We start from the raw sequence: 63,637 nt of genomic DNA, 5'->3' as shown, positions 1-63,637 counted from the left end.
TTATTTTAGTGTTTTCTTATTTCCATAGGAAGATGGGGTTCTTGGCCCTAGGCTATGAGACTTTCTAGTGTGTAGCACAGAGGACCAAATGAATTGGGTCATTGCATCATGCATGGACAACTTGTTTTCGGCATGGATTATACCCATATCTGTTAATATATAACACACCATACCACCATGCTATGCTTCTTTATTTTAGTGTTTTCTTATTTCCTTCTAGTTTGACTACATCATTATCTCTTTCAAATATCCTAGCTAGTTGAAATGGTTTGGGGTAGATATTTAGGATAAGATAAGGACCTTAACATTTGGTATTAGAGCATTGGTAGCATTAATAGTAATGGATGTGGTCCATTAGTTTGAAGGAGTTCTGCTAGCTTAAATAGTCCTTTTTCAATGAGGGCAAGAGATCTTTGTAACCTCCTAGCTATAAAGGCCTCTACCAAATACTTTGACAATACTAGGATTTAATATAATTCAAGCTTCTTTTTCAAGGTTAGGAAAGAGAAGAGAGGGGGGTAGGTGTGTGTGTGTGTATTGACGTTCACAATATGAATACCTTGTGTATCATGTGCATTCAAGATGTCTTTCAAGAATCCCTTATCTGTGATATTTAATATTTTAGATACACCTCTTCTGTAAATTTAGGGGTGATAAAATAATCTATTTTTGTGGAAAACTTATGAATGTTACTAAAATCCTCAATTGCAAGTTATTTGTTCCAAGCGCATGTTTTTTTAATAATTTTAATCAATTAAAAATCTCAGTATGTATGTTAATTTGTTTATAAGTTCATGAAAATCAAGAAGCCTTTTGCTTAACTCACATGATATCTCATAAATTCCCAAGTGCCTAAGGCTTCTGATATGATTTTGCTAGTGATCTTCATTCACTCTCTAAAGTGTCTTCATGAGAGAAGGATGCCTAGTATTATCACCTTGCTTTTGTTGAGGGAACATTCAATGCATGTGGTTGGTTAGCTAGGCTATCTAGGGTTGATGAGGATGAGATTGCAGATTGAGAAACAAATTCCATGTGTAGTGTTCAGTGATGCTTCTCAAAGCAGAGATCTATCTGCACACAAAGCACTCTCTAACTACTAAAGTGGCAAGATAGACAGTTTTGTGTATGCATGGTGAGATTTTCTCCATGACTGACTGTTAGCCGGATATTTGCCGTTACTAAGGTTATGGTGGAGTTTGCTAAGAACTACACATTCACAAACCTAGCTTGAGATTCAATCAAAGAACTACTTTTCTAAGCAGGTAACATTCTCCCCTTTCAATGTACTTTGTTACGTGTATTTTCTTTAACATGCATATTCATTGGCATTTCTTTTTTATTTAGGTTGCTAATTTTTTGTATATATCTATCTTCACATGGAGTTTAAGGTTTAAGCTTTAGGGTTTAGACTTTAAGATTTAGAGCTTTGGTTTCAAGGTTTAGGGTTTAGGGTTTAGGATTTAGAGTTTGGGCTTGAATGTCTTGGGTTTTGGTTTCAAGGTATAGGGTTTAAAATTTAGAGTTTGATAGATCATATTTAAGAGCAGAATGCCGCAATATATTAATAACTTGTCAATGATGGTCTTGGATACCAACTCAAAATTGTGTGTGTAGCTATAAACACGTGGGGGAGTGCATATACATCCCAACCCACACATGCACATGCATGTGTTAAATGAAGAAACTAGAATAAGAACATGATGTAACCCAACGAGTAACCCAATTTAGTGAAACACTAGCCAATGTTCAAAAGAAAATTCAAAATGATAAGGAAATGTAAATGTCACAACCACAAAGAGCCATGCAACGTTGGAAGCTATGTAGACACACATGTGTTGCACATTAAATAAGAGAACATTTTTATCTAGCCCTATGTAGAAACTCTAAAGTAACCACCCCACTATAAACCTCTTGGTTGCATGGCAATTCTATTTTGACAAGAGAAAACCCTCTCATATATACCTTAAGAAGAAACCCTAATGAATCCATCCCACATGGTTGCATGGCTCTTAAATACTTCCCAATGTTGTATGAACCAATCTTACAACTAGTTTCCCACTATACTTATTTTACTTCTGCACCAATCTTACAACTAGTTTCCCACTACAAACCTCTTGGTTGCATGGCAATTCAATACTTGCAAGACAAAACCCTTTCATAAATCTCTAGTCGAAACTAATGAAGCCATCCCACATGGCATGGCTCTATACTTTCCCAATGTTGTATGATGCAAGAGTCATCAACAAACTTATTTTGCTCCTACAACAATCTTACAAGTAATTTCCTTTGTCATTATTATGTCTTGCAAGCATCCATGTGAAATTTCTCAACGATCACATGAACATGTATTTCATTGGTTCTCAACATATAACTCCTAAAGTTCACTAGTAAATACCTCAATTCTTAAGGCATGCATGTGTAGGTTCCTTGATTGGCTTGATGCTATGACTTAGTTAATGCTCACAGCAAATTTTCAAAATGAATTAGTGATGATGGGAAACGTTTTCTAGCCATTACTTTACAGGAGGGAACTCCATCATCAACGCCTAGATTGGGGAGGTTTGTCTACTTCTGGCTTAACTTACCACTCCTGTTCTTGGGCCCAGAGCTAACTTAAAGATGTAAAAGGTGGCAAAAATCAAGAGAATCCAATGTGATTTGAGTTACTGATGCACAATATCCTGTTGCAAAGCTCTGAAAGTGTATTATACCTTAGCTTGGTAATCATACATGAAACTCTCCGTCCTTGTTTGTACCACATGAGAAGCCAGCATGAGACATGAAGCTTTCTTTCACAGTTTGTTTCACAAACACAATATCACCAAAGGACCAACTGTTTATTGCACTGCAGGGAATGCTTTCCAGGGCTCATATTGAATGTTCTGACCATCCTTTAATGCAAGCTAGGAAATTCGTTTACTGACCAAATGTTTCCTTACAAGACAACCTTAAAAATAATATTTATGCTTACAAGGTTCCTTCCACTTTGAGAGTTGCAATCTACAAAACGTGTAGCAATGGCTACCACTAGGTTGGACATATTAAAAGCATACACTGAATTTAGTCCTTTGGCTGACACTAATTTTTTACTCTAGAAATTTTCCATCTACCATAAGCAAAACTCTCCTCACACTTCAGTGTTTAATAGTTCTTTTACACATGAACATCTAAAAAAGAACTGCTCTAGACTCCAGCAAACTTGATTACATGTACAGAAATGATGTCAGAAATCATGCAGTTGTTGATGGAAAAGATGCCATATATATAGCCTACACCTTAAAAAAACAGACAAAGCGAGGCCCATCAAAGAGCCTGCATTGCTCATCTTTGTTATTCACCTGAACTAAAACTAAGCACCTGCTTATGCAGCAGGTGGCCTCAATGTTGGATCATGTATGTTTTCCAACTGACCCTGTGAGCAATGTCTGATCTCTACAGAGTCTTTACCATGCTCTTCAGTTACCAAGGGTAACCCACTTCTATCTAATGAAAAACCTGGCTTTTCCTGGACAGAGAATGTGGAAGAAACAATTGAAGAGGGACTGGGAGTGCTCCCTTCATGCAACTCCAAGTCCGCATCCTTCACTTTGGGATCTTGTGCTGCTGCTTCAGTCGTGTCCTGTGCCGACAAGAAAAGAGTATTTTAGCCACTCACTTTCCGTGTTTAGTCTTGTAAATGAATAGAAAAGCATTGCTCTAAGAAGAAGTGCTGTGCCTGATGAAAGGAAATGGTAATAAAGATATAACCTCACCTGTATAACTGGAGATTGTGAAACTTGTGCTGCCATGACCCTTGCATTTTCTTGCTCTGATTCCACCGGCGGATGTGGAGAGCTGCTCTGGGAGGTAGGAGAATGATCACTGCTGTCTTTTGATATTTGACTCGACGAATGATTTTGAGCAGGTATAACAGGAATACCAGGTACACAAGGTCTATACACAGGCGAACCCGATGTCGGGGGTGTTTGGGAACCCTGACTGGGTGAGATTTGGACAACATAGCCTGGAACAGGCTGTTGGACAGAAGATGGGTATTGGGCATACGGTCTTTCTATATGGGAATGAGGGGTTACAGGAGGTGGAAACGTTGGAAAAGGCATATATGGATTACCCCCATCCCCGGCCCTATTTCCAAACATGGCAAGCGGTTGGAGGGTATGATGCATATGAAACATGCCTAGAGGGGGTGCAATTGGCATGTATGATGTGGGGCTAACAAGGGGGGCACGAGGTCCGCCTAACTGATGTGAATCGGACTGGACAAGAGAGACCGGCTGCGGAACAGGTATTGGATAGGGGTATGCCGCTGCAGCACCCATCACCAATGATGGGTCCAAAGCCATCCATGGGGATGATGAGCGTAAGCGTTGTTGGAGCTGGCTTTGAAGCTGCTCTGTCTCACTCTTCAAAGTCACTTTCTCCTCTCGCAGTTCATTTTTCTCTTGTGTAAGCTACACAATACACAAGACATACTTGAGCATCCATGGTGTTAGAGCATCCAAGTAAGTATGTATCTAAAAAGAAAGTTGCTGAAGGGGAATGCATGCCAAACCAGCATGTTAGCATACATCAGCAGACTCGTCTAGAAGAGAAGCATGCTCCATCTTTAACCTTTTCACTTCCTCACGGAGGTCTTTGACAACTTGTATACTTTCCCCCAAGACTGTAGCCTTGTCATTCTTCGGTCTATCTGAATCTGGCACGGAAAAACAGCACAAAATTGAAGAATGTAAAGCTCTTAAAGCCTTAAAGGACAAGGAAATACAAAAACATAGCAGCTCCAAATGCACATATCCTTACCTAGTGCATTTGCAAGCTCTGAGAATTGTTCATTTAACTTGTCTCTTCTCAGCTTTTCCCGGTCAGCTTTATGCATCCGTCTCACAGATAAACGATCTTCAGCACCTTGACCTCCAGCACTCGGCCTGTCCATGCACAGCACATTTTACACTTTTATACAAGACACTGAAGCTTGCTACATGAAGTTCCATCTTTTATGGCTGGCCTAAGCATTGAGATATACATCTTTGGAAATAATCAATTGCTCAAAAAGTTTTGTATTTTTTGCTTGCTTAACATCAGCTCAATTATGATAATTTGGCCCTGGAGCCGCATAGTCATAGGGGACGGAAGGGACGAGGGCTTGGAACGGAGGGACGCTGAAACGGGATGGACCGGCAACGGGGACGGACGGACGGACGGACGTCCCCTAGAAATCGTCACTCACAAGGGACGGGGACGCCGGTGGGGGACGGCTCTGTGGGGGGACGGCAGGGAGCCATTGTGCGTTTTTCTGCCCGTTTCTAGCCGTTTCGTTCGCCGTTTCTAGCCGTTTATGGCTGTTGGCTTGGCCGTTTGGGGATGGCTTGGCCCTCTCTCTCTCTCTTGCCCTTGAGGCTTGCCTCTCTCTCTTGCCTATCTATATAAGAACAAGCCTCTACAAGGCTACAAGCACGCACAACTTTCAAGCTTTCAAGCTTCTTCTAGCTTCCAACTTCCAAGTTCCAAGCCTCTCACACAAGGCCCGCTGCCCTACTCTCTACTATCTAGACTCTCTCTCTCTCTCTCTCTCACCTCTCCCTCAAGCCTCGAGTCATCCAACTTCCAAGCCTCTAGGCTCTGGGCCTCTCTCTCTCTCTCTCTCTCTCTCTCTCTCTCTCTCATTCCTCAAGGCTCAAGAGTCAAGCCATCTTCAACCATGGCATCCTCCTCACATGCCGGGGCTTCCCATAGAAGGACAACGGGATGGACATGGTGGGAGGAGGTTAACTACACCCCATCCGCTCATGGAGGCGGTTGTCGGCCATGGGCATGCAAGCTTTGCCCGTACCGGCGAACGGGTGGCGCCAACAAAGTGCGAGCGCACCTCTTGCATGAGAGTAGGCATGAGGTGAAGTTTTGCACGAATGTCACGCCCGAGAAGAGACGGGAACTTCTTGACAAGCTTAGCGTCTACGAGGCTGTCGAAGCGGCAAGAAGGACACCACGAGTGGCCGTGGATACCGCGACGATGAGGAAAGGAACTCAAGATTCTACAATGGAGTCATGTGGTGGATCGGGATCATGCACACCATCACCTTCACCATCAAGTCGGAATGTTACTCCATCCACGACGCCGGCACCCTCCATCTCCACGGCCTCTCAACCATTACGTGGCCCACGACGACAATCTACACTTGGGGAGAATTGGAACCCCAAGTTGAAGGAGGAGGTGGATATGGCGGTGGTCCGCTTCTTCTTCCACGACCACATTGCCTTTCAAGCGGCTAGGTAAGTGCAATCGATCATTGCCAATTCATCATTCATGTTTTCATCATCCTAGTCCCCTTCTCATTAGTAAATTACTTTCTTGAATAGGTTGGAATACTTCAAGGTCATGGTTAAGAAGATTGGGGAGTATGGCTCAACCTATACGTCCCCCTCATCCGAGAGCTTGCGCACTATATTGCTCGAGAAGGAGAAGCGCATTGTAGAGCAAGCGGCCGACAACACAAAGCAGCAATGGGAGAGGAACGGAGTATCCCTCATTGTGGATGGATGGAGTGACACCCGCAAGAGGAGTATTCACGGCGTGGTTGAGACTTTAGCACTTTTTTGTCATTGACTCATTTGAGTCCGTCCATGTATTCTGCCTCCTTAAGGCTTAGTCCTGACTCGAGTCAAGACTCATTTTGTATCTACTTAATTATTAATACAATCAACCGTGAACGCCTTCACTCTTTGATTGACATATTTTGTTAATATGACTCAAAAACTTTTAAAAAAAGTATTTTTTGAGTGTCGTTCCCTCCCCCGTCCCCGTTCCCTACTTATGGCCGTCCCCCGTCCCCGTCCCCCGTGCTGGAGAACTCTTACATCTTGTAGGCTCTGCCATCTTTCATGGAAGAAAAAGCAATACTTGTCAATCACTTTCGGAGGTTGGTATGTGATATCAGAGCATATGACAAACCTTGCCCAAGCAATGTTCAGACTCTGCGGATATGGCTGGTTTCTGATCATAAGAAGGGAGCACTTAGCCTGTGTCAGGGATGGGCTGCCCAAGGACAAATGTGCAGGCTGGACTAGGTCCAGGCATTGTTCACAGTAGCGTGGGCATGCTGGATATGCACAGGCAGGCCAGACAGGTTGCACACGTTGAGCAGGCAGATCGGGCAGTGTCCAGGAAGAGCGCCCAAGTGTGGACATACTGGGTGTGAATAAGGGCTGGCCGCTGGTTGAAGCACTCAATGGTTAACAATGCCTATCTGATGGCTGTCAGTCTCATTCATTCATCAGCCAAGCATCATTGAGTCATAGAGAGCTCAAGAGCTGTGCTACCATTAAGTATCTCTAGTTCATCATTGTACATATTTTATGATAAGTAATACAAGGTAGATTAGGTCACCTTCTCTACTGTGTTGCGCATGAAGAAGCAGCAGTTTGTTGCATGGGTTCACGTCTCTAAAAAGGTGCTAGCTGCAATCAATCAATCAATCATAAACATGCTTCCGCAACCAACCATGTTACATTGGTATCAAAGCGTCAAGCTTTGAGAGAAGAATATTAAGGTGTGGAGCATCATTAGCCAGTTCACCTAGGTTTCACAGGAAGCATGTGGGACTATTAATGCACTCTTCTAGGTGGGACACATACTCGACCTCTGAGCTGGCCAATGGTTAGAAGCATGTACACATCACACCCGAGAAAGTGTGCACGTGACATTCCTTCCCGCTTAACCGGAAGCACGGGTTCAAATGATGCTCTACCTCCACTTGTCTCACTTTGATCCTCTATCTTGCTTTAGAATTTGTGCATCTCTTTGTGTGGGAACTGGCCTTTTATTGGTGCTTTTATGTTTTTCCCAACTCATTTACAGTCGTGGGTATTTTGTCACGTGAGTAGGCAATCCTGCCCATTGCCTATATAAAGTTCCCTTTCGCTCACTTGTAATCATCCATTCACAGGCGCATTGCTTAACACCTATCTGCTGGCTGGTATTGCCATTGTAAAGCCTCATGCTACATAATCTATGATGTTCATTGTCTGATATCTCTCTCTCTCTACCTCTCTCCCTTTCGCTCACTTGTAATCATCCATTCACAGGCGCATTGCTTAACACCTATCTGCTGGCTGGTATTGCCATTGTAAAGCCTCATGCTACATAATCTATGATGTTCATTGTCTGCTATCTCTCTCTCTCTACCTCTCTCCCTCTCTCCTATGTATCTGCTAGTGCTATTCTATCATGGTATCAGTCGCCTAGGTACCTGGTATCTGATATCATGTTCATTGTCTGATATCTCTTTTTTTTTTTTTTCTCGTGAAATGGTGTTTTATATTATATGTAAAATGTACATCAGCCACATGGCTCACACAGAACCTATGGCCCCAAACAAAACCCCCACAAAAGATCCTCTAAAGGATCATGACAATGCAAACCTGTACACTAATAAGAAAGCCTCCTAACCAAATAAGCATCCCAGATAAAAGGATCAAAGATGAGCCAACCGAGCTGCCGTAGACCATAACGAAATAACATCTGCATCCAGTAGCTGAGCTGAGAGAAGAGAAGAAAACTGCCAAAGCAGCAAACCGCGGATACGTAGAATGTGCCCATGTATTCCAGACAAGGAATCAAAAATGAACCCATTCCGTGTAGTCCAAATATGCCAAAGTCCTGTCCATCTAAGGAAATGGAATATCACAAGGTGGCTATCTGAAGTAATGACTTGAGGACAAATCCCAAATATCCACTGATGAGCCGAAACAGTAGACCTCTCTACTGCCTCCCAAACGCGAGAGACAAAAGACCAAATCTGACGGGCCACTGGACAACTCATGAACAGATGCATAACTGTTTCAATGCATGTTGTGCAGAAGAAGCAAGAGGCCAGTGTAATTTTACGACGGCTCAGCTGATCCCGTGTAGGTAACCCTCCCACCAACATCCTCCAAATGAAAACCTTACCTTGGTAAGGGAGCTTAGACTGCCAACCACGCATAAGAGTTTTCTGCCACCATGATTTAGACTTGTGCAATCCCCACACCTTATTGGCCTTGGCTGAAACCCAATCTTTCTCTGATACAAGCTTATGATAGACCTGGTTAGCTGAGAGTGATATCAAGTCACCAGATTTACATAGTGCCCAATCAAGCCAAGGCTGATCTGCAGATGGCCGAGGCAATGGAGTAAAAGGCTCAACTGCATGCATGATGTCAACCCATAGTGGCTGAAATGTCCGAGGAACCCTAAAGTGCTGCCGAATACGACGAAATGAATATGGCCTGTCACGACCAGGTATCACAGCATCTCGGATTCTAACCAAGCCTAGCCTGACCATGCGGTTGAGTCGTATGCGTGAAGCATCTCTGTCCGGCCAAACAATGACACGCGACTCCACAAATGTTTCGAACTGCAAAGAGTTCAAAAGTAGTCTTTCATGACCAGGATCCCACCGAGCCAGCAGTAGAACTTCATGCCAAGAAAGGAGAATATGTGATAAAATGTGTGATGAGCGAATACGGACAGGATGAGCCGCATTCACAATGTCCCACCATGAAGCCTGCACACGTGTCCGCCCATGTGACAATCCCTCCAACTCAATCAAGTCACGAGCCATGAATACCCAAGGCTGCTCTTGCAAACACATATCCTGAAAAAGCGCCCACCTACGTGCCACCATATGCAAGCGGACATCCAGTAAAGCAGCCCCACCCATTCTTTTGGGCGTCGTAATGTGATTCCAAGCTATCCATGTTTGACCCATAATATTTCCTTGCCTCTTCCACAGGATAAACCGAATGGGAGCAACCAAACGGATGAGAGATTTGTGCGTCCAAGGTAGCAAAGGCAAAAAATAGGAAATCATGCTAAGCATAATAACCTGAGCTACCTTAACACTCACATGCATAGGCCACCCTTGAGCTTTCCAATACACAAATTTATCTGAGATCCGAGCAGAAATCCAAGCAAGAAGCGCTTGGGGGTCCACATCCACACCCACCGGATATCCAAGATGACGAACAATGTCTCCTGTATGCACCACACGGCCTTGCCACCCTAATGCCTCAAGATCAAATTCCGTGCATACAATGAGGGCTGATTTTGATGAATTTATTTTCAGCCCAGAAGCCAATGCAAAATTATTCCAAGCTTCCATTGCTCGATCTATATTGCCTTTTTCGGCCCTGAGAAACATAAAAGTGTCATCCGCAAGGGCTTGAGCAACCAATTGCTTGCCATGAGGGAGATGCAAACCAACCACTTCACCATGCGATGCCATAGCATCTAGGCGAGATAACATAGGATGAGTGGCAATGGCAAAGAAAAGAGGGCTAAGAGGACAGCCCTGCCGGAGAGAACGGGTGAGAGAAATACCATCCGAAAGTCCTCCATTGAGCATAATCCGCGTGATAGAGCCAGAGCCAAGTAAATGCACCAAATTAGCCATTTTGGGACCAAAGCCCATGGCTGTCATTAACTGAGAAAGGCAAGACCAGCTGACATGATCAAAAGCTTTTTCAAGATCCAGCTGCACCATCACAATCTCTTGCTTCTTTGCCTTGGCATAATCCACTCCAATTTGAACATTAAGAATATTATGCAAAATATTCCTGCCATGCACAAATCCATATTGATATGGATGAACAAGAGTAGGAAGCACCTTCTGCAACAAGCGATTGGCAAAAATCTTTGTAAAGATTTTATACATAATACCCATAAGTGAGATCGGGCGCCATTGAGCCAAAGAAGTAGGCGAAGGGACTTTGGGCAACAAACGAAGTATGCCCAACTTCCAATCGGCAGGCATATATCCCTCATCCCAAACCCTTTGACAAATAAGCGTCAAAGGCTCTGCAAGCTGATCAGCACATTTTCGGAAAAACTCATTTGTCAAACCATCCCAACCAGGGCTCTTTCCCATGGGAAGTTTGGAGAGAACAGCTTCCACTTCCCCTTGAGAAACAGGAGCATCAAGCTGAACCGCCACATCAGGGTCAACTTGATATCGTACTTCAGCAAACAATGACTCCCTTGCAGCCAGGACAGCCGGTGAGACATCCTCTCGAGGGGCAAGCAAATCTTCATAAAACCTGATGCAATGCTGAATAACCTCAGAAGGTTGAGTAACAAGGTTGCCTTTGGCATCCATCAGCCTAACAATATTCTCACGCATATGTTTTTGATGCAACTTATCATAGAAGCGATGAGATTGACAGTTAGCATCCCGCAAAGCATCAAGACGTGCAAGTAGTTTAAAGCGAACATATTGTGCTTCCTGCACCCTAGACAGCTCCTTTTTCAGCCATTCTATGGCATCCACAACTTCTGCATCCATAGAGTCAGTAAACATGAACGCCTGCAAGCCCTTTAAAAGCGACTCAAGGAGGGCCACATGCTGTTTTTGAATAGAGGCATTAGCAAGACCATAATGCCGTGCTAATTTCCGAGTGTTGGTAAGGAACACTGGCCAAGCATGATAATCAGCCATGGACACTCTTGTGGAGAAATGTCGTATCAACTGACGCATATAAACATCAAAAACTTCATGCTCCAAAAAAGTGTGATTTAAGCGCAAAGGCAAGCGTCCCAACAAGCCTTTATATGCATCCACAGGATGATAGACCATTTCAAACACAAGCGGCCAATGATCTGACAAAACCTGTTGCTGATCAACCATCATAGTAAGAACCTCTGGCAAAAAGAGATCTTGATGTAAAATATACATCCTATCCAGTCTAGCATAAGTGCCCCGAAACTGTTGTGAGGCATAAGTGTAACCCCTTTCATCTGAATGCAACCAAGACCACATGTCTTGTTTTAGCGACCTTGCTGCAAAAGCTTCCCACGCCTTTCTCTCCGGGCCATCCATTACAGAATGAGGCGACGTGGCTTGCTCCCTGGAGACACACATATTAAAGTCCCCCATCACAAAGCCAGGATGAGAGATTGAAAGGGCACACAAGTCATTCCATAGCAAACGGCGTGCACGAGCATTATTTGGAGCATACACCCCTAACAACCATAAAGGCGTATCATCCCAAACAATCTGTATCACTAGAAATCTTCCATGAACATCTTGAATCACAAGAGAAGGCTGAAACTGCGAACGAACAGCAAACATAACACCTGACTGCGAAGCAGGATGTCCGCTGTAGAAAACATGAAACCCCTTATATACATAGGCTTTGCCAGCCAACTTATGCTGCTTATGTTCAACTGCACACAAAACATCCCAACCATGACAAAAAGTTGTACGCCAAAGCCTGAACTGCTTTTGGCGCGAAGAAATACCCTTTACATTCCATTGTACAATTTTCATAAGCCTTCCCAGAAAAGGAATCAACAAGGCCGTGTACTAGGCCCAGGACAATCTGCCAAATCACGAACCTTTTGAAGCATTGCATTTTTAGATATGGTATTTGTGATCTCAAACTGCCCTTCGAGTTCCCGAGCACGTGTCAAAGGGTAATGACCATCCCATGGCGAGATGACCTCACCCTTCGAACCAAACACAAGAGGCAATTGTTGTTGTGCTTCTTTTGTTAGGCGACTTTTAATAGGATAGCGTTCTACTCTATCCACCCCAAGAGGCCCTGTACCCTGAGAAAGTTGGCCTCCCGGCCTCTCAATCCTGGTCTGTTGCTGGGCACCTGAACCCAAAGGGCGACGAGCATATGTATGTAAGGGCCCCTGATGAGTACGCAAAGGCCCCCGCCAAACAGCATCTGAGAAATCCCCCCGCGGGGCAACAAATCGTGTCTTTTTACCACGTACTTCCACCCATGGCTGCTCAACCTCATTCTGAACATCCACATGTACATCCATGTGTTGGGCATCATGTGAAGGAGCATCATGCTCATCTTCCACGGGCAACTGCCCATCAAGGATATCCTTTGTAGCAGCAACTTGTTCTTTCTTAGGACATTCGGAGACAAAGTGGCCCATCTCACCACATTTGAAACAGTGGCCAGCAAATGTATCCCACCTCAATTCATACATTAAAGGTTGCAGCCCAGCCATATTGACACGCAAATGTGTCGGCCTAGGTCTCCCAGTATTCCACAACATGCATAGACGATTTCGGTTTCTAGATGTCATTCGAGGCACCACCAAGACATCACCGATACCTCGCAAGAGACTTGGTAAAACACGCCAAAACATTGGTGGGAATTGTTTCACTTCAACCCAAACTGGGCAAGCCTGGCGCAACATATCTTGGTACTCTGCCATAGGCTTCCACGGAACCACATGAACCAACTGCCCATCCAAAAAAAGTGGCACCTGCTCCAAGACTGCCCTACGGGCTTCCGAAGTGCGAAAAAGTATTTCATAAAAGCCTCTCGGACCATCGTAAATCTCCTCAAGTGCCTCAGGCGACACCAAGCGTCCCAGCCATGCTCTAAGACGAGGCAACAATGGAATACGCCCAGTAAAGAAAAAGATAGCAGCACGATCATGAAAATCTGCTAGCTGTTGTAGCAACAAAGGAGTCTCCATGCATACATCAGCCACACCACTATTATCTACTGCAGCCATTTGCACGCTATTTGCCTTCACATATTCTTGCAGAAGCTCACCAGTGATCTGCAGCAAACGTGCAAACTCCGGAGAAGGTGCCTGAGAACTTTCCTTTGCATTCTCTCCAACATTCACCGGAGTATAGCTTGCATCAACATCAACCCTTTGACGTTTTTGTTGCTCTGAGGCATCTGAAGCATAACCCACATCCTTCTCGATCATCTCCTCAATAAGATCCATGTTAAGGCTATTGGCAGCCATGTCGCCAACAGCAACAGCCGGGTCATCCAAATCCATGTACAAAAGCAAAGAAAACTCGTTCTCTCAAACCCAAATTCAGCACCTGCTGCAGTGCTGGCTGGAAACTCTTCTGTACCTGCAGTACCTGCTGAAACCCTACTGTACCTGCAGTACTGGCTGGAAACTCTTCTGTACCACCTGCTGAAACCCTACTGTACGTGCAAGTCACCTGCTAGAAACCCTACTGTACCTACAGTACCGGCAGCTGGAAACTGTTCTGTACCTGCAGTACTTGCGGAAACTATTGTACCTGGAACAACCCCTACTGTACTGCAGCACCTGCTGCAAACCCTACTGAACCTGCAGTACTTGCTAGAAACCCTAGTGTACCTGCTGTATTTACAGTAATACCTCTTGTTGCAAGCAGCTTCACTGATAACGAAAGGCGGTGTGTTGTCTTTCCAGTTTGTCTGATATCTCTCTTTCTCTCTACCTCTCCCTCTCCTATGTATTGCTTCCGCTAGTGCTATTCTATCATGGTATCAGTCCCCTAGGTACCTGGCTGCCCACATCTGCGTTTTTCTACCTCGAGGAGTTGCATTTCCTGAGCTTGAAGGTGGCTGCGTTTTTTTCTCTACAGGATCAGTGTTTTCTGCACTGGCGCCCCTCCTTCATCAGCGTTTTCATCTTTTGGTGCTCCTACCCTGCGGTATCTGTCAAAGGGCAATGGAAAGATGTAGATGAATGACACAAACGCTGAAGCTCCAAGAGAGATGAGAGACAACAGCAAAACGCTGATGTACTAATCCTCAAGAAAAGAGTGGATATAACCAGCCCGTATGCAAGGAGTGGACTCCGTGAACCATACCCAACTTTACCATCTCATGTGACTAGTACACAATACCATAGAAGTCCCATAAGCAAATGTACTGTCAGCCTCAGTACCTTGGGTGAATACAAAGATGTCACCAAGCGACTTCTAGATAAAAAACTGAGCCTGTCTGTAACAAGGGAGCAGAGGTGCTACCCCCTCTCTTGAGCATTAGGCAATGCTCCAGACCCATGCTCTGCTGAACCTGAATGAGCCATAACAAGAGTCGGCTCCAACTCAAAAGCATCAAGATAAAGCTGCAATACCTAAGGTGAATCTGCTAAGTCACCCTCCTCCATCCACTTCGCATCCATCAGTGAATAGTTCTTTAAACTTCACAAGAAAGCGACGGGAAACTTTACCTTGTACCTTTCCTTTCTTGTGTGCCAGAATCTGCTCAAGAATAAGAACTTCATCAAGTGCCTCTGCTTCCAACTGAGCCTCATTTGATACATCCACAGGCACCCAAAACTTGCTTGCACTCCACCCAAGTGGTAAGCACAAAATCCCGATGAAGCATAGTAGATCACCACTGCTAAACATAGAAAGAAGCTGCCTTCCGAACCCCATGAAGCCTCCGTGAAGATACCACTGGTGACAAAATGTCAAAAGTCATAGCCTTCAACCCATCTCTTGCACCATAACTCTTCAACTTTTTTGTTCTTGGCTGACTACTTCCTGTCCTTGGTGTCTTTTCTCCTAAGCTTCATCTTTAGTTTTTTTCATCACCTAATATAGGCAAAGACTCATAATCCTGCACTCTCCTGTACTTCCTTTTCACCTTCCACATGTTGAAGCTTTTGATGTGACAACCACGGGCTCGCCTCCTTGAGAAAGTCGACGATATCCCGGCGATGGAACCTTGAAACCGGCCTTCAGAAATCTGACGGGCGGTGGAACAAACACTCGCACACAAAACACTTCATCACCCATGGGAACCTGGAAAAGAAAAACAAACAGGTGGAGCTAGAATGCTCCTGCAAATAGTACAAGGACACCGATTGGCCCCAAAACGCAGTGGCGCCCCTTGCGGTATTTCTTTACTTGATCAAATATGAGTACAAAGTACAACTCGTCGAATCCTTTACCAATAGGATCCCTTTTAGCTTTTCACCCAGGACTTTCCAAATAAGAACTCTCGTTATCAGCAAAGCATTCCATAAAGAAGGCACACCTGTACGACACCTCCCTGCTTGAAAAGGTCTTCTCCATCTCAACCATGGATCTCACGAACCCTTTTCCAGACAACAGGTTGGCTGTACCAAACCATATGTCCTTCCCTATAGTCATAGCTTGCATGTAACCTCGAGAAAACTAGAACCTGTTCACATGAATCCAGAGACATGCTTTCCACACGAAACCAGAGACCTGTATCTGATAAACCATAGACCTGTATCCATAAACCATAGACCTGTATCCTCGATACCAAAGTCCTGTTTCTTCACGAAAGACCAATGTCATGTTTCTATGACAGATAAATCCTCATATGCACCATCCAATCACTATGCCAAAAATCCAGAGAGAGAAAGATAGAGGATGTGTCAAGCCATCCCTGAATACACATAGGACCAAGACGAAGAGCAACACATCTCTTCCAAGAACATCTTCCTGTGCATATATAGCCTGATCCTTTGCATCCTAATCTCGTAAATAAAAGCCTGCTTGCGGAGAGAGAGAGAGAGAGAGAGAGAGAGAGAGAGAGAGAGAGAGAGATCCCTTGGCTGTTAGCCCCTCGGTGCCTCCTTCAGCTCGCCTTCTTCCAGGAGAAAGATAGATAGAGACCCACGCTAACTGCTTCCACACATGCAGCCACCTAGCATAGAGAGTCTCCCATTTGACCCTCGTCTGGCTACCATATTGTCAGCAGAGAAACTCTTGCCTGACGCCGCCTGCCTAGCTGTAGCCCATAGATGTAGTCCCCTGGTCGCTCTTTACTTGGTAGAAGCCCATACTCAACCACCCAATCACTTGCCTGGCTGCTCATGTGCAGCAGCACCTTGTTGTAGGCCATGTACATCAACACCTTGTCAGCGCCCAACAACAGCAACTCATGCATGCAAGTGTAGCAACACCCATCAGTAGCATCTGATGGCGGTGGCAACAGCAGTAGCAGCATCAGCATGTCAGCAGCAGCAGCAATAGCAACAGCAACAACAGTATCAACCAACAGCGGCGGCAGCGGTACCCGGCGGCGGCGGCGCTGTACCCGGTGGCGGTACTCGACAGCAGCGGCGGTACCTGGTGGCGCGGCACTGTACCCGACGGCGAGGCTGTACCCGACGGCCGTACTCAACTTTGTACCTGGCGGCGGCACAACGGCTCTGGCGACAGCGGCGACTCTGTCAGTGGCGGCGGTGGCGGCGACGGCTGTACCCTGTGGCGACGCGGCGGCAGTGGCTAGCGCCAATACCCGTGTGCCACACCATGGCCACCTTCCACATGGCAATCACACTCCCCTACTCGCCACCCTTTGCCCTCTTTAAAGAAAGAATGCGCTTTTCATAAAAACGCCAAAAGCAACTTATCAAAAACGCATGCCTTCAAAAATTAAGCCTTTAAGTCATCAAAGGTTTAAAAACCATAGAACTTTTTTTTAAAAAAATCTCTTTTGTTCCCTTTCACACTTGGGCTGGCCACACACTTATGGGTTTCCTTTTCACATTCAGCTGATGCTTGTCCACACTGTGCGTCCCGTGCCTGTGCCTGTGCCCACCTACTTGTTGTCTAGAGGGAAAAACACAGGGTCGTAACATTGGTACGACAAGTACTAAGATGAATACAATTATAGAGATTGGTACATCAAGTATAAAGGCTAGTACAACAAGTACAATGATAGTTAAATAGGTACCATGGTAAGAGTACAAGTACAATGGCAAGTATACCTAAAATATTAAGGATACCGCCATAGCAAAGCTAGAGAGAGAGAGAGAGTATCCTTTTGTAGAGAAAAGGGAAGTAGTATAGAGACTCTACCTACAGTGTTGTAGACACGAATTCGAGCAACCAACATGGTAGATGCTAATTTGCAACAATAGAGTCTGCTCAAATGAAGAGAGGGGGCTCCTCAAAGATTTGGTGCTCTCATGAGCTAGAATGACAAGTAAAAGCTATAATGACAAATGGAGAGCTAAGGTGACAAGTGTGGAGACGCTTGTCTCACTTTGATCCACTGCCTTGCCACATGTCCCAATTTAAGAGATGGTCACCCTCCCATAAACTTCATCTCTAAAAATATCTCAACTCGTAAACATTCTGTCAAAGGTGCTTCAACAAGTCCCCCCGTTTTGCTTAGGTAACGGACATAATGATGCAAACTGAATTTGTATTGGGCTTGTCCAAAAATAGTAACCCTCCTAGCTTTTAAAGTCTGTACCTTTGTATCCCACCTTATTAGAAATGTATGTGAACACCATGTAGAAATATGTTTCAATGCTAGATCTCTCCCAAATACTCGAGAGCTTGCCATATATGTGTTGCACTTGACACTTGAGTTTCAATGCCCATTTCAATACCCAAGAAACCATCTTTCCCAAAGCTTATACATTAATGCATATTTGGGCGTCCCGAAATCCACCAGACCTCTTTTCACACTGGACATGCCAAGTTGAGGAGCAAGCGGAAGAAATCAAACCAGTTTTAGGTTTTGAAGACCTTGGAGGATGCCCTTTGTATATATTCACATTTTGGCAATATACAATAGATTGGGTCTCTCTCACCTCGTATTTAAGTGTAGATCTGTAAACATCTCTGTATATGTTCACATTCTGGCAATTTACAATAGATTAGGCCTCTCTCTCCTCTATTGCGTCTTTTTTTTCTTTTCCAAGTGGTAGATCCGTCTAGTAGTTAATGTTTTCCTCCGTAGAAGACGCATCATGTGTACCCACCAGAAGGCGAGTCCCACCCGAAGGCAACTTTTATGTGGGATGTGGTCAAGCCATGTAGGGCACCATTGGGAGGAGCACCAGCACCCCACTTGGTATTGAGTAATTGCACTTAACGCTGGGCTGCAACTCCCTTGGCTCCTCTATTGCATCTTGCAAGGTAGATTAGTGTTAATCTCTCATGTGCTTGGCATTAATCCACAGTAGCTTTTGCATGAAAGAAAACAGTGGGGTTATCTTGAGAGAGAGAGAGAGAGAGAGAGAGAGAGAGAGAGAGGGGGGGGGGGGGGGAGGGTACACTGTACACTAGATGATGTCCCAAATACCTAACTGGAGGGCCCCCTCCCAAAGGGGTATTTGCTTCTATTTCTGCAATGAAGAATGAGTTTTAAAAAGGGGCTGAATCTGTCTTAAAACTGAACTGAACTGTGTTACCTCAAAGGGAGCTGCATTTATCTCCTTACAGGCTGCAGAACAGCTGCCAGAGATCTCACACCTGAGGGCTGCAGTTTGACGACCTTCTACTTGTGGTTGTCTCCTTGTGGGCAGGCTGCCAGAGATGAAGCAAATAAAGGGGACTTGAAGAATAGGGAATAAGGGATTTTATCACCCTATATATAGGGGCTGGACTGTAGGCGTGCTGGCCGACCTAGTTGGCACTGCACACAGACCAATTAAGTGCCTCCTACTTCCTACCACTCTGTCCATGCCCTGCTTGTTGGTGATGCTTCCTATGAGTAGAATGGCTAGTGAATCCAATTCTATTCCTTGGCGTACCCACCCTCCTAGTGCACTCCCAAGCTTAATGTTATCTCATGGCATCAGGGCTTAAATTATGGTCTGTTAACCTTTCCCTGATCAAGGGGGTTTCACTAATCACTCAATGTATGATATGCCTGTCCAGCACTTTCTCGACCACAAAGGCTCCCATTTACATGCATGGAATAAGTAAACAAAGCAAAAATCCATGCCTGTCTTTACTCGGAATAAAGAGAAGGGCACAGACATTCTTCAATGTTCAAGCATATGATTAACTGAAAGGGGAAAAACAGATCAAAAGAAAACATCTGCATATGTTTGACTCCCCTCCACCCTCATCTTTTTTCTGAGACAAAATTTCCAATAGGAAAAACTTACCCATGCCCGCCCAGATCCTGAACTCGTTGTTGGGCATCCCCGCATTCATTCAATGCCTGGACATCCGCAAAGTCTGTCAAGAAAGAATGGTGCCATGGACCAGCCATCATGACCATGAGCTTCCCCAAATCGTAAGGTCGAGCTTAAGCTTAAGCAAACTTAATCAATCGGTGCAGCGCCGTCTGCTGCATTGGTTTCTTCTCGGCAGTAAGAAATTCTGCATTTCCGGGCTGCCCCTGTGCCCTGGCCAAACTCTGACCTGCAAGCTTGCTAAGCAGAAGGCTAGCAACCTGCTTTTTTTTAGCTTTCTCTCATTGGCTATACTGGTGTGTGGTAAGATGAGATGTGTGTTCCCTCATATTTAGCTACCATGGTCTCTATAATAGAATAATGGATTCCTCCACAGGAATCTATACATGGTTTTTCACATGGCCTGTCAGAATTTTAAGGGCTCCCGCACATAGCTTTTTGTTAGCAACAAGGGGGGCCCTTTGAGTCATGTGTTTCATGCCAAGAAATAAGGGTTTCTTTACATAAGGTGTTCCCTCTTAAGACTCTACTTCAAGGCAGACCCTTGAAGCATGTGCATGTGTTTCATGTCAAGCAATAAGGGTTACCTTACATAGGGTGTTCCGAATGCCGTGAGAGAGAGGTAATGTCATTCAACATTTTTACACACTCGCATTGGCACAATTGTTTTCTCTCTTTTTTTGCAAAGCAGGAACACGCACACTCTTTCCCCCCCCCCCACCTTTGCATTGGCAATTGTTAATTTGGGTGTCGTTTACTTGAGTATTGTCCTTCAAACATGCAATATTGAAGGTCACTAATCTTTCTAAGCCTTAAAAATTCAAGCCTCCTCATTGAAGTGTTTATGTGAGTTCAATAACCACTTCTTTTATAATGCCCAAAGTGTAAGAACCTTTATTTCAACTTTCCTAGAGGCATTACATCTCTCTCTCTCTCTCTCTCTCTCTCTCTCTCTCTCCCCCCCCCCACCAAGAGCAACCCTACACATTTACAAAAATAACTTGCCTTCTTCTAAATCTATTCCCTTCTTCCTTAAGGGTGTGCACAAAGCTTTTTGTCGAAAAAAGAAAAGTGCATGCCTCCTCCCTCCATGCTGTACATCCCTGCTAAATCAAGATGTTATCATTTTTCAACTTTCTAAGAGAGAGAGAGAGAGAGAGAGAGAGAGAGAGAGATTAGATTAACATCCACAAAGGCTAACTATGACATGTGGGTCCAATTACAAAAAGTGAGACCACAAAAAGTCTTAGTATATACATCAACAATAAATTTGATAATAAAAACAAAGTTATATAGTCTACACGCTCATGGAAGTCAAGTACACATAGGAATTGACATTGGGTTAGGTATTCACTCATAAAGACATCAAAAATAAAATTCATGATAAAAACAAAGTTATATGAGTCAAGTACACATACATTGGCATTGGGTTAGGTATTCACTTGTTTAAACATCAACAATAAAATTGATAATACAAAAACAAAGTTCTATGAGTCTACATGCTCATGAAGTACACATGCATTGGCATTGGGCTAGGTATTCACTTGTATAGACATCAACAATACAATTGATAACAAAACCAAAGTTCTATGAGTCTACATGCTCATGGGATTCAAGTACATAGACATTGACATTGGATTAGGTATTCACTAGATTTGAAGACCTTGCCTTGGGGCTTGTACTACTTCTCCTTGTCTTTCATGCTAGTTCAACTTTGTACTCCTCTATGTTTTAGGTGTGTTCATGTGAGCTCTATAATATCTCCCTAGTAACCAATGCATAGTATCCTCCATATATTTTGATTGAAGCTTGCCTTTTTTCCTCCTTTATTGAAAGTGATTTTTGCATTTCCTTTGCTAAATAATGACTATGATCGTGGACCTATGCGGTCATGTCATGGCCACCCCACGTAGACAAGCCTATAATAATACTCCATAGCCAACCCCTTTTCTACATAGTTCATTAATCACATGACTATGAGTTTACTCCCTAGCTTTTACTAGCATACAGCCTCCATCTTAGCAATTCTAGATTAGCCATTGAAGCTCCCTTCCTAGAAGCACACGGGTGTGGGGCTTTGCCATCTTTGTATCATTTCAGTATTACAATATGCTTCTATGTATATTATTGTGCAATTTGAGTTTTAAAGTTTTGTGATGTAAAATATCCTACTTCTTATGAGTGTTCTCTTATATACATTGCACGTTTTATCTTCTTACAAAAAATGTGGTGATGGACAATGTGTGCTATTGAGGGGGAGCATAGTCCTTATGTGTGCTATTGAGGGGGAGCATAGTCCTTATATGTGGTTGCAAATGTAAAAGCTCAAATGGCCTTAATTAAAAGGTCATTCACTAAAGTTTGGTGAATATAAGTGGATGAGAAAAAGGTAAAAATATGTACATATTCTTAATGATGTGATGGATGATCAAAGCTAGGTAATGCCATGAGTTGTGGGATAATTAAGATTTTTTAGAAGAGAATCAAGGAGTTAATTATGGATCTTGATGCTTCTTTAAAAGCTATAAAATGATGTACTTGTACTCTCATCTTATTGAGCTATAAAATGATGTGCTTACACTCTTATCTTAGGAGAAATATTTTCAACATAATAGATTGATTTGATTTGTTAGCTTATTATCTTGCTAAGACTTCATTTTAATTGTCTTCATTATTCAATTTTAAGGTATAAAAAGCTTCTACTAGTGCTCAAGAAAGTAAACGTGTAGGTGAAATTTCAAGTGTAGCAGTCATGTTAGCTCAACTCTACTCAACAAAGAGCAAAACCCATCGACCTCTACATAGTATCACATCTTCTCCATCATAAACAAGATTGGCAACCTCATTGGCAAACGAAACTCCCCATCATTACTACACCCTCACTAGAATGTAAATCCAAGATTAAAGTGAACACATGTGTGAAGGTTTGGATGGCCTTATTGAAAAAGTAATTTACTAAAGTTTGGTGAAAGTAAGTGGATGAAAAAAAGGTGAAAAGGTGTAGAGATTCCGAGTGATGAATGAAAGCCAAATGATGTAATGAGCCATGTAGGATAATCAAAATAGTATACAAGAGAATTAATGATTGATTAAGAGAATCAAGGAGATAAATGTGGATCTAGATACTTCTACATAGAGCTATAAAATGATGTACTTGGGCTCTCACTTTATGAGAAACTCTGATAGAGTAGATTGTTTTAAGCTTATGAGCTTGTGCATCCTTTACTTGATTGAATTTTTAATTATCTTGATAATTCAATTATAAGGTTTGTTATTTGATTTGATTCTCCCTAGCTAAAACATAATGGCAAAGAGGGCACACCCACAATGAGTTTTTTATTGCTTGTCCCTCCCATGACATAATGAAATGGGAAATGAGCAAACCTTATAGCTTTTCGGTAAGGTTAAGGTAATTATTATTTTAGAAGGGTTTTAAAAGTAACCTAAGATGACCCTTGTCTCTATAGTTGTAGTTCATGAGTATGACATGACACATTTTGCCACATTATAAGCATGGCATGGCACATGTTAGAGAGAGAGAGAGAGAGAGAGAGAGAGAGAGAGAGATCATGTGTGTGTCAAGAGAGAGAGAGATTTATAAGGAAATATCCTCTACATTTGTTGCTTCTTTAGAAGGATCTAGTATTTTTTAACTATATTGGCATTTATAAGGAAATATGCTCTACATTTATTGATGCTTCTTTGGAAGGATCCAGCTTTTTTTTACACTAGTATTAATCAAACCCTTCACCTTAATCTCCTCAAGGAAAATTCCATGTTTTTTAATTAGTTAGACCATTCAAGTCATTATGCTGCCTCTAATGTCACACAATATGTAAAGATATTAGTAACATCGGATGATGACCTTTATGATTAAGAAATTGATTGTGAGGTAAGTGTAAGTTAATTTATGTGTCAAAACAAACCTCTCCAATTTCTCAAATACGCTTTTTAATCACAAGCGGATCTTTTTTCCCCTTTTAATATATAAGTGCATTTTGATATGGAACTGAATCACGTTACTTTTGCACCCTCAATCTTGTCATAGAGAATTGAGGGGAAACGTGGAAAGTTGAGATTTTTTCTTCAATTTGTAGGCTTCCAAAACTTTATGCAGGAACCACCTCTTAATCTTGGCCTCCCAGTTGCGAAAAGGGAACGAGTTTTGGGCTTTGAAAACTTGAAAAAGATTAATAATAAGTGTGCATGAATGATGTGAGAGCCTTACTATTTGTGCTAATACCATATATGAGATTAAGGAAAACATAAACCTCTCGTGAGCTCATGATTTTTGGTGCCTTCGTGTTATGGGCTGGATTCCCTACTTGTCTCACTAAAATAGCCTTTTTGTGCATATATGAATAGCCCATGTCATGGAGAATAGCCCTATGTAATCAACTTTAGAAGAGGTGAAGGAGAGAGTTTTTCGTTGCCCGTTCCATTACACATGAAGAGGGCATCCTTTTCTTGAGTGGAAGCATGTTATGCGATTAAGGTGAAGGGCCTAAACCTTTGACTCCTGCTTTTCCCAAAGATTTTTTTTTTTTTTTGCTCTTTAATTTCACAAAGGTCCAAAGCAAACTCTCAAACCGAGGTTTTTGTTAGTTCCCCTTCCCTTAAGGTTACAACAAACTAATTTCCCTTTAAGGTTACAACAAACTAATTTCCCTTTAAGGTTACAACAAACTAATTTCCCTTTACTCTCCACAAAGCCTTTGAAATTTGATTTTCTTCACCAACTTTTGAGATGTAACTTTACCACATGGTTTTCCAAGCTCCAAATTCTCTCCTTGAAAGTGATCTTAGTTGTGATACCACTAACATGATCTTGGACAAGGAGATATTAATTAACCACTGAGCAAATGAATTAATCTAAGACAAAACATGAATAAAAATCACAAGTCAAAGAGCAGCATTGGGTGTGCAATCTTCCCCCCAACCTAAGAGCCTCCCTCTTCTCGCATGAGCATTTAAAATCAGCTCAAGGAGCTAACAATAGCTTTCTTTGTAAAAATTGGGCTTCTCTTTTATATAAATAACCATATGTCCATGCACTTGCATAAAATAAATGACTAGAGAATGTAAGCTTCTCAATCAATACCCCAACCATACAAATTGGGGGGAATAATATTAAATTAAAAATGTGGCACACCCCAAACAAAATAATACTCCATGTGACACCATAGTGGGTGTCATGTGCTATGTACTTGTGGACCATCATCAATGCACCACCTTAATTGTCGTCGGTGTAATTGCACTGCTCATCACCTATCTCACAAACGTTAACCATGTCATTTAAAACAAATTAACTAGAATCCACATAATTACTCTCGATATATGACAATGTAAAATAGGCACAAACACATACACCAATAATACACTAGCTCAATATTTAACACATAGATCACCAATGCTAATAACACTAGCATAACCCCAAATATATATACTATTAACATTAAGTGGTTAGTATTAAGTGGTCTCACCCACGATACCAACCCATCAACATAGTACAATGGTCACACAAGCATCCTGAAACAATGATAGAGGAATGAGATCTAGCATCCTCAAGGCCTCTGTAAGTCTACATTATTTAAATGCGGTTTGGGTATTTGACAAATTTCTTTATGTAGTCTTAGCTTTCTTGTCTTGTTTTAGGGTTGCTATTCTCTCATCTAAGCAAGATGATGAAAATGAAGCATTAGGTGAGTTTCTTCCTCAAACCCACTTTGAATGCAATCATCACCCTTTCCTACGTGTTTTGCTCTACATCTTTGGTTCTTTGTCAATGACTACCACATTTCCCTTATTGATAGTAGCTTAAGCCGATGATGTTTTTATCAAAGCAGATGAATTAGCTTGCTCTAGAATTCTAGGAGTTAAGGGTATATCTAGAACCCTTGGTATTCCTTTTTAGGATAAAATTTCCCCTTACTAAGGTGCATTCCCTTACACAAGTTGTAGGTAAGGCAAGTTACTACCTTGGGCTTTAGGCTAAATCTAGCAGCTAGCACAAAGTATTCATACTAGTTATGATGGCTATAGCATTGGGAGATCTTGTAATAGTTAAGACACTTGTAGTGAGCATAATACTAGAAGATGTGAAATTTGTGTGATTTTGATAACACACAACCCACTAAACCACATCTTAGCACAAATGTGTGAGGATGACCTTATACGTGTCTTCCTTGTCCCACTTGCCAATGTTGAGTCATTTGATTTAGAAGGGATTACAATGAAAGGTGTTTGAGGAGAAGGTTAACATTGAAAGCAGCATTCGTGGTGGTTAGATTATCTTGAACAGAAGCAAAGAGTGGAGCACTATAACTCAACTAAGTAATAATACCTAGGATGAGAATGAAACGATAAGAGCAGCTGCATTAATAATCTCAATTAGAGATGTGAAACTAGAGAAATAATGAGTTAGGCCAATTGTTGTAAACATTGCAAATGGGATTACATGATCCTAGGTTGCATGATTATGTGATTCTGAGCGAACTGATGACCTTTGAAGCTACTTGTGGTTATCTAATTCGATAACAATATGAAGGATAAATTGGGAAAGCATTTTGAAGACAAGGCCATCTAAGTTATACATCCAAGCCTACCCACCATGAGGGGAACCCACTTCTTAAGGTGGAACCTGTTGCTCAAATGTCACTAGATCAGCCTACCTAGTTGGAAAAGCCAAGGTGGTCAAACTTTAAAGTGAACGACACATAAGATTATATAGGTAACATCTTGTCTTGCAAGAAATCTGCCCATGCCCAATGGTGTTTGGTCAATAAATAAAGTGAACATGATCCTTTGGTGCCCATGTCACACCCTTCCTTGTATATATAACCCAATGTTGCTAGTAAAGGTAGGGTATTTTTTATTTGGGCTAGATCCCAAGCTTTCTTTATATTGTGGCACCTTGTGCTCAGATTGGGCCTAGGTAGTCAGCATGTCCTTGTAGATGAATGGCCTGATGACCTTGAGTTTCAACTTGTTCAATGTTCCTCTTCTCATATGGCTAATCTTGAACGATGCATTTCCGATGCTATCTATGGCTAATGCTCACATTAGACCTACGTAATCAACATGTTGAGTTCCAACTTGTCCAATGTTCTTCTCTTCTCATATGGCCGATCTTGAAGGATGCATTTACCAATGCTATCTATGGCATTTGCGTACATTGCTCTACTAGATTGATCTGTTCCTCTAGTTTGTCAACATGTACTTACTCTTGTTCCTCTAGTTTGTCAACATTGCTCTACTAGATTGATCTGCACAAAGAGAATAACTATTCACATTTTACCAAAATGTGCTCACATGCTTTTAGCAATGCATCACCCATGTTGCATATGCTTGCAGTCATCCATCTCTCTCATCATTTCTCTACCGCTATTGTCAAAGCCTAAAAAATAGCCATAGGAGCAACCAATCCCATGCATGCTAGTCAAGGAATATAGTCCATAGAATAGGTGGCTTGTTGCTCTTGTTGTTTTGTTGTTGAGAAGCTACACGAAAGTTTTCAAAGAGAAAAAAACATCTAACCGTGGATTGGTTATAAAATCCATACGCAGCAATGGGCAGTAAGCAAGAAGGTAGCTTGAAAGTTGAAACGGTAAAGAGGCATAAATGCCATCAACAAAAGAGAATGTGAACACTTGTCTTTAAGTCAATAACAAGAATGATTTGGACATAATGTTTTGGTAGCATTGTAATTTTGAGCAAATTATTGTTTAGCTTATCTATAACGGTTTTGGCATAGTCTTAACTCCTTAAATATAGGTTATTATTAAGTAATGTCTAAACAAATTTTTAATTATTTGGTTATAATAAAATTATATTAATTTTATAATGTGAGGATGTGTTGTATCATTCCATGGTAAGTGAATAAATTTCTTGTCAATGGGTTAGTTATATATAGTAAAGTGATCAACAATGGTGATGGTAGTAGCCTATAGGTACATGGAGAGAGGTGTCTCAAGAATATAACCTTACATGTATTTGTTAAGTAATGGGAGCTTATTTAACAATTTTCTTCTAACACTTATTCAAACTAAAAAAATAAAAGAGGATAAATATAATTATTGGTGAAATCTTCAATCTTAAATCACATATAGTAGACATCACCCTTTGTGATGTGGAGGCTGTCGTGTCAAGCTTACATGTAAGTATGCCTTTAAAGGCTGGTTTAAAATTAAATGTCTCCTTTTATTAAGGTTTTATGAGAGTGTAAGCCTTTAAAAGGCCCATTAATAGTTGAATATGTGTTTGAATTGTGGTTGGATTTGTAAAATGCTGGTTGCGATGGAAAGCTGTCTTTATTTTGACTGGTTTAGAAAGGGTTTTCAGTGAGCATTGGTCCTATGCTGTTGTTGATAGCTATATATGCCCTTGTACCCTGACTTCTTATGCACACACTGTCGTGTAAAATTAGATGAACAACAGCATCATGTCCCAATGGTAGTTGTTCAAAAAGCATTTCATATTTCAAATCCTAACCTTGAGAACTAGTTTGTTGCTTGCTAATTGGTGCTAATCTTGCTTCTTTATTTGACTACCTTCACTTCAACTCTTAAACACTCTTTATTCTATCGATTCCAAAGATATATTCTTTGGCACTAGATGTTCTGATTGTCAATACCTCCAACTTTGAGAGCTTTATAGCCATAAGCACTAGTTTCCCATCTGTGAGACCATAACCAGTTTTAATTCAAAGTCACAAGTATGTGCGCTAGAGTCAAGCTTTATGTTAGATAATTTAAATTGAAAGCTATTAGTATATAAGCTAGTTGTGTTGATGGTGGGCATGAGAAGTGGAGCCTTTGGGTTGGTGCTATACCATGGGTATGCACACACCATGGAAATACATGTAAGTTGAGTCGTTGTTGCCAACATAGTGATTTCTCTTATTTTATTTTATGTGCTATCTAGATTCTAGCCTATTAAGAAATTCATATGAGCATTTTGGTTTGGTAATTTCATTTATTGACACAAACTAACATTTGCATTGTTTTATGTGTAGTGACATGATTCGACTTCTCTTAATCAACACTAACAAGAGAATAATTGTTCACATTTTGCTAGCATGTGCTCACATGCTTTTAGCATGCATCCATGATACATATGCTTGGAATCAACCATCTCTCACATCATTTCTCGATTACTATTATGAAAGCCTAAAACATAGCCATAGGAGCAGCCAGTCCCTAAAATGCATGTTAATCAAGGAATACAGAGTCCATAGACTAGGTGGCCTGTTTCTCTTATTGTTCCATGTTGAGATGAAAAACACATTTAATAGTGGATTGCGCATAAAATTCATAGTCAGCCATGGACAATAGCAAGAAGGTAGCTTGCAAAAGTTGAAACAATAATTAAAGAGGCAAAGAGGCATAAAAGCCATCAAAAGAGAAGGTGAACAGTTGTCTTTTAGTGAATAACAAGAATGATTTGGACATAATGTTTTGGTAGCATTGTAATTTTGAGCAAATTATTATTTAGCGTATCAATAAGATTAAATAAATCTATAACTTTTTTTGGCATAGTCTTAGCTCCTTAAATATAGGTTATTGTTAAGTAATGTTTAAACAAATTTGTAATTATTTGGTTATAATAAAAGTATATTGTTTTTATAATGTGAGGATGTGTTTTATCATTCCATGATAAGTGAATCAATTTCTTGTCAATTGGTGAGTTATATATTATAAAGTCATCAACAATGGTGATGGTAGTAGCCTATAGGTACATGGAGAGAGGTGTCTCATCAATATAACATTACATGTATTTGTTAAGTAAATGGAGCTTTTTTTTAAATTGAGTTTCTTCTAACACTTGTTCAAACTAGAAATATAAAAGAAGAGAAATATAATTATTGGTGAAATCTTCGGTCTTAATTTGCTTAGAGTAGACATGATGTGGAAGTTGTCGTGTCAAGCTTACATGCAAGTATGCCTTTAAAAATTAAATGTCTCCTTTTATTAAGGTTTTATGAGAGTGTAAGCCTTTAAAAGGCCAGTTAAAATTTAGATATGTCTTTGAATCTCGATTGGATTTGCAAAATACTGGTTATTGTGGAAAGCTATCTTTATTTTGACTGGTTGAGAAAGGGTTTTCGGTTAGCACTAGTCCTATGATGTTGCTGATAGCTATATGTGCCTTTGTACCCTGACTTGTTCTGCTGATAGCTATATGTGCCTCTGTACCCTGACTTGTTATGCTCACTGTGTTGTGTAAAATTAGATGAACAACAGCATCATGCCCCAATGGTATTTGCTTAAAAAGTGTTTCATCTTCCAAATCTTGACCTTTGAGAACTAGTTTGTTACTTGCTAATCTTGCTTCTTTCTTTGACAACCTGCTTTTATAATGTAGGTTTTTGATTACATTCTTGAGATAAAGGGTTAAAGGACTTCAATAGCTATTTAGAGATAGCTTGTCCTTTCCTTGCCAATTGATGACTTATATGTAAGAAAGTCATCAACAACAACATTAATAGTACATGAAGACAGGTGTCTCAGCAAAGGAACTTTACATGTTGAAGCATTATGAGAATTAACAAAGCTTATTATTTTCTTGTCAATTGGTGAATTATATATAATAAAGTCATTAACAATGGTGATGGTAGTAGCGTATAGGTACATGGAGAAGGTGTCTCAGCCATATAACCTTACATGTATTTGTTAAGTAATGGAAGCTTATTCAATAATTGAGTTTCTTCTAACACTTGCTCAAACTAAAAATATAAGATAGGAGCACTATAATTATTGGTGAAATCTTTGGTCCTAAATTGCTTAGAGTAGACATCACCCCTTGTCATATGGAGGTTGTGGTGTTAAGGCTTAAATGTAAGTATGCCTTTGAAGGCCAATAGTTGAAAATTAAATGTCTCATTTTATTAAGGTTTTATGAGAGCGTAAGCCTTTAAAAGGCTGGTTGAAATTTAGATATGTTTTTGAATCTTAATTTGGATTTGCAAAATACTGGAAAGCTATCTTTATTTTAATCGGTTGGGAAAAGGGTTTTCGATGAGCACTGGTCCTGTGTTAATGCCAATGCAAATTTCTACCGTTATACCCTGACTTCTTATGCTCACTGTGTTTGTAAAATTAGATGAACAATAACATCATGTCCCAATCGCACAGTTGTTCAATAAGCATTTCATCTTTCAAATCCTAACCTCTAAGAACGAGTTTGTTGTGCCAGCTCTTGCTAATCTTGCTTCTTTCTTTGAAAACCTTTGTTTCAAATCATGAACACTCTTCATTTGTTAATTCCAAACATTTTTTCTTTGGCACTAGATGTTTTGACTGTCACTACCTGTAGCTTTGAGGGCTCCACAGCCAAAAGGACCTGTTTCCCATCTGTGAGGCCATAATCTATATGACTTGATGTCTTTTCTTAAGTTTTAATTCAAAGTCACAAGTATGTATGCTAGAGTCAAAGCTTTATGTTAGATAATTTAATTTAAAGTTATGAGTTTATGTGCTAGAGGTGTTAACAGTGGGCATGAGAAGTGAAGCGTGTGGGTTGGTGCTATACCATATGGGTATGCACACACTATGGACATATATGTAAGCTGTGCCAACATAGTGATTTCTCTTATTTTATTTGATGTGCTATGTAGATTCTAGCCTTTTAAGAAATTCGTATGAGCATTTTGGTTTGGTAAGTTCATTTTATTTGATGTGCTATGTAGATTCTAGCCTTTTAAGAAATTTGTATGAGCATTTTGGTTTGGTAAGTTCATTTATTGACACAGACTAATATTTGCATTGTTTTGTGTGTAGGGACAAGATTCAACTTCTCTTAATCAACACCAACAAAGAGCATAATTGTTCACATTTTGCCAACATGTTCTCACATGCTTTTAGCAATGCATCACCCATGTTGCATATGCTTGCAGTCATCCATCTCTCTCATCATTACTCGATCGCTATTGTCAAAGCCTAAGAAATAGCCATAGGAGTAAGTAGCCAGCCCCTCAAATGCATGCTAATCAAGGAAGATAGTCCATAGACTAGGTGGCTCGTTGCTCTTGTTGTTCTATTGTTGAGAAGCTACATCAAAGTTTTCGAAGAGATGAAAAACACATCTAGGAGTGGATTGGGCATAAAATCCATATGCAGTGATGGGCAGTAAGCAAGAAGGTAGCTTGAAAGTTGAAACAATAAAGAGGCATAAACGCCATTATCATAAGAGAAGGTGAACACTTGTCTTTAAGTCAATAACAAGAATGATTTGGACATAATATTTTGGAACCATTGTAATTTTGAGCAAATCATTATTTAGCTTATCGATAACATTAAATAAATCTATAACTTTTTTTTGCATAGTCTTAACTCCTTACATGTAGGTAATTATTAAGTAATGTCTAAACAAATTTATAATTATTTGGTTATAATATAATTATATTGTTTTTCTAATGTGAGGATGTGTTATATCATTCCATGGTAAGTGAATCAATTTCTTGTCAATGTTTTAGTCATATATAGTAAAATTATCAATAATGGCGATGGTAGTAGCCTATAGGTACATGGAGAGAGGTGTCTCAACCTTACATGGAGAGAGGTGTCTCAACCTTACATGTATAAGTAATGGGAGCTTATTTAACAATTGAGTTTCTTCTAACACTTGTTTAAACTAAAAATATAAAGGAAGTTAAGTATAATTATTGGTGAAATCTTTGGTCTTAAATTGCATAGAGTAGACATCACCCTTTGTATAACCTCCGTTTTAAATCTCGAACACTCTTCATTTTGTCGATACACCAAAGATAGGTTCTTTGGTACTAGATGTTTTGATTGTCACTACCTCCAACTTTGAGAGCTTTACAGTGAGAAGGACCCGTTTTAATTCAAAGTCACAAGTATGTATGATAGAGTCAAAGCTTTATGTTAGATAATTTAAATTCAAAGTTATGAGTTTGTGTGCTAGATGTGTTGACAGTGGGCATGAGAAGTGAAGCCTGTGGGTTGGTGCTATACCATGGGTATGCACACACCATGGACATACATGTAAGTTATGAGTTTGTGTGCTAGATGTGTTGACAGTGGGCATGAGAAGTGAAGCCTGTGGGTTGGTGCTATACCATGGGTATGCACACACCATGGACATACATGTAAGTTGAGTCAGCCATAGTGATTTCTCTTATTTTATTTTATATGCTATCTAGATTCTAGCCTTTTAAGAAATTCATATGAGTAGTTGACAGTGGGCATGAGAAGTGAAGCCTGTGGGTTGGTGCTATACCATGGGTATGCACACACCATGGACATACATGTAAGTTGAGTCAGCCATAGTGATTTCTCTTATTTTATTTTATATGCTATCTAGATTCTAGCCTTTTAAGAAATTCATATGAGTAGTTTGGTTTGGTAAATTCATTTATTGAAATAGACTAACGTTTGCATTGTTTTGTGTGTAGGGACAAGATTCAACTTCTATCAATCAACACCAACAAAGAGCATAACCGTTCAGATTTTGCCAGCATGTGCTCACATGCTTTTAGCAGTGCATTACCCAGGTTGTGAATGCTTGCAGTTAGCCATCTCTCTCATCAATTCTCGATTGCTATTATCAAAGCCTAAAACATAGCCATAGGAGCAAGCAATCCCTAAAATGCATGCTAAGAATAAAGTCCATAGACTAGGTGGCCTGTTGCTCTTGATGTTCCGTTGTTGGACAGCTACGCCAAATTTTTCAAAGAGATGAAAAACACATCTAATAGTGTATTGGGCATAAAATCTATAGGCAGTAGCAAGAAGGTAGCTTGAAATTTAAAACAACAAAGAGGCGAACAGGTATAAATGCCATCAAAAGAGAAGGCAAACACTTTTTTTAAAGTCAATAACAAGAATGATTTGGACATAATGTTTTGGTGGCATTGTAATTTTGAGCAGATTATTGTTTAGCTTATTGATAAGATTAAATAAATCTATAACTTATTTTGGCATAGTCTTGAATCCTAAAATATAACTTATTGTTAAATGTCTAAACAAATTTGTAATTATTTGGTTATCATAAAAGTATATTGCTTTTATAATGTGAGGATGTGTTGTATCATTCCATGATAAGTGAATCAATTTCTTTTTCTCTTAACTAATTTTAGAGATCTCTTGAGAAAGTATAAGAATGGTTGGATGAGTTTTTTAGAGAACAAGAGCTTTTATAATGTCGATTGCATTCTTGAGATAAAGGGTTAAAGGAATTTAATAGTAGTTATAGATAGCTTGTCCTTTCCTTGACAATTGGTGACTTATATGTAAGAAAGTCATCAACAACAACGGGTGATAGTACATGAAGAAAGGTGTCTCGCAAAGGAAGTTCACATGTGGAAGCATTATGAGAACTAATAAAGCTTCTGGTTTTCTTGTCAATTTGTGACTTATATATAACAAAGTCATCAACAATGGTGATGGTAGTAACCATAGGTACATTGAGACGATAGGTGTCTCAGCAATATAACCTTACATGTATTTGTTAAGTAATGGGAGCTTATTCAATAATTGAGTTTCTTCTAGCACTTGTTCAAACTAAGAATATAAAAGATAATTTTTGGTGCAATCTTTGGTCTTAAATTCCTTAGAGTACACATCACCCCTTGTGATGTGGAGGTTGTCGTGTCAAGGCTTACGTGTAAGTATGCCTTTAAATGCCAGCGAGGATTGAAAATGAAATGTCTCCTTTTATAAAGGTTTTATGAGACTGTAAGCCTTTTAAAGTCTAGGTGAAATTTAGATATGTTTTTGAATCTTGGCTGGATGTGCAAATTATCGATTGTTGTCGACAGTTGTCTTTATTTTAACTGGTTGGGAAAAGGGTTTTGCATGAGCAGTGGTCCTGTGCTGTTGCTAATAGAAATATATGCCCCTATATCCCGAGTTCTTACACTCACTGTGTTGTGTACAATGAGATGAACAATAGCATCATGTCCCAATGGTAGTTGTTCAATAAGCGTTTCATCTTTCAAATCCTAACTTTTGAGAACTGGTTTGCAGCTTGCCACTTGTTGCTGCTAATCTTGCTTCTTTCTTTGACAAACTCCATCTCAAATCTTGAACACTCTTCATTTTGTCGATTCTAAACATATGTTCTTTGGCACTAGATGTTTTGATTGTCACTACCTTCAACTTTGAGAGATTCACAAGCTAGAAGGACCCATTTCCCATCTGGGAGGCCATAATCTTTATGACTTGATGTCTTTTCTTAAGTTTTAATTCAAAGTGACAAGTATGTATGCTAGAGTCAAAGCTTTATGTTAGATAATTTAAATTGAAAGTTCTGAGTTTGTGTGCTAGATGTGTTGACAGTGGGCATGAGAGAAGTGGAGCCTGTGGGTTGGTGCTATACCATATGGGTATACCATGGGTATACACACACCTTGGACATACATGTAAGCTGAGTTGTTTGCCAACATAGTGATTTCTCTTATTTTATGAGTTGGTGATGGTAGTTGTTTGCCAACATAGTGATTTCTCTTATTTTATGAGTTGGTGATGGTAGAAGCCTATAGGTATATGTCTCGGCAATATAACCTTACATGTATTTGTAATTTGTAATGGGAGCTTATTCAAAAATATAAAAAAAGAGAACTAGAATTATTGGTGAAATCTTTGGTCTTAAATTGCTTAGAGTAGACATCACCCTTTGTCATGTGGAGGTTGTGGTATTCAAGGGGTTACATGTAAGTATGCTTTAAACAGGTTGAAATTTAGATATGTCTTTGATTCTGCTTCACAGCCAGATGCGCCAGTTTCCCATCTGTGAGGCCGAGACTAAAGCTTCTTGACGATAAAGCTCGCGACCTCCATACTCCAATCTCTGGTGTTTTACACAGAAATCTTTGCAAGCTTGGATCCGGGATTTCACAGACGCAATGGTATCAGTGCTGCCCACCTTCAAGGGGATGACTGATGGGTTAATCGGTCCAGAAGTGGTAGGGTTTTATGATTTTCTCTGCTGAAACCTGCAGCCATCACGCTGCGATCTGCTCCAAAGCACTGAAAGGAAGGACCTTTACTGGGCTTCTCATCATCCAGAGGGTGTGCAAGGAGGTGTTGAAGGAGCTCACAGCAGTGGCCTATTGGATGAGAGGACCATCGCGTGTCTTTCTTGGGCTTTCATTCTGCTTCTTTCTCCAACGGAGCCTTCTTGCTGGCGAGACTGCAGGTGCCTCGTCGGAAAATCATCACCTGTGTCCCTGCCTTCTCAAGGGTTTATCTACCATTAGTTCTACTTCTTTGCCTGATTTCGTCCCTGATGAGCCTTCCATTTGCTCAAACCGGAAGCATGAAGCCAGGAGCAGGAGGGATGCACAGACAGTTCAAGGTCGTTTCTGCGTCGAAACCCTTGCTGGATTCCATGGCGTATGCCCTGTGTAGAAGGATTCACCCAATCACAAGGGGTAGCGTACCAAGGTGAAAGAGATGCATCAGGCATCATCATCTCTACAGCATAAGCGAGAGGCACCAACCCTCTCTCCACACGGCAGCAGACATCATCTCTCTCCTCGCAGGCTATCATGTGTGAATCTTGCTTGGTTTGATGCATCTTCCTATAGTACCATGTATGCAATACTTTTGTATCTTGTTTGCTTTGGTCTTTGCATGTATGCTATAAATCTACATTTTGACACATTGTTGTTCTACAGAATTTTCATGTTCATTTGCACACATAACTCTATTAAAATGCATCATAATGTCAAAGTAGGTATGTTTGATCTTTTTTCGTGTTGTTTGTTAAAGGCTTACATATGCTTGATTTTTGTGATGCAAGGAGTGTGAAGTTGTATAGTACCGATGAAATCAGGACGTTATAAGTTTTCAATGAGTCGAGAGGGCAATAATCCTATAACAAGATGGGAACTGAAAGAGAACAGTTACTCTATACTACATGGCATTTTGGCATGTTTAAGAGTCAATCATTAAAGTTAGGCTTCAGATTATTCTGATATGTTTCTTTAAGTGGTTTTGTCGAATGGAACATTCTCCTATTGGTGAGCCCATGCAGTGGATCTAGCTATTTTCCTCGGAGTTTGAGAGTTGGTATCACTAAATTGAGGATGCCTCGTGATTGTATAACAGTTTCTATGAAAGGTTTCGACCAGTCTAGGAATTTCTTTCGTGTTGTTGTTACATCCCATGCAGTGGATCTAGCTATTTTCCTTGGAGTTTGAGAGTTGGTATCACTAAATTGAGGATGCCTCGTGATTGTATAACAGTTTCTATGAAAAGTTTCGACCAGTCTATAAATTTCTTTCATGTTGTTGATACATGACAACCTACTATGCTAGGACAATGGTCTTTTGCACTACCTATATGCGTGCAACACAGATAAATATGTTTGTACCAAACTTCTAATTTGATCAACTCAATTTCGATTTGTCTTACTAAAAACCACTACCCAACTACACCAGTGAATGTATATCTACATGGTGCTAGCTGTTTGGAAACAGATTCATGCCCCCAAGAAAAAATGTTCTAAAAGTATAATAAGTGATGTAAAAATGTTGTTATATATCAATGATTATTTACTTCTTACAGACTTACTGTATTTGTGGCGTGCCTCCAAATGTTATCTGAGACAATTTTGAAACCAGAATAGGGCTTAAAACTTTTTCACAGAAAGTGCAAAAATTATGGCAAGAAGAACATTTCCTTTTCAATTCTTTGGATTTTGAAAAGCAACTACAACTTTGTATTATCATACTTCTCTAGAAAAAATATGTGCAATTTCTTGAAAGATGTTTTTTGAAACCTAGACGTTTAAGAGATGACTTTTTTCAATAAGACAATTGTGACATTAAAAATGTCATGTACATAGTAGTAGGTTCTCTATATTTATAGATTACCTCATTTTTGTTCAAAAGTTTAAGTATGAATCTATTTATTTTGAGGGGTGTAGCATTTCCAAGATACATGGGAGGACTATGAGAGCGTAAGCCTGCACTCCTAAGATACCAAACCCCTGTATTAAAGAGGGAGAATGTGTCGGTGTGAGTGGGTGGTTGGTGACATTGTCTGTGCCCAACCTCTAATATTCTTCAAAGTTCTGTGAATAATGTCAAATCTCTCACTCCATAAGTCATGACTCCATAAGTCATGTGCTTAGCAGAGTAAGGCTCAATATCAAATATACTTGCGAACATAGTTACCATGCTTTGAAGGCACTTCCAGTCAACTGTTTATCCATCAACCGTCCAAACACTGCCCTTATCACAGCTAGTCCCAATGTGTTTTAAGAAATGAGACATCTAGGTAGCAGATATTAAAAGAAATCACTAAGACGGATTCAATAGACACGCATAGTAATGATGGCACCCTACATGCCAAAGTAGAAATTTTTTTAGCAGCCCAGTATGGTTGATTCACCAATAGCTTGGACAAGCCAACTGACTGGATAGATAATTCGCATTTAACCCTTTCCAATCTGGAATGTAGTCGAAAAAGCTACAAAGCCACAATCACATTCTTCATTGCCAAGATGCAAACACTTGAGAAGAAGGCATCAGAGAGCTTATACTCTTTCAAGCCCTAATATGATCTTGGAAGTTGTGAGTACCATGAATAGGGGTACCATGAATAGGGGGAGGGGGGGGTGTGGGGGAGAGAGAGAGAGAGAGAGAGAGAGAGAATCAGAAACAAAAACTTCCTGGTTACCAGGTTAGGATATCACATCTTTAAAACAAAGAAATCAAAAGAAAAGAGGCAAGCGAAATCGATCACCATGAGACATGGGTCATGATTTTAAGGTCCTGCAATGCAGCCGTCACTATAAATCAACAATTAATCCCCTCCAATACAACTGGAAAAATTACACTTACGATATGAATTCCATATTGTCATGCATTGCTTAAGGCCTTTCACAATCAAGTATATAAGCTGCTGATCATTGAACTAAAAGACAGACCATCATAGCAAACCTTCTTAGCTTTGGAAAAGCCCGCAACAAGTGACCATGGTATTATATTTTACATGTCAAAAGAAACACAGACCATATATGGAACAGCAAGCACGTAGTTAAATGTCACGAAGCACCAAGGCCTTAATCTGAGCCAGTAGTCCACCTCAAACATCAAATGCCAAGTTGCAACAACTTGTAGCTAGACAAAGAAGACACACATTTAAGGAGAACCCCCAGTCAAAACTTTCTTTATGCTGGATCTCTGTTCAGTTGATAATCGGGTGGGAAACTTGATGTCAAATTTTATTCTGAGGTTCCCCTTCTTCCCTTGCTCTTTGGCAATGGGCATGCCTTCATTTGGTATAACCTTCTCATAGCCAGGATAGATGACTTCAGTGCAAGGGATGGTAAGTGTCTTTGCATTCAGCAAAGGGATCGAAATAATGCAACCACTTAAAGCCTCCGCAAGTGTGACCTTCTGGGTCATCACAAGATCATTTCCATCTCTTCTGAAGACTTCATGTGATCTCTCATCAATGATGAAGATCACATCCGCAGGAATCACACCAGCCTGTTCGTTCCCTTTCTCAGGAAAAGTGACCTTCGTGCCCTTCTTCCAACCAGGCTTGATATTGATAGTCAAAACCTCTTCGACGGTTGCAGACTTGCTGGTAGTCATTTTGCAGCATTAACATTTGATTGTTAACATCTTGAGCACAAAACCTTGTCCATGTTAGAGAACATTACAGCAACAATTAAAACATGCATGTGTACTCACCCTCCGCCCCCTACAATATTGCGCGAGATCTTCATCTTCCTTATGGATCCATTGTAAAGCTCTTCCAAGGTGCAAGGTAACTTGTTCTCCACAGGTGATGCCTTCCTCAACCCATTGGAAGGTCCTTCGTTATTATGATTCCCATGCAAAGAATCAGTTCTGAACATCCCATCACGAGTAGACGAGCGTCCACTGTTGGGCCTGCCGTTAAAAGAAGCACTGTTCATACCTGAGAATGAGTTCATTTTACCAAAAACTTCACAAAAAATATCCTCAGCATTTCTAGGGTTGAATCTTTGTCCGCCACTGTTGGCATGTCCTGCTCCCCCTCCAGCTTCAGGGGGTGGAATTTCTTTAAGGCCTTCTTCACCAAATTGATCATAGATTGCACGTTTTCGGACGTCACTTAGAACCTACATTCATAAGAAAGCTCGTTCAAATGGAAGATTAGAAGCCTCAATAAGATCCCGTAAGGTAGCCAAACCTCGGGCCTTTGATAGATCCAAAAACTATTCGTTCAGACGAACACACAAACAATCTATAATCGACTTCTTTGTCTTGATATCTTCCTTCTATGTATTGTACTACATCCATACGCATATACAAGCAACAGTACAAATAGCTTAAAGGGCATGCAAGCACAATACACAAAGTACCACATACCAAGTATATGAGTGTGAAATATATGTATGCAACACAACAGAGAACATATGTATGCATACAGTAAATGTGAATGCATGCACGCGTTACATGCACGCAAGCATACACGATATGTGCATTACATAAATGGCATACATTATGCTCCACACGCACACACGCATATGTGTCTCACATGTTTGCACGTGCAGCAAACTATTAGGAATAGGGGAGAGATAGAAACACCTCGTATGCCTCTGAAATCCGCTTGAATTTGGCCTCTGCTTCCTTCTTAGTGTCTGGATTCTTGTCAGGGTGCCATCGCATAGCAAGCCTCTTGTAGGCTTTCTTCAAGTCATCCTCGGAAGCATTGCGGCCGACCTTCAGAATCTCATAGTAGTCCACCCCCATTCCCAACTGAGGGATTGAGCCTTACAAGACTCGGGCCAGTTCCATTGCACAGGAACAAGAAAATTACACAGAAGAAATGCTTCTTGAGCAGAACTTGACCTTGAAGAGCCTTATGGTGCGGAAACCTTATAGATCTTGCCCCTTCTGCACAGAGAAGATAATGGACTGCTCGAAGAGATAGGATGGCCTTCCCACAGAGATAAGCGCTTCAAATTACTGTGAGCAGCAGCAAGACGGAGCCCCAAACCACTTCTCACTTCTGATCTTTGAGCGAAAGGAACCTCTTCTAAGCTTGCGCAGGCAGATATTGCTTTTGATCCTTCTGAGCTTGTGCAAGACGAAACCCTACACCACTTCCGAGCTTTGGCGAGAAAAAACCCTAAACCACTTCTGCGCTTGAGCAAGAAGAAACCCTAAACCACGTCTGGCCCTTGTGAGCTTGAGCAAGAGGGGCAAAAACCCTAAAAAGTGGTAGCAGAAATCCTAATTGTGCAACTCAGAATGCGAAAAGCCTGGCGCGCTCAGAATGTGGAAAGAAGGGCGGGGGAGGGGGGGAGTATGCAGTGTAAAGCTGAGAGAGAAAGAAAGCAAGAAAAATTCTTCTCGGAATGCGTGAGGAAGGGGGAGGGTGTGGAGGGTGCAAGGAAAGAATGTGCGTGCCTGCCTGCCTGCGTGGTGGTGGGCGAAGAAAGCTTTGGAAGGAGCCACTTGCAAGAAAAAGATTTTTGGCTCCCTTAAAGAAAGGCATCATCCATGAGCAGAGGCCTGCGGAAGGAAGCCCGGCAACCAGGATAGCATCCCTCTTATAGGGGGGGATGGGGAATCGGGAGTGAGAGAGAGAGAGAGAGAGAGAGAGAGGATGTCATAGCCCAGAGTCTCAAGTGGATCTCACTCATGAGGCAAGACCGGACCATGTAGGCATGTTGTTCACTCATGTACTCGAGTAGGCACACCCTTGCCCCCAGTGTTAGTAGTGTTTGACATAGCCTCGTCCCACGAGGGTTGCCTCTCCCTCACCCCCCATAGCGGTTACGTCAAAACACCGCTAGCATCGGGGGCAAGGGCATGCCTACCAATGAACGACGTGCCTACACGGTCTAGTCTTGCCTCATGAGTGAGACCATCCTCCCTACCACCACAAGGGTAAACTCAAACCCACAAGCTCTTTCTTGGGAGTCGTGGGCATTGTCGTTGTGGAGTATCGCCCCCGAAGACGAGGGTGGTGTATTTTGCACCTCTTATTTGAAAAAAGTACTTGCCAATTTGATGGTGGCTGAAGGTTTTCAATATTGTTTCAAATACCTTCAAAATATTTGAAATTAATAAGACATATCTCTAATTTTTGAAGATGAAGGGTTTTCACCATTTTTTCGCACATTAGCATGGGCATGCGTGCGTGCGTGCGTGTGTGTGTGTGTGTGTGTGAGAGAGAGAGAGAGAGAGAGAGAGAGAGAGAGAGTTGAGATGGAGTGCCATAGCCCACGCACATGATCCAAATGAACAAGAGAGAGAGAGGAGGAGGAGGTGGGCATGCAAAGCCCACATTAGGTTGATTGTGCTCGGTGCTATTGTAAATGCTAGCAATAGAAATTTGAATAAGATCATTAGAAAAAGAAATATGCACATTAGGTTGATTGTGCTCCGTGCATATTCTAAACTAATTAGTGATGTAAGAAAAAGAAATTTGAACTAGAGCATTATGTCAAGAGTAATGCATGTACCATTGCGTAGATGAATTTTCTTCATGAGTGGTGAGTCACTTGGTTTGTGGTTGTGTTAGTTGTAAGAGTGTGCCTTTTGTCAATTACCATAAGATCTTGGAATGGACCCTTCCCTTTGTGTAGCCTATTTAATTTTTATGGATCATGTTTTGTCCTTGTCATGTGTTTGAATCACGTTTCACATGTTATCTTTGTGGAGTGTGTATGATGTGTTATATGTTGTATTTGTCATGCTTAGTTTTGTGTTTTGACACTAATGTCATGGTAATGTAAAATTATAGTTCGATATGCTAATACTTGCCCATCCACATGCCCACCCCCAAAAATATGCATGCACATCAATGCACACGGAAAGAGAGATAGAGAGGGAGAGAGAGAGAGGGGGGGTCAAGTATAGGACATAGACCAAAACTATTTCTTGAAAAAACCACCTCATAAATTACACTAAACGTCTTTTTCCTGAATAATGAATGAGAAACATTTTCTATTTTAAAAGATAAAAGTCTTATTGATTGAATAGAATACAAAAAAGCAACTTTGCGATAGTAAATAAATATTATAAAAACCTTCTAGAATTCAAATGCATGATTAAAGTTAAAAGCATGACCTTTAGCTTTGGTCCTCTACACAGAAGGCAGAAGGGGAACCAAAACGCTTTATGGGCTTTATTCCATGGACCTAACCACTCTCTTTCTAATAATATATATACTCATAGGTGGGCCAAAACCCTCTATGGGCTTTATTCCACCTAACCACCCTCTTTCCAATAATATATACACTCATAGGTGGGCCACTGTGGCCTACAAAGGTTTACATCAAGGCATGTTACTCCTAGTTCCTCAAGCTCTCACTGTCGAGGGACCAAAACCTTGTCACACCCGCTTCCTCACCTTCTTGGTTATCGAGGAAGGACAAATTTGTGGTGAGTCTTTTTCAAATTTGGAACACTCTTTCGAGGACAAATTTGTGATGAGTCTTTTCGAATTTGGAATGCTCTTCGATTCGCTCTTTTCCAATCCCCTTAGTCTGTCGGGCGACGAGGAGTGGCTCAAATAGTCTCTAGTATGGAACTCCCTCCTCTTCCTCCCCATAGGCCACCCCTTAGGCACTCGCACTCACATCTCTTGGGGCCGATTAACCATTGGTCGGGCGCCATTAGTATGCTCATGTACCCACTTTAGGTAGCTACCCCTTCCTCTGAAGGCAGAGCTACTTGTAGGTCTTATAAGCGGGGGGAATAGTATCCCTCGACATCGACTCAGCCATTTGCCAGGAGTGGTAGATTCCCCTTGACTTGGCCTACAACCTCACTACTGGTTAGAATCAAGTATTGCTTTGATGTATTTCTACCCATGTGAATGGGCAAGTGCATACTTAAGTGCATTAAAAGGATTTTCATGCATATCAGTCCAAAGAAAAAGTTTATAAGCAAAAAATTTCACAAAACTTCTATGATAAGAACACAAACCAAGAAAAGATCTCACATGAATGTCCTTGGGTCTAGGCCATGATCTAATGGTCTCTTTTTAGGATCAACATGAATTCCTTCTGTAGATCTAATATGTCCAAGGTATTCAATTTCTTTTTGAAAGAATACACTCTTGTTTGGGTTGGCATAGGTTGATTTTCTTTCAAAAGATTGAATACCATCTCTAGATGTTTCTCATGCTCATCTTCGTCTTTGCTAATGACCAAGATGTCATCAAAGAAAATAACTACAAAATTTTGGTGCTTTAGGAATATATGGTTCATCATGCGACTAAATGTAGCTAGAGCATTAGTAAGTCCAAAAGGCATTACTAAAAACTCACAATGACCCGTTTGCGTGCGAAAAACAGTCTTATAGATTGCTTGTTCAACCATTCTAAAATGATGATAGCCTGACTTAAAGTCAATTTTGGAAAATACTTTGGCTCCTCTAACAGATTATCCACACGTCGAATAGAATATCTATTCTTGACAGTAGTCCCGGTAGGTTAGGATTAACATTCCCTCTTGCTCGGGTTGCAATTGACCTCAATTGCATGGATGATATGAGTGGATGAGATTTTGGTAAGAACGGAAAAACTTTTATGGAATCCATTTGGCATGTTCAATGGGAAGATTCAAGGTATTTAACATAAGTGTTGTGCATGCATGTAGTGATGGTCTCATGGTCAATGATAGACTTAGGTAGAATATATTCTTGTAATTTTAGTAGATGTTATTTTCTTGTGATTAATTTGTTTTTTATTTCATTATCATTTAATAATAATAATAATTATTATTATTATATGAGGGGATAGGAGGTGAAACTTTATTTTCAAGAGGTTTAGGCATACTTGGATCATCATAAATATTCAAAATTACCCTCTTGCTCTCGAGAGAGAAGTCGTCGTCCTCTGCATGTTCTTCACCATCAATCATGTTGACATGTGCGGTTGTTGACTTCTTCTTCTTCTCTGGGAAATTGGAAGCAATGTGTCCTTTTTGTTGACAATTGTAGCATGTCACCACTTGAGGTACAAAATCTTGTTTCTTCTTTGCGTTATCATTCTTCTTCTTATTGTTGTTTGAAGCAACACCCTTGGTATCATTAGTGTACCTGTCAAACTTACGAAAAGGAACAAACTTTCTAAATATGTTAGCATGAGAATCCTATGGTGATTTGTTGTCCTTTGGTACTCCATTCTTTTGCTCACAATTGTAAGCGAAAGAGATCACCGTGGAAAGAGAATGAGGTTGGAACATGTTGATCTCCGCTCGAAGAGTAGGCTTTAATCCAGCAATGAATTTGTGTCTTTGCTCCTTTGTCTTCACTCGTTCAATGGCTTGGAGTTGAATGAGAACTTGCCAAAATTTGTCCACATAAAGTTGTACAGTCTCTTTGTCAAGTTGACGAAGCCTATCCTATTACTAACATGCTCTTGCTTTATATTGAGGTGGCAATAAATTTTTTTAATGATCTTTTGAAATCCTTATATGAGCATTCCCATTGCTATTTTGATGCTTGTGCACCACCAGAAGATAGAGACATCTTCAAAGACATCTTAAGGGGTCGTATTCCTGATATTTGGTGGCCAATTGGAAAACCTTCCACTCCACCTTTATTATAGGAATTATTATTTTGTTGCTCGCACACCACCAAACAGAGACATCTTTACAAAGAATAGAGTTGCCCCCAAACGGGTCATAATCCTTTTGTTAATTCTACCACCAAATAGAGACATCTTTGCAAAGATAGAGTTTCCCCCAAACGGGTCATAATCCTTTTTGTTAATTCTACTACTGAGCTTCGATGGCCAATTGGAAAGCCTTGCCTCCTTCGTACCCACACTAGTTGTAAAATCATTTTGTGCCTCCACAAGCTCTAGGAGAGATGAACGTGCCCACTTCTCAGTCTCCCTCTTCACACCACCAAATCCTCCCTCTTCACACCATCAAATCCTCTCTCCTTTTGTGTACACGACACTTTGTCTCTTCTCTGGGTCTTCTCTCGGTGTGCAAAGTGTCAATACAACCACGTGGCAAGCCATCATCTTCTCAAAATCACTTTATGCATCCTTATTACATATTTAACAAGGCCAAAACACAACTTGTATAAAATCTTTACAGGTTTTATAACTTTACACCAAACATTGCCCTTTTAGAGGGTCACATGCATCAACATTCACCAACTACAACAAGGCCAAAACACAACTTGTATAAAATCTTTACAGGTTTTATAACTTTACACCAAACATTGCCCTTTTAGAGGGTCACATGCATCAACATTCACCAACTACATCACTCACATCACTTACATAAGGAGACCGAGTCCGATTGAGACAATGTGAGGTCCATGTGACCTTCTCAAAACTTGTCTGAGCCATTTGTAATTTCAATAACGGTGAGACGAACTACTTCTTTACATACTTATCACGTTCTTTTTAACACCTATTGTGACTTCTATATAACAAGGTTGCCTAAACACCTCTTCGGCATGATTATCCACCTTTAGAATAGGTTTGTTCCGATCATCTATCTATCTTTTTTTTTTTTCACTTGCGGCGGTCAACTTAGTACCTTAATTAGTTCTAGAGCTAACAACATGGCCTTTTTCCATTCTAATCACCAAAAAAAGATCTACTTATATAAAAGGTGTGTTCTTGTTAAACTCAGGTTCGTTCTAAAATCTACTTCAAGTTATTTAAGCTCTTTTTTTTGAGCCACTCCTCAAGCGGTTTTTTTTTTTTAAAAATACTATCAAACAAACAATGAGAATGCAAGACTAAGAGCCAAACACAAAAAAAACACATGTTAAAGTGCCCACCATTGGTAAGAGGACCCAGTAAGAGGAGCCTCACATGCTCTCCCCCTTCTTTTTGAAAGAAATTCTAGGAAGTCATTGTCTAATATCCACTTAGAAAAAATCTATAGTTATACATTTTGATTGATTTGAGATTGATTCAAGGGGTATAGCCAAATCAAGTGTAAGTAACTAATTAATGCCACACATGAAAAGCTCACTTTGCAAAAAATTAAACTAATCATATTGATCATCAAGTTTATTAATTTGCCTAGTCATAGGTATAACTTTTTAAATGGAGATCAAATGAGGTTCTTCTTTTCCTCCTTTTTTATCATGTAAAATTCATAGTAATTAGTCATATATAGCTATCTCTGAATAAGTTGAAAGAAGTGTCATCACCTAAACCCAACAAGCACTTAATATACATCTTTAGTTGTATCAATTTTCTATCTCTTAGCACTAAAGTTAGAAGCATGACCCGAGACAGCCTTGGGCCTCACACCGCACAAGGGGGACCGAAATCCTCTACATGCTTTATTTCACCCAACCACCCTATACAATCATTAAATGAGCCTATCGGTTTCTCAGCCCAGGGGGATCAAAACCTATACAATAATTAGCGGGCCTCCCAACCACCCTATACAATCATTCGTGGGGGCCTCCCGGTTCCTCAACCCATTGGTTGTTTTTTTGGGGGGATCAAAACCTTGTCACACATGTTTCCTCATCCCCTTAGGTGACCAAAGACCTTTCATCATCCTTATGCAAGCATATTCCTATCCTTTCATGATTTCATTTTTTAAACAAACATTTGACACATGATTTAGAATATTATCTATAGAACAAGTCATACACAAATCCTTGAAAAGCATCCATAGATGCATAACATATCATCAACATCATGATCCAATCAAGCTCTTAAAACATTTGGATTGTAACTCATCATAAGGAACCAACAACTAAGAGAATAAATCCTTGTAATCCTCATCATTCTCATAATCCTCATAGTTGCTCTCAACGATCCCCATATCCCTCATTAACTCATCTAAGAGTAAACGTAAGTAAGTTTAGAATTGACATATGATTCAAGCCTTGTACTCAAAGCCATCAATATATAACAATGTCTCATTTTAAAAGCCATGGTTAATCCTAAATTAATAATAGTCCTTATAACCTCTCATATCAAGCCTATACATAATAGGAAACTCTAAACTCATAATAGTACTTGTAAGTTCGCATATCAAGACATGCATCATCCCCCAAAAAAAAAACTTTCGCTTTATCAACCATGGATAATAGTTTCTTCCTAAAAAATCTCATTTCAATCCAAACAAGCTCTTCTTTGTTCATAACATAAACCACATCCTTCATATTTCCACTTCCTAACACTTGTGGAACCCATAAATCACCTCATAATAATATAATTTCATTGAGAAGAATACTTCGCATTTAATCACTTACATTTCCTCATAACTATGCTTCCTCTCTAAACATAAGGCATAACTAAACCACATATTCATAATCAACTTAACTCCCTCTTCATAAAAATACACAAAAAAAACCCTATCTTTGTATATTCTCTAGGCCTTTAGAGTCCCACAAACCAATAATAACCACCTATTGATGAACATGAGTAAGGAGTGCCATACACTCAAGTAAAATTCTTATCTAGATTAACATATTAATGAACATTAGTAATGAGTGCCACATAATCAAGTCAAATTCTTATCTAGACTAACATATTGATGAAGATAAGTTAGGAGTGCCATTGCATGGCTCATTCATCCATATAAACATTAGTCTACTCCTCTAGAATCCCTTGATTTTTCTAGTAGCTCAAAATTATCATACTAATTCATCTTAATTGTCTACTTAGAAATTTATACACATTCTTATGGGATATAAGCTTATGAGCAAAAGCATAATTACCTATGAAAATTGTCTCTTAACAATGTAGAAATTAAAGGCTTTTATAAAGATAGGTAAGACGTAATCTTTCTCCAAAGATATTTGAATAGCACCCTTTGAGTTTGCGTACGATCCATCGAAAATCCTTTCATCATAATATCTCCATGCATTCATTGCAAAAACCAGCCAGTCTTTTCATTGGTCCAAAAAGTCCCATAGTTGAGTTAACATGGCACACTCTCTTTCTCTCTCAAATTTCTTAAGGTGCACTATAGTGCCCGCAATTGTAGCTTCTTGCTCTAAAATTAAAGTTAAACCTTGAGTTAATGCCTGTCTCTCCCAAGGTCATCTTGCTACAAAGCCCACTTTGTGAATTATGCCACTTTCTTTGTAAACACACATCAAAACAAAAAAAAGGCTACCAAGCCCACTTTGGGCATTATGCCACATCCTTGTAAACACACATCAATAAAAAAGGTACTCCCTACTTTCTCTATGAATCTTTAAACCTCCTCTCATAAGACTCATGAAATACCTCGCTTCCTCATGTCACCTATTCTTTAGCAGCTGCTCTTCTTAGCCTTTTTCTTCTGAGTCCTTGATCCTACCACCAGACTTAGGGTTGTTGCACATCCTAATTTGACACACAATTTGCATGATAAATCCTAGAGAAAGGGTGCCACTAACTTTCACTTATGTGCATGCCCTCTTGGGTTCCCCATCTTTACAAAGATAGAGTTTCCCCAAAGGGGTTGTAGCCCTAAGATACCTACCTTCCCTTTTGATTACAGAGATTTTAGAGTTGTCGGCTCGTTTGTGTACATGACACTTTGTCTCTTCTCTCAGTGAAAAGTGTCCATACAATCACGTGGCTGGTCACCATCTTCTTGAAGTCTCTACATGCATTCTTATTACATATTTACTAAGGTCAATACACAACCTTATAGCTTTTATAGGTTTTATAACTTTACACTAAGCACGACCTTTTTAGAGGGTACATTCACATGTATCCAAATTTAAGAACTACATTGTATCACTTATATACAAGGAGTCCAATTGAGGAAATGTGAGGTCCATAGGACCTTCTTGCTAAACTCCTTTAAGCCCTTTGTAATTTTGATGATAGTAATAGTCTACTCTTCTTACACATGCTTTTATGAGGCTCTTTTTAACACCTATCATAACTTCCTATATATCAAAGTTGCTTTATCTCCCTCTGAATCCACCTCTTCAGCATGGGCTACCCACCTTTTTAACAAGCTTGTCCATTTATCTATCTTTTTTTTAAAATTCTTTTTTTTTCTTTCCCTTTTTTCAATGCTAACCCATTTTGGGATCAACAGATGCTACCACTAATATTCTACATCAAAGGGCAAACATGACATATTAAAGGACATTTAAGCTATGAAGCAACTATGTTCAAACCTACAACTTGGACAAGCGGTGTTGTTTATTATGAAAATCACTCTTGTATTATTTTGGGAATTACATTTCTTAGTTCATATCAGGGATGCCTATGTGTGCTATGCCAATGGGTGGTGAGATGTGTGAGGATATTGATTGAGGTGTCATATAGATGGTGGATTTGTTGAAATTTGAGCATAATGATGAGCTATGGTGGATCAAACACTAGAATCAACATCATTAACAAAGTGATTAAGAAATGATTAAGATGTAATTAGTGAATAATTAGCAAATAGATTAATGTAGGCATGGATACTCAAAAACCAGCAAATTCTCATTAGGGCTATGCCTCAATTTATAGAGTTTACATCAAGCATCAAATCCCATTGATTTCTCCATGATTCGCTCCCAGAATATCTCCACCTCTTGCCTGATTCTCTCCACCTCTTCTCTTTTCCCTGAATATCTCCCAGAATATCTCCACACTCCTAAATTCTCTCATGCTACCCTTTATTCTCTCCCAGTAGATTCTTCTCACCTTTTCACAGGTTCTTTCACAATTACATCTCCTCTTTTACAGCCTCTATCCAAGAGCTTGTTCCCACACACACCCTATTCAGTTGTATTTTCAACACCTCCCCTCAAGTGAATAATCCTAGCACACCTGGACCCTATACCAAGTTTCCCTCTTACTTGATAGCCCGCGACCAGTGCCTCAAGTCCCTAAACTCCATAGTCCTTGACACACTCTCTCTCTATGTGTCCAAGGCTACTATAAGTGCCCGCGACCTTGACTAAAGTGCTCACACATACATCTACCACGTGGCCTACATCATCGGTGGCTCAGAGGTGGTTTTACTTTATTGGGGCAGGTTACATTGGGTTGTGGGGTCTCTCTCTCTCTCTCTTAGAAAAGATGATCCGACTCCACTTTCCTTGGAGCCTCCATGAAGTTTGCCGATGTCGTTCCTTCTTCACTGGGTTTGATGTAGCAGTCTCTCGCCATGTGTCCTGGCTTTCCACATTTGTGGCAAGTGAAGGTCCTCCCTCCTACTCTGCCTCTTCCTCGTCCTCGTCCTCGAGAGAATCCTCCTCGTCGGGTGAAGAATGCTTTTTCCTCTCCTGCTGTTGAGTCGAGCCCTTTCTTCTCTTTGCCTCTGCTCTCTTGCTCTAGTAGAGCTGCTTCTATCTCGTGTATCTTCAATTCAGGTACATTCTTTAGTGTTGCTACAATGTTTTCATAATCTCCTTTGTCCACACTCTTCAGAAGTACAACTAATGCTTCATCATCTTCTACCTTTTTGCCAATAGCTGCCAGTTGTTGCTTAATGCTTTTATATTTGTTCAAGTGTGTGATTAAAGGTTCACTTTCCTTCATGTCCAATTTGTAGAATTGCATTAACAGATTTATCTTGGAATTTTTTGCTTGTGTACCAAATAATTTATTGAGTTCATCCCATGCATCTTTTGCCCACTGTATCCCTGTGATGTGATGAATGATTTCATCATTTAAACTGAGTGCAATAAGTCCCAATGCTTTTTCATTCCTGCTTTTCCACTCATTTTCCCCTCTCTCTGGGCATTCATCTCTCCCTTCAACTAATCCCCACAGATTTTTCCTCATCAGCAAATACATGGTTTTTGTCTACCATGTATAAAACTGTTCCCCATTAAATTTGGCTATTTCCTGTGCTGAACTCATGGTGATGTGAAGGGGGTCTTACCTCTTGATCCAATTTCAAGATTCAAGGGCAGTGTCTACCCTTTTACAACTCAATCTGGTGTTTAATAGATGATTACAACAATTTTATCAGCATAAAATCACCAGAAATTACATTAAATTAAGAGTAACCAATTTGTACGGGATGGTTGGAGTATCAAACCAACTCCGATTTGCAATCTGAAGCTTTAGGGATCTGTATCAGATACCTAATGGTTAATTTAAACCCTCAATTGCACCAAAATACAGTGATTAGCATTGATTAATCACTGATTAGCAAATTAATGCTCTGTTTTGTGTACAAAAAACAGAGTATGCGGGGAGTCCAGATCTGGTGCCTTCCACTTCAAATGAGCTCAAATGCTTTCGAAGGCATCAATAGCAATGAGTCTAGTAGAGGATTAAGCCAAGAAACACAAGATTTGACCAAATATTGAAAGCTTAATCTCTGTTTTACCAAAGTCACCTGCAGATTTGATGAAGAGCTTAGATCTCACTGTAGACTTGATGAAACTCAATTCTGTCTTCACCAGCTTGTAGAGCATGCTTGATTACACCTTGGGCTAGGAGGAATTGAAATAATTTGATTTGAGCAAGGAGAAATCTGCAGTTTACTCATGAAAAAACACGCTGAAAAAAACGTCGAATTCTCCTGATAGCGCCGGCGATTTGCTGCGTTTTCTTGATGGGCTTGTAGCCAAAGATGTTAGCTACCATGTGCTAGAAGCTTGTGCCCTAATTCTATGTGTGCAAGATGCTAGAGATCTTCCACTGGCTGGGGGTGAAGGGGGAAGTGAAAAACTCACTAAAAATTTGATTTTTTGCTAATTATCTACTAATCCTAATTAATTAACTAATGGGCTCATAAACCTAATTGATTCTAGGCATGGCTCTGATACCATGTTGAAATTTGAGCATAATGATGAGCTATGGTGGATCAAACACTAGATCAACATCATTAATAAAGTGATTAAGACGTAATTAGTGAATAATTAGCAAATAGATTAATGTAGGCATGGATACTCAAAAACCAGCAAATTCTCATTAGGGCTATGCCTCAATTTATAGAGTTTACATCAAGCATCAAATCCCATTGATTTCTCCATGATTCGCTCCCAGAATATCTCCACCTCTTGCCTGATTCTCTCCACCTCTTCTCTTTTCCCTGAATATCTCCCAGAATATCTCCACACTCCTAAATTCTCTCATGCTACCCTTTATTCTCTCCCAGTAGATTCTTCTCACCTTTTCACAGGTTCTTTCACAATTACATCTCCTCTTTTACAGCCTCTATCCAAGAGCTTGTTCCCACACACACCCTATTCACTTGTATTTTCAACAGGATTGAGTAGTGGTGTGAAGACATAGACCATGTGTTAATTATGACATTGATTATTTTCAATAGGATTGAGTAGTGGTGTGAAGACATAGACCATGTGTTAATTATGACATTGATTATTTTGTAGCCTATCATGTGGCTAGAGTTTATGTGCGTACACGTGTACATAAGATAGTTTAATATATGTGTGAGCATAAGTGAATTTGTAAGCATTGGTCCATTTGTATATAATGTTGGACCATGGTTTTATCATGTGGGCCTTAGAACTTTGGATAAAGTTATTTATTGTAAAGCAAAAACCCAAAAGTGGAATAGGTGCTATTTATGGCTCTATGGGCTAAAAATATGAATATGAATAAAATACCGTGTGTGGGAGAGAGCCACACACATTGGGAGGGAAATCGCACCCAATGCTCTTGTTCTTGGTGTTATTGAGTATTTTTCTTCCTTGTGTTATGGTGAAGTGATAATTTTGATTGTGTAATTTACATTTCTTGGTGTTGTTTCAGAGTATTTTTCTTCCTTATGTTATGCTATGGTGAAATGATAATTTTGATTGTGTAGTGGGAGAGCTTACATAAGTTCATGGAGAAAAGATCTTGTTTACAGTGGTATTGGAGCTTAGGCCAAGTATAAGGGGTTTTGATAAATCTTAGAAAGCCTAACTAAGCTTGTGGGAACTAGACCCACTATTAAAATTTGGTCCAAGAAAGGGGGAATACTGGAAAAACAGTCCCCTCGTGGATGCATTACAGAAGCTATGATGGAGGCTAGCATACTTTTGGGATATCAGATATCTTGGGAACAATCCTTCGTTTTGATAGAAGAAGAGAGATGGGAATTTTTGTGTAAAACTTTGAATGAAGTTGAGGAGTAGTAAATATGGATACTGTAGCTTTGATTTGGTTGTATTGCAGTTTTTGAACAATTTCAGTTAATATATAAAACTATTATTGATCCCAAAAAAAAAAGAATTATTTACAAAGGCAAGGTAAGCCTCTTTTCCTTGCAAGTTTTGTTAAATTGAATTCATAAAAGAAAAAAAATACTTTTAAGACTACAAAGCCTATAAGTTTCCAACAGTGCAAGGTAGAAACACATATATAGTCTTTAGGGTAAAGAGAGGGAAAAAAAGGGTTTTAACCTTTGGGTAAAGGAAAGCTTATAATCTCTCTCTCTCTCTCTCTATATATATATACATATATATACCTTCCCTTGCTAGAGAAACGTGGCGAAATTTTTAGCTCTTTTTTTTTAAAAATTTGGCGAGAAACACCAGTTTATATACCACCGGACTCCAGTTACAAGGACGTGCAACACCGTAGAGAGCGCGGATCGAACCCGCACCACCGGCTGGCACATCGTACACTTTAACCACTCCACTACAGCCCATTGTTCGAAAAAAAACCCGGGTATAGTGTAATTTGCACTTGCAGATTTTTAAAATTACTTTCAAATTTGAAACTTAAGGGTACAAAAACCTGCAGATTTTGAGGGGTTGTAGAACAAAAACCTTCAAAATTTGAAAATTTTCTTTATAAATAATTTCACAATTTTTAGATGAAGGTTTTGTACTTTTTGGGAAAATAGTTTTTTTCGAACACTGCGGTGAGTACAGCCGTGTTTGCAAATTTTATTTTTATTTTTGTTTTTGACTCTTTCATCAGTGTCAGGTGGCAACTAGCTATTTCATCAATGTCAGGTGGCAGGACTCTGATTCACAAAGACAATAAATGGCGCTATCAAACGGTACCAATTTTGAATAATCTTCCCTCCCCACCAACTACTCGGCGCTCTCAAACCCTTCTCCAAGCAGGCACCTCCGTTTTCGCACTCTGTTGAGCTTGCAGTGGATGAGGAAGTAGGCCACGGGGCTGGCTGGGTGGCTGAGTGGGCATTGAGGACAGCAGAGTGGAGCGAGGCCTTCTTTTCCAAGCAGGGTCGGAGGAGTGGTATGGCCATGAGCAGGAAGAAGGTGAGGCTTTCTGAGGCTTTGCCTATTGCACACCAACATGACAGCGTCACTGCACGCGCGCTCGACCCAAACGTCCCTGCGTGCAGAGGCGGACCAAGGTGTTGAAGCAAAGGAAGTGGAAGCAAGACGACACTAGCAGGCCCTAGCGTCTGCGGAGACGGGGGGATCCAAAGAAACACGAGGAATGAGACCTCCACGAAGGAGAGGACCATGGCCAACGTCATCAAGAGCCTCTAGGACTAATGCCTGCGTCCCGCCTCAGCTCAGTGTGCGGTCCGCCAGTCGGGTAGTGACACATGGAGGGAGCTGAAGGCGGTGACGAAGACGAGAGAAGGCAAGGTGGCGGGGGGATGATTTTAATCATAATTTTTCTGTCTAATCTTGCCATAAGCAACACTTTAATCTAGGGTAATAGAGACATGCCGGTTCCTTCAAATGCTTATCTCTTGGCCTTGTCTCACCGCCAATTTCATCATCACTTAATTTGGTCGAATTTTGGCCTCCTCTAGAAATTCATGAACCCATCAGACTCTCATTGATCGATGCTTTCCATCTCGCCTTTTGCTGTATAACTAATATCATATCCTCTACCTTGAGAAGATTTTTCTACATCACCACTTCAGATTTTTGGCTACAACTCAATAATTGTACTAGACTACATGGGTGCATAGCCAGCTCTAGCTCAACAACAATGCACATACACATACATACAGAAGAGATAGCATGGGACTGCACACAAAGCAAAGCTTTTCCAAGTTGTAGAATTGGTCCTTCATCGTGTTTTCTTTTTTCGTCTTTAGGCGACGGTGGATAGCTAAATGCTTCATGGATAATAACGACTATGCGTCTTTCAGCACTTTTGTTAGAGATTTTCCTTATATGATCCAGCAATTGCTAATCAAGTTCTATTTACGAGTTGTGCCTCTCTATCCGTCTCAATGATGAGGGGGATGACGAACAAGGAAAGTAGTACATACGATCTAGGCGGTGCTTCTTTCTACTATGGCGAGTACATATATGTATATACTATATAGTGTATATATATACGTTGGAGAGCTAAGAGAAGAATTAAAAATATGCGGCATGTTTGGTCTCAATTGGGAACTTAAGAGGAATCTCTTTTGATTTTCTCTTTTGGATAGAAAATATAGCTGAGAATAAAATTCAAAACTTCTCATAGTACTTTTTCAAGACAAAATGATTATAGATTACATGTCATAGTCAAAGGTCAATCCTACTTAATGCTTCAATTGCTACCATTAACTATACGGACTTAAAAGTGTATAGAATTTAACTAAACTTAGTGAGTACGGAATGAAATTTCATTACTAGTTGGTCAATTAACCTAATTACAGACATGGTCAAGGTTCAAATTACTATCTAGAAGGTTTCTAATTTGATCGGAACCATCTTTCATATACTTTCTTTTGAAAAGCAGAACGAATTTGGTCACACTTTCAGAATCTTATGTAGTCACCCTTGGTCAGAAACGGACTTGTAGATAAGGTAGAGTTCAAATTAAATGGATTAAAGCTTCCCAAATAATTTCTAGCTTACATGAGAAGATAAGTAGCGAAAGGTTCTTATCAATATTTCCAATATGATAAATCGACCATCACATCACTTCACTGAGGCCAACATATGGCTTACATTGCATCTCAAATTTTGGAGGTTCAAATTATTTAGTTTCTAAGATTGTAGACCTCCCTACATAGTGATATATTCTCTTAAACCTTGTTTAAGGTTTTATCTAAGCCTTATAAGCCTTAGGCTAAAGCTTTAGTACTTTAGTATATATATGTATTTAGAATGTCATGTTCCAAAACAACAACATTCATTAATATACTAGGCTAAAAGTCTCAAAAGAATTCCTCTAGAGGTGTCATAAAGAAATATTATTTAATTTAAATGTCTATAATTGGCTTGATTAACGCCCCTCTCTCTCTCTCTCTTTATACATGCCCTATCAAAGAAGATTTGATCTAAGTATCTCTAAGGCTCTCTTAGATTTCTTGTCAAGTCTGACGAGAAGCATTGTTTTCTTGCTTGGAGAAGTATGAAGTGGAAAAAATCTTTGATAAGACTTCTCCTATATATATATATATATATATATATATATATATATATATATAATCCCATTAACAACCTTCCCTCATGCCGATTATATAGAAGTGTGTAGTTTAGTTTTATAAAAGTGATATATATATATATATATATATATATATATATATATATATACGTACGTACGTACGTACATACATACATACATACACACACACACATATGTACGTACGTACATACATACATACACACATATTATATATAAGGGTCATAAAAGAGTAACATATATGTATATATAAATTGGATTTGAATTAAGGTAAAGTAAATGTTTATATATTTTTAATGCCTAAAGCTTAATTTGCCTTTGATTAAGGTTTTTATGAGGCTTTATAAGCCTTTATATAAAGCTTTTAATAAGCTATGTATTATGCTTTTAGTTAAGGCTTTATAAACTTTGATTAAGGTCTTTATTAGGCTTTAAAAAGCTTTTAGTAAGCTAAATTAAGGTTTTTATTAGGCTTTATAAGCCTTTATATAAATCTTTTAGTAAGCTAAGTATTAAGTTTTTTATTAGGCTATATAAGCTTAATTTACCTTTGATTAAGGTTTTTATGAGGCTTTATAAGCCTTTATATAAAGCTTTTAGCAAGTTAAGTAGTATGCCTTGAGGAAAGGCTTTATAAACCTTGTTTTTAAGATCATGCCTTAAAACTAAGGCTTAATGAGAAGCCTAAAGAGCCTAGGATATTTAAGAAATTCGAAAACCAGCACGCCGTAATAGACTATGAAAGAGAAGGATGCACCCGTGGGGCTGTCCATGATGTGGGGAAATAAGAACAAGTGCGCCTCCTTGTTCTGAAGGTGGAAAAAGAAACTCCATGTCTTGTTGAAAATCTGACCCATTTTTGTTGGTTTTATTTTACCTTTAAAAAAAAAAAGCTTACACAAACTTTAAGGCTTAGACTAGTGTCGCGACCCGTCTCCAAGACAGGCAAGAGCTATGCACCCCGTTAAAGACAACGTTACCAAGGAGGCATCTATGCATACAAAAAAAGCCACATAAACATCTGTCACACATGGATAGAGGCTCCGCATTCCATCTAGTTGAAACAATTTAGTGCTTGCTCACCCTGGCCCTATTCGCCATAGAAAGGAGCTCCTCGACTACTTGTCAAGCTTGCGACTACAATGCATTTGGCAAACATTAACACCAGTACATTGCCAACAAAAATATTAATTCCTCCATGAGCTTCTATTTAGCAATCTCATAATGAATTTGTTCCCCCTTGCTAGCTATTCTTATGTTGCCACACAGGCTTTTGACATGCAAGCAAAGGTTACTACATTTTGAAAAGAGACCCTTTGAGCTCAGTGCTTACTCTGGTTGGTGCTATTGGACACATTTAGCAAATAGTGCATCCCAAAGTACAATATTTTTCTGGAAACCCCTACCTAGTAATATCATCATGAATTTGTTCCCCAATTTAGCCTCTTCTGTGCTCCACAGGCTTTCAAAATGCAAGCAAAGTTCACTCCACACAAAGAGAGGCCCTCACCCTACATCCATTCAAAAAAGTTGAGTACACCATAGTCGGGTAGCCCTATTGGGTATAACCTTTAATTTCATTCCAAGAAATGATATCCTTAGAAGGGGTTCCTTAAACACTCATGCTTTTGAGAGAGCACTGCACTTGGATCCTGTACTCTTTCTATCTCAACTACAAGAAGATGAACTCTGAGATCTTGCTTCAATACAACCGCTCCTTCTGCCTCCATAGCCTCTTTCCTCTCTTCTCTGAATCTCCACGTTGATTGTTCGTTGCCATGCATAGAACCAACAAAACCCAAAGAATATATTGGACTGTATAAAACCTTAGCCATATATATATATATATATATTTGTATAGCACTTGCAAAAAAAAAGAAATTTGCAGGAGGAGAGGGCTTCTCTCTCAATATGAGATATTTTGGGTATAATGAATCCATTTTGACACATATGTAAGGAAGGGGAGTTCTTTAAAGGAGGTGCATATTTCACATAAGATGAAGAGTTGAAAATGTACAAGGTTTATTAGTAAAAAACTATGAGCAATATTAAAAATATGAGATATTTTGGGTATAATGATTCCATTTTGACACATATGTAAGGAAGGGGAGTTCTTTAAAGGAGGTGCATATTTCACATGCTTGAATGAGTTTTAAACTCATAAAAATTGAGATATTTCATCTCTCCTCTCTCCTCATTCAAGTCTAGTTCCAAAAAGTTAGCTTAACTGACCTAAAAATGGTCAAAAAGTGACCAAACTGACTTGGAAAATTCTAGAATCAGTTTGTTTGGTTAGGAGCTCAAATTTTCCTATAAATAGAAGCCTCCCCTTGTTGAAAAAAATATTGTGTTTATGCATCGTTACTCTACTCCACCTGAGCCAAGAACTGTGAATTCATTAATAATTCACTAGTTTTTGGAGCTTCCCTCTTTCTTCAATCCCCATTAGTGGCTCCATCAACATACTTAACCAATTGATTGGTTGGGGGTCTCTATCGTGAACAAAGAATCAAGCAAATTGTAAGGTAATTGGTGAATTTTGATCATTTTCTATAATTTCTCAATGTTTCTCTCTTCTCAACCCCTCTCAAGCTTGAGAAGCTTAATTGGAATGGTTTTTGAATGCTATTCAAGTTAATTGATGAATGTTAGTGAAGAGTTACATAATTTGATGAATGCTATTGAAGTTAACTGATTAATGATAGTTAAGAATTACATAAATTTTCATTTATGCTTAATTCTAATGGTTTTTATGTAATTTCTCTCTCTCACTCAAGAAATGGTCATACTCATGACCCATTCTCAATCCAAATGAAACTTTTCATTAAGCTTTTCTTTAATCCAAGATTAAGCTATGCTTGAGGCCAAATTAATGGCCCTTTTTCTATGCTTTTAGTTTATGTATATTGATGATTCAATCCATTATGGATTGATGATCCAATTAGAGACCATTCTAATTATTTCCTTAATGATAAGCTTTATCCCTTAGAAAAATTGAGATTTATCAGTCATAGCAACGGAGCTATGGCAAAAATTTTATAAAAATTACGCATAAAATAATTTCATTCAAAGCATAAAAAGAGGACTTCCTACCATATTCTAGGAATTATCATCCTAGATTAATTGAAAGAATTTCATTGTAATCATGGAGAAATTAAATTTTTATATTATGCATAAAGGATAAGTTTTTATATCAAAAGTGTTACTTTTATCATTTTTATTTTCATGCATAGAAGTATGCATAATGGATAAATTTTTATATAAAAAGTGTTACTTTTATCATTTTTATTTTCATGCATAGAGGTATGCATAAAAGATTATTATTTTAACATAAAAGTGTTACTTTTATCACAATTGAATTTCATGCATAGAGGTATGCATAAAAGTTGATTATTTTATTATAAAAGTGTTACTTATATCACAATTGAATTTCATGCATAGAAGTATGCATAAGAGTTTATTATTTTATTATAAAAGTGTTACTTTTATCATATTTGGATTTCATGCATAGAAGTATGCATAAAAGATATTCTTTTTATACTAAAAGTGTGATTTTCATAAAGGGATTTTATGCATAACTTAGATGCATAAGAGAAATTTTTTTATTCTAAAAGTGTAATTCCTACCAAATTGAATTTATGCATAGAAAGATGCATAAAAGATTGATTCAAAAGTGTCATTCTCATCTAAATTGAATTCATGCATAAGAAGATGCATGAAAGATTGAATTTTAATTCAAAAGTGTCATTTTCATTTAAAATGAATTTATGCATAGGAAGATGCATAAAAGATTGATTTTTACTTCGAAAGTATTAATCTCCTTAAATGGAATTTATGCATAAATAAATGTGTAAAGAAATCTTATATCAAATATAAGAATTCTCTTGTATTCTATAAATAGAAATGAGATGTGATAGGATGCGATAAGAGGTGTATAAGATGTGATAAGATGCTTATGAAATAAGTTAGGAGGTGATAAGATGAATTAAGATGTGTATGGGATGAGGTAAGAAGTGTATGTGATAGGATAAGATGTATATGGGTTGTGATAGGGCGAGAATGGATGTGATGTAAAAGATTAGATGTGAAGGCATATGGGGTTATATGAATGGGAATGTGGAAATGGATGTATGTATGTGGATGTGGAGATGGGAGTGTGGATGTATGAATGTGAAAATGGATGTATGCATGAAGATGTATATGCATAGATGTGAATGTGGATGTAGATGTGGATGTATAGATGTGAATGTGAATATGGATGTATGCATGAGGATGTATATGCATAGATGTGAATGTAGATGCAGATGTGGATGTATAGATGTGAATGGGAATGTGGATGTGGATGTATGTGAATGTGGATGTATAGATGTGAATGTGGAATGTGGATGTGGATGTATGTATGTATGTGGATGTAGATGTGGATGTATAGATGTGAATGGGAATGTGGATGTATGTGAATGTGAATGTGGAATGTGGATGTGGACGTATGTGAATGTGGATGTAGATGTGGATGTATAGATGTGAATGTGGAATGTGGATGTGGATGTATGTATTTTTCAGAATTTTAGAGTTATGGTGAAAAACAAACATGCAAGCATGTGAAGTGCCTAAGGTCAGATGGAGGGGGAGAATACTTCTCCAATGAGCTCTCTGAATTCTTGTAAAAGAATGGCATTTAAAGACAATTTACATGTAGATATACTCTGCAGCAAAATGGAGTTGCTGAGTGAAAAAACAGGCACATTGCAGAGATAGCACGAGCATTGATGGGACTGAGAAGAATATGCCACATAGCTATTGGGCTGAGGCTGTGTCTACAATAGTTTATATCATGAACATTCCTACTAGCCATACATGATGTAACGCCAGAGGAGAAGTTTACTGGTAGGAAACCTCATTCGTCTCACTTGAAAGTTTTTGGATGTATTGCATATGTGCATGTGCCAGATGAGTTGCGTACTAAGCTGGATCCAAAAGAAGAAAAATGTGGGGTATTCCCTTGAGAAAAAGGGATATAGATGTTATAATCCTACTACACGTAAATTAAGGGTAAGCAGGGATGTTGTATTTGATGAGATGAGTAGCTGGTATGATACTGAAAAAGATGTTGTTGGGGCTGATGTAAGTGGAAATGTGGTTGCACAGAATGCAAGTCAGCAATCACAGTCATTGAGTGGACCAGGAGAGTCCTTATCTAGCAGTTCTATGTTGATAGACCATGGAGTGGCAGGCTGCATCATAATACAAGTCCTGAAAATGTATTTGGTACATCACATAAAGGCAAAGAGAAAGTGGTTGAGTCCCTTGGTGTGCCTGATATTTCTGCACGGCATTCTCTTGTTGATGGAGATTCTAGTTACTCAGAGATGAGCCTTGATGAGGAGCTTGGGATTCCAGCAATGAGAACACCTAGTGTGAAGAAGGCTATGGAAGACATGAATGCAAAGTTATGAAGATCTGGAAGAGTCAAGAATCATGTGTAGAGGTTGACTTATGATGGTTATGTGGCACATCATTATGCTTATATGGCAAAAGTTGTGCAGGTTGTAGAACCCACATGTTTTGATGAGGCTATTGGAAATGTGTGTTGGGAGAAAGCTATGGATGAGGAGATGGATGCATTGTATAGAAATGAGACTTGGGATTTGGTGTCATTGCCCGAAGGCAAGAAAGCTATTAGCTGTAAGTGGGTGTATAAGGTGAAACATAATAGTGATGGTAGCATAAGTAGGTACAAGGCCAGATTGGTAGCCAAAGGATATGTGCAGACACATGGGATTGATTATGAGGAGACATTTTCCCCAGCTGCAAAGATGGCAACTGTGAGAGTTGTGATTGTGGTGGCTGTAGCTAAAGGCTGATTTTTACATCAGATGGATGTAAAAAATGTGTTCTTGCATGGTGACTTGCAAGAAGAGGTGTATATGGATCCACCAGGTTTTGAGGATACAGGTCACCCAGAGTATATGTATGTAAGCTATGTAAGCTTCACAAGGCCTTATATATAAGCTATGTAAGCTTCACAAGGGGCCTTATATGGGCCGAAGCAAGCTCCACGAGCATGGCATGACAAGATTGTTGAGTATCTTGTCACTATTGGTTTTTATATGGCAGATGCAGATCACTCTTTGTATGCGCACAAGAGTGATAAGGGTATTGTGATCATCACCATCTATGTAGATGATCTTATTGTTGGGGGTGACAACTTGAAAGAGATTGAGCATGTGAAAAGTCTTCTCAAAAGGAAGTTTGAGATGAAGGATTTGGGAGATTTGTGCTACTTTTTGGGAATTGAGATCATTCGCATACCTGAGGGTATTTGGATGTCACAGAGATAGTATGCATTAGACATGTTGTCCAAGTATGGGATGGCTGATTGTAAGCCAATCTCGGTGCCATTAGATCAAAATGGCAAGCTTAGTGCTGCGGATGCAAGTTATGTGTTGGAGGATCCCACTATGTATAGAAATATTGTGGGGAGTTATATCTATGTCACGATTAGCAGGCCAGATTTGAGTTACACTATTGGCTTAGAGAGCCAATTTATGCAAGTTCTACGCAAACCACATCTTGACAGTGTGCGATGCACACTTTGGTATTTGAGGGCCACTGTTGATTATGCATTATTTTATGCAGCAGGTGTACCATTGGAGCTATATGGATACACAGATGGAGATTGGGCAAGTAGCATCTCAGACAACAGGAGATCTACCAATGGATTTATGTTCTCATTGGGGAGTGCTGCTGTGACATGGAGCAGCAAAGAAGCAGCCCATAGTTGCCTTGAGAGTACAAAGGAGCTGCAGTGGAA

At 39.7% G+C, this 63,637-nt stretch overlaps 2 protein-coding genes across 2 annotated transcripts; both read right to left on the bottom strand.

Annotated features, from left to right (window-relative positions):
- Window positions 1-3,115: 3,115 nt before the first annotated feature.
- Window positions 3,116-20,392, bottom strand: LOC147640429 (uncharacterized). The gene is made up of 5 exons (XM_086780436.1): window positions 19,637-20,392; window positions 4,804-4,928; window positions 4,572-4,699; window positions 3,756-4,454; window positions 3,116-3,622 (listed from the first exon to the last, which is right to left on the bottom strand). The coding sequence occupies exons 1-5, from the start codon at window positions 19,750-19,752 to the stop codon at window positions 3,365-3,367; spliced, it is 1,326 nt and encodes a 441-aa protein (XP_086636562.1). The 5' UTR covers window positions 19,753-20,392; the 3' UTR covers window positions 3,116-3,364.
- An 18,122-nt stretch (window positions 20,393-38,514) lies between these two features.
- On the bottom strand, window positions 38,515-41,323 carry LOC147640428 (uncharacterized). The gene is made up of 3 exons (XM_086780426.1): window positions 40,218-41,323; window positions 39,336-39,748; window positions 38,515-39,225 (listed from the first exon to the last, which is right to left on the bottom strand). Exons 1-3 carry the CDS (start codon window positions 40,380-40,382, stop codon window positions 38,778-38,780), a joined length of 1,026 nt encoding a protein of 341 aa, XP_086636552.1. The 5' UTR covers window positions 40,383-41,323; the 3' UTR covers window positions 38,515-38,777.
- Between the last annotated feature and the right edge of the window lie 22,314 nt (window positions 41,324-63,637).

Source organism: Cibotium barometz, chromosome 3, assembly GCF_041138505.1.
Source record: "Cibotium barometz isolate CiBa-2024 chromosome 3, ASM4113850v1, whole genome shotgun sequence".
NCBI lineage: Eukaryota > Viridiplantae > Streptophyta > Polypodiopsida > Cyatheales > Cibotiaceae > Cibotium > Cibotium barometz.
This window is presented reverse-complemented; position numbering and strand designations above follow the sequence as displayed.

Bases quoted from the DNA above. Each gene is read 5' to 3' on its own strand.
- LOC147640429 (XM_086780436.1), bottom strand. From the start codon at position 19,752: ATGGTCATGATGGCTGGTCCATGGCACCATTCTTTCTTGACAGACTTT. The intron at 4,929-19,636 runs GTAAGTTTTTCC...GTGCATGGACAG, and splicing joins CAGGATCTGGGCGGGCATGG to GCCGAGTGCTGGAGGTCAAG. The intron at 3,623-3,755 runs GTGAGGTTATAT...TTGTCGGCACAG, and splicing joins CACAATCTCCAGTTATACAG to GACACGACTGAAGCAGCAGC.
- LOC147640428 (XM_086780426.1), bottom strand. From the start codon at position 40,382: ATGGGGGTGGACTACTATGAGATTCTGAAGGTCGGCCGCAATGCTTCC. The intron at 39,749-40,217 runs GTGTTTCTATCT...TTATGAATGTAG, and splicing joins GGATTTCAGAGGCATACGAG to GTTCTAAGTGACGTCCGAAA. The intron at 39,226-39,335 runs GTGAGTACACAT...AATGACTACCAG, and splicing joins AATATTGTAGGGGGCGGAGG to CAAGTCTGCAACCGTCGAAG.